At 31.4% G+C, this 72,089-nt stretch overlaps 1 protein-coding gene and 1 long non-coding RNA gene across 2 annotated transcripts; one reads left to right on the plus strand and one right to left on the minus strand.

The window, feature by feature from the left end:
* The first annotated feature begins 1,503 nt into the window (after positions 1 to 1,503).
* On the plus strand, positions 1,504 to 56,947 carry LOC146528376 (uncharacterized). The gene is made up of 2 exons (XM_085203394.1): positions 1,504 to 2,098; positions 54,301 to 56,947. Exons 1-2 carry the CDS (start codon positions 1,579 to 1,581, stop codon positions 54,690 to 54,692), a joined length of 912 nt encoding a protein of 303 aa, XP_085059520.1. The 5' UTR covers positions 1,504 to 1,578; the 3' UTR covers positions 54,693 to 56,947.
* On the minus strand, positions 23,134 to 24,455 carry LOC146528377 (uncharacterized). The gene is made up of 3 exons (XR_014879111.1): positions 23,931 to 24,455; positions 23,591 to 23,734; positions 23,134 to 23,432 (listed from the first exon to the last, which is right to left on the minus strand). It is a non-coding gene; the product is annotated as an uncharacterized LOC146528377 (long non-coding RNA).
* Positions 56,948 to 72,089: the final 15,142 nt, after the last annotated feature.

Genomic DNA, 72,089 nt, shown 5'->3' on the forward strand with positions numbered 1-72,089 from the left:
ACTCTTAATCTTGTTATCATTTCATTCATCAAATTAAATGAATGGTAGAGTTGCTATAATGGCAAATAATATGTGACTGAAGTTGAAATGATATTAGTTTCCAAATGTTACTGAGAGCAGAAAATTTATATTTAAACTATTTTCTAATATTTTTTGATAAAGAGCTACCTGAGCTTAGTTAGATACCACCAAAGAAGAAATGTCTACATAAGAGATAAATAATTGAAGAGAGATATAGAGATAGAGATAAGAGGGATAGAGTACCTGTTTACTGATTTTTTAATTTTGAGAACCACAGAAGGTGGTACCTACCTACAGAAAATGTATAAAAGTGTTTAGGTAGGTGTTATCCAAGTAGCATAAACGTGACATGCTTAGGTATATAAGTTACAATATGTTTTTACTAATAGCAATTCCTTCAAACGTTGTTGTTAAAGATGAGTTATATGTATCTATATAAAAGAAAGCTTAAAAAGTTTTTATTTAAATGTTGATGAATATTTAAGTAGTAGGTGGTTTATTTCTTTAAAAACAGATGCATTTTCTTAAATTTAATATTAAAGCTCTGTAGATTTCCATTAACCACGGCCTTATACAAAAAAAATTAAGCTTTGTTGTTGTAAAAAAATATTTAAAGAATGATAATAGGGACAGGCGATTTTATTAAATTTCATCATTTATATTAAATAATAGATGTAGGTGGGTACTATATGTAATCAACTAGTAAAATCTTGTATAGATAGGGAAATTATTTATGTAGTTATTCTGTATACAGATAAAAAAATAAACTACGACAATTTAAGTATTGAGAAAAGCTCTAGCCACCTATAGGTATCATTTCGATATTGTCTACCTACCAATAAAATCAGTGACGAATAATAAGAAGTTAAAAAAAAACTAAAATTATTTGAAATAAGGATTTCAGGATATTTTAATTTTTCAGACTTATATCATTAAACCCACCCATCCCTATGTGTCTATTTTTAGCAAAGAAAAGATATAATAGAGCTGTAATTAACATAATTAATAGACATCAACACCAGTTTGTAGAGGCTTCGCGGACAATCGTAAATATCTCTAATAACCGGCCGAGTCCCGACACGAACACGAAGGCCGAGCTGGATTTAGACAATTAACCGATGAACTATAAATGAAGTAAAGTAGCAATTTCTAAGTGACAAACGTCACTCCGTCGACGCTAAATAATGGAGGGCCGTAGTTAGAGCCGCGTCTTCATCCCGGTAATTAAACGGCCTCCCTCCCTCCCTCCTCGCGGCTAAATTAATCACACCACGATCTCGCCCCCCGGTCCTCAGCCGATTAAAAACTTTTATTGGAGCGCCGAGTGTGAAAGCCCCGTCTGTTTAAGCCACTACTCCCGGCCAATCAGAAAGCGGCAGGAGTCGAATGCTCATTTCCCATTGGTCGATCGTAATCTGTGCACGCCCCCCATCGCCGCCCGGGCCGGGGCTGTCACACGCCACGTCAGTTGACCGATGCGCGTCGAACCGTTAGCCGTATCTCGCGTTGTTAACAGCCTCCGGTGCCTGTGACCGTGTGATGGATGTGAACTGAACGATGGAGGAGGAGTCGATGTCCGGACACAGCTGTTCTGAAGACGATATCAGTGTTGGTCGGCCGTCGCCGGCACCCTCGCGGTCGCCGTCGCCGCACGACTATTTCAGACCGCTGAAACGATTGAAGATGGCTTCTGAACCGGTGGAAGAGCGTAGAGGAGATGGAGTTAAGAGTTTCTCGATTTTGGACATTTTATCGCATAGCCCGCGCACTCCACCGCGTATTGTGCGGCCCTGGGATGCATCGGGCTTCGAGAGGCTGCAGCGGTTGCAGCGATTGGCTGGTGCAGCTCTGTTAGACGGTGAACGTTGGAGGCTAGCGGCTTTAGGACTTCTGAGGCCAAGAGACATGGCACCAGCGGAATGTTGTGACTCTGCATCAGAAAGGTCTTCGTCGGCTTCAGATTGCTGCTCAGAACCGAGACGAGCACCGCAAGGACCGAACGCACCTCACACGCCTCTTGATGCGCTGTTCCACATGACCAGTAAAACTTTTGAAGCGAATAATGCTGACAATGGAGGTAAGCCCTTTTGTTATTTTATACTTTAATTAATTATAATTTTAAAAAGGCTATTGATAGTAACAATAACATAAATATTGATCCTCAATGATAAGTTTTATTTTGTTGTTGTTGATATCTTACTTTTCTTTTAATGTACTGAGATCTCACGGCAATAACTTTTTGTTATGGGACCATCTAATAAGAAAGTACATACGAGTAGATATAATAACAAACTAAAGAACTATACGAACTTCATTATACCTAATTAGGTATGACATTACTATGTAAAAAAACTTATCATCTAATTTTATTTTTTTATTGACTTTAATATGAAACAAAAATTAAATCTGAACCTTATAAGCTGTAAATAAATCAGCTTCACGCCGTATCCCGCACACAGCAGGATAGGCGGAGGGAACTGTGGTAACGGGAACGGTGTTAAGACACTTCGTTTCCATTTTCCGCCGAATTCTGAAGGCATGCGTGTTGAGTGAAGGAACTCAACGCCGCGCTTTGCCTCGACACCAGAGCGAAGAAATTTAAATGAAAAATTCCTTTCCTCGAGTGTTCGATAAATTGTAGTAATAGAAATAGATAATAATTGCTTTTCTTTTTTTTTTTGCAAAATCATACATTATAATTTAAAATTATATTAAGTAGTTTTTATTAAAAAATGTGATATTTCTCAGAAAAAGATTTTAAGAAATATTTACATTGAAGATACATAAAAAAAACTTAAAGCGTACCTAATAATAATAACGTAATCTACTTTTTGGATTTCTTTTACGCTTTATAGATAGAACCTATCGTCAAAACAATCTTTTTACTACTTTCCTCCCAAATTAGATAAATTGCGTGTTTTCATCTCCGCAGTTTGTCTTAGTGAAGGGGCGAAATTTTATTTTTTATTTCATGAAAATAATTTATGAGGCCGTCAAACAACTGATTGTACCTAAACGCGACGGTTGTGGATTCGATTCCCACTCGGACATCAAAAGATCTCTCTGTCCTAAGTAATAAATCCTGCTACAAATACCTATGTTGTAGATACGTGAAGCTAAAACATATCCCAATATTTTGTGCATCTAAAAAGTTTAATTTTTTTTGCATCTAAAAAGAGTAAGGTAATCTCATCTTGTAAACTTTTAAGATTGTAAAAATTTTTACTCACAGTTTTCTGTTTCTTATTAAAAATAATAGACATCTTTAATGTCCATTTTATAGTAAGTAATACAGCTTAATCTTTTTGAAGATATTATAAGCATTGACGGTAGAGCTGTATAATTTATACAACGGGAGAGCTAGGGCGGGTAACAAATTAAATAAATACTTATTTGTTTTAGGCTTAATATAAAGAACTGAACTGAAGTTTTTACGTTATTTTGTATTGAATTTTATCCAAATAACACCCAAGAAGTGTAGAGTTTTTATTACTTATCTACTTCAATGCAAAAATAATTACTCAAATAAGTAAACGTTCAATAATCTACTAGTAAACACAACCTTCGTATACAGATTTGGTATATTATCTAGTTCCATGAACGTAATTTAGGTTCCCATCGTGCAGTATATAGTTAGCAATGTCAATTTAGTATTTATTGCGGATCTGACAAGCGGTAATACGAATTTGATGACTTCTATCAAACGCCTAATGTTGTTTACTATTCAGTATTAATATCAGCGCTATTAAACTTAAATAATAGGTTAATATTAAAGTTAAATAATTTTCAGTACTACGGTAAAGTTATATTAGCTATGTGTCGTACATACAGTTCTCGCATGACGAAAGGAAATTGTGATCTCTAACTAATTATAGAAGTATAGCCAAAATTATTTATTATTTAACCTAATCATATTTGAAAATACCTAGTTAAGCCTAAAAACAATAAACAATAATTAATTTAAATATTTGTTATTATTAATATAGGTATTATTAATATTTGCGGCGTTGACTTCTACCACTCAACACGCAATGCCTCCAGAATTCGGCAGAAAGTGGGGAACGGAGTGTTCTAACACTAGGTTCCCTCTGCCTACCCTGTTGTGTGCGGGATACAGCGTGAAGCCGATTTAATTTAAATATTTACACTTTAATACATTCGAAACGAATTAATAGTTCATAATAAAAAGCTTGTACCTACCTATAGCTTTCTCTACCGTTTCTATTTTTTACTTCATTTTAATTAAATGGCAAATACTTAAATCAAATTTATTAGCTATCTTTACATTCCATAAACAATATTTAGATACCTAAGTATTTATTTTAACAATCGCCCAGGTATTAAAACCATAAACAACATGTTAAGTACTTATAAGTTGAGGCCTCTAAAGCTTAAACGATTTCACTCGTATTTATCTTAATAATTAATGTAGAAATTTACGTAGATATTTGCTTTTTATTACGCTTATAGATGTTAAATTTATAACAATTAAAAAAAACCAAACTTTAGCTTCTAAAAGCTATTGAAAATCATCTGCTTGGAATTGGTCGTGAAATTCTTATGAAATATGTAATTACTATCGTAGTTACAGACCCCTTCTAAAACTTTCATAGATGGTATACATTCTTCAAGTGTTCTATGGCTCTACATAAAAATAAATAGTATTATCATGAAAAACAATAACGAAAGAATTTAAATTAGGTTTTATATAATTTTAATGCATTAAGCTGTTTAATCAACATAGCTTTTTCATTGAAAAGAATGAGAAAAACTATTTTCTAAATCACTAGGCGAGAAGTTATAATTTTTCATGTACGTACGTCCGGACGTGCAGTTCGTCTATTTTAATATATTATTATATTAGTATATATATCTCATGAATATTATTAAATATTATACATATGTAATAGGCTAATGATTTAGCTATTATATTCCCATAAAGCTCGCACAAATATCCCACTTTATAGGTGTCGTTTAACCGTCGACGTTCATACTGGCACTAATATAGAGATGCCTCTCCATAATTACGTGATAGATTCATGTTAATTATGCTTTTCAAATAATTTTCACGTGTGGTCCTTACGACAGAAGACGCAAAATTTTAGTGCTAATAACATAAAGTTTTATTTTATAATTATAAAACTTATTATTGAAGAAAATATGACCGACGCATCCAATTATGTTATAATTTAGCATATTTATGTACCTATTTATTTTAATTGATTGTTTAATTTATTACTTACTTCAGTCGTTATCATCTATTATATATTTCAAAATTTAATTAATTAATTAATCAATCAATGGAAGCAAGCAACAATGATTTAATTAGACTACCTATAAGATTCTGATAAAGCTCTACCTACTAATCGACAGTTATTTGTAACATAACATTATCGGGAAATTGTGTAACTGGATTTTAATAAATAAAGTTATACATTTTTAACAATGTGAATTTTATAAATATATCCTATATATGCTAATAAACTTCATTATTATTGATTGATAACTTTTTTCTTTATTTAAACATTTATTCAAAAGATAAAACACAAAATAGCACGTTAACTCGCAATACTTACTAGAATTTGATACTGTAAATCTGTCCTGGCTTCAACTAGATTTTATTATAAAAGCCACAAAATTTGTTTTTTTTTAATTTTAACTGAAATAATTAATAAAAAAAAATTAATTAAGGCAATAGTAAAAATTCTATAATCTAATGTACAGGTAGGTACAGTTATACACTATTCTTATAGTTAATTTTCTTAATGTTTTATTATTTAAAATATTATTTTTATTTTTGTTTAGTTAAAATTTTTTTCGCAAAAAATAGGAAGGTATAATAAATAACAAAAGTAGTTCTTTTAAGATATTATTTTTATTGTGCTTTATTAGGTAGTAGCGACCCACCCGAGGATTCGCCCGCTTAAACTTATTGTTTGTTCTATTATAAAAAAAAACTTGCATAAATTGTAACCTATATGTTATTCTGAAATATGTGTAAGCTATAGGTACCACTATTAACTTTTATTAAAAGCCGTTTAAATAAAACGTAGTTTTTGTATGAAAATGGAACAAATATCCATCTTTATGAACTTTCACATTTATAATGTTAGTGGGATAGGTTTGCTAAATAGGTTATTTATGATTTTTAAAGTATCTTTTTTTAATATTCTGAAATAGGATCAGGCTGAAAATCACCGCTGTAGACAGACAAGTCTGACACCATTCCTTTAATTGTTTTACAAAATTTTCAGTGAAATTTTCATTTTGTAAACTGCTACTAATTTACTTCGTAAGCAACAACAGTACAAAACGATACTTAATTCATATTTTCAAATTAAACAAAATGATCTAAACATATAACTTAATAATACCAAGCCCGTAATTTCGTCAAAATGAACAGATAAATAATACACCTATACGCGAAATATTTAAGTAGTCTGTATTCGCGATACATAGGTACCTATACTCGTAGTAATTTATTTTTATTTTGAAACATGCATCGAAAACGGCCCTTGAAACAATGTAGCCATTGTGTGGGCGATTACTATAATATATTATTAGTTATTGGTTATCGACGAGGTATGTTAACATTTGTAATACCTGCGTCGGATAGCCGATTACGCCATGATTGCAGAGCGGCGCTTGTAATTGAAACGCGGCTGAACGCATCTGCCTCCACCCTCTGTCATTATCTGTGCGTTTTTTTTTTTTAAATTGTCAACGATGATTTTGGCAGTCATTGTGTGGTGTGTTTGATGGAATCATTTTGATTAATTCGTATATTATGTATATATTTTTTAATATGGTGTAAGGTCTAATTACGGCTTATTATGCTTTTGTCTTTATTCAATTTAATTTTTTTTGAAAAAACATATTTTAAAACTGCATATGTTTAATTTTGCAATATAATTTGTAGCGCTCAAAATGTCATTAGGAATAGAAAGTGACGTATAGAAAATGACTTTTAAATACACTTACCGATGTCATTAAAAATGGACCACTTATAAAATGACAGTGCAAATCAATGAGCTCTCAAAGGCTCCAAAATTTACACGCATTCAGCCATTCAAAAAACACAAATTGACTATATAAGCGTAATTTAAACGGACATTGCAAAAAATCCATTGTTGCCGCCACAAAAGAAGACATCACGGTTAACAATAGTTCCAAATTTGAACATACGTCAAAAGGAAAGGCGGGAATTGTCTATGCTCCATATGCTACGAGATTAACATATTAAAAAGTAAAGTAATTTGTCATTGGCGGCTTGATTGAGGAAGTCATCTTGGCAACGGAAATAATATTTTTTTAACATCCCCCTCGGCGTTACATTATTGTGATTGTGATATCTATATCATTACTAGAGCGTTAGATGATTGCAACAAATGATAATCTATGGCGTTTTTGTGCTAGATATAAAATTTAAAATAAAATGAGGGGAGAGGTCTAAATATTTCACAATTGATAGATACAGTTATATTATACGGGTTTTATATTGTATCTATAAGAACATAAAAGCTCATGAAAATATCTTTGTATTTAAATGTTTTATGTTTATATAAACGAGTACAATGTAAATTATACAAAAATATATCTTGACTGTATCCCATTATCTACAAGGCCAGTACATGAGCAATGAGCATGTATGTCACCGTCTAACATCTAACTAACGCATTAAACGTACTTACGATGCAATCTCGGTAATGATTCGTAATGAATGTACTATTTGTGCACTATTTTAATTTTTTTTTAGTTCAAATATTGTGGGGCATAAGTATGCACCTATAGAGCAAATCGTCGTAAATTTTAAAATTTATAAATAATAAATAATTTATAAATAATATTAAATTAAATAAAGATAACTTATATGTAATTTATAATAAATTGATCTAATATTTCTAACCCCCGAAAAAAACACATTAGTCAACTCATTTTGTCTATGGTCGTCAAGCGCGAGTCCGGGATTATTATATTTTATTATCCCACAAATTGTGCTACAACCTCCTGTGGGGTCCAAAGGTGTCAGAACCGGCACGTTTGTATTGCCTCTATTATGAAAAGAAAAAAGGGAAGCAAAAAGTCGCTCCCGCTATTAAAGTACAGGGTGCTTTTAGCCAATAATACGTTTAGAATTCGCTGACTAATTGATTGTGAATGGTTATATTTAATTGGAAAACGATAGATCCATGGAAAACGTTGATAGCAGATTTATGTACTTTTTTGTAAGCGATGAACATATAAAATCCCTTGTTTCATTTTTTTTTAATTAACACATTTAGGTATTGGATATGTAGTTTTTAGCAAAAAAAAAATTAAAAAAATCTAAATATATTTTTAAAATGATTATAATAAACAAAGAATCGTTGGCGTTTAAGTAGTTTGTCACATGTAAGAATTTAAGTGAAAATTGGTTAGTGTCATAATATTACCCTTCACTTTACAGAGAAACAATTATATATAGATTATTCTAATTCTTATAGATACCTACTAGAGCATTAAGGACAAATCTCTATAGAGACAAGGTGTCTCTCTCTTACTTCTGCAGTAGGAGCGATGCAGGTGCATTCGATTTATTTAATTATATTATTTGGATACACCTTCATCGACTGCTATCTTTTCCATCTGTGATATGATGGTATAGTCCGTTTAATGAAAGAGGGTGCGCTTTTTGTTATTATTTTCGTTAAAAAAACGTTAATATTTTTTCTTTGATATGACTGGCGTTATATTAGAAGTTTATCTTTTAAATTATTAAATGTTATATGTAGGTAGATAAGTCGTTATTATTTTGAATAATTCAGTATAAAACATTTATATCCAATATAAATAAAAAAAGGTGTTAATTCTCAAATATATTGCACGTAGCTTTTACAGATAAAAAACAATTCGCGAATTATTAAAGCACTTTAATTATATAAAGATAATTTAAATAAAATATAAAATCTCAAAAAGAGTTGCAACATCGTCCAGCAATCGTATCGCATCACAATATAGGCGGTCATTATTTAATAACCCCACATTTGGACACCCGGGCGGAATTACAGGCGTCTGTAAATAAACCGCCGGCTTTGTGGAACACCGACGCCTGTCTCGAATGAATATGGACTTTGTTTTGTTTAATTATAATAGCTAATAAAAATTATAGTAGCTGTAGTAGTTAAAAAAGAATTGTATGACACTCTCGTAGCACCGTTGAAGATATAAATATAAATCTTTCAAAAATTAAGTTAAAAGCGATAATTCCTTCATAAAAAATTAAATTAAATCATGCTGTATCCCGCACACAGCAGGGTAGGCAGAGAGAACGTAGTGATAAGACACTCCGTTCCCCACTTTCTGCCGAATTCTGGAGGCATTCGACACCAGATCAAAGAAATGGAAATAAATATTTCACTTCCTCGAGTGGACATCGAACCCACAACCGTCGCCTTGCAGTCACACCCTTGTGCCACAGCGCCACGATGCCCTCAATTACTTCTTGTTTTATTATAAAGCAAAATAAAAAAGCGAAATCGTCAAAATAAAAAAATATACCGTTTGATAATATGCTTCTCCATATAAAATAAGTGTACTAATTAAATTAATAAAATTAAAGTTGAAGTGTGAATTCCGCATGTCCCTCTACATATGTAAGAAATAAATTATATTTATTTGCCATTGTAAACGTTAATACCTGTGTGATACATGCAAAGTAAGTAAGATGGGAATTTTTGTGGAAATTAATGGCAAAGTACCTAAGTTAAAATTTCACTTATTATTTTATTATTCAAATTATTATTTATTCTAGTAAATAACTGGTAAATATTTACTATTAATGATATACTTATGTATATAAGACCAGTCATCATAGATAAGGCTCAAGTGTGTGACTGCAAACGCACCTGGATGTGGGTTCGATTCCACTCTGGTGCCGAGTTGCGCCATTCAACACGCAATGCCTTCAGAATTCGGAGGAAAATGAGGAACAGGTTGCCTTAATACTAGGTTCCCTCTCTTCTATGTGAGGGATACGGGTGACCTAAAATAAATAAATAAAATAAAAACATCTTTTAAAACTCAACATAAAATCACATAAAATTGCTACTGATGCATAAATATATTTTTACATAATTACATTTTGTGGAAACTTGATTTAAAGTGTGTTATTAGAATATATTCAATGTACTGTGTGTTTCCCTTAAAAAGAAATAAAATAAAATTTAAAAAAATAAATTTTATTTATATAATCATAGATACGTGACAGAAATCATCATTAAGTTAAATAAAAAACGTCCATTAAGTTTCACACCTTTCCAATACTTCTGATATTGATTTAGATAATAGATCTCTATCGATTCATTTTTTACCAAAACCGTTCAGTAATTATGAGCGTTTAGACGAATTTAGTGGGTTTGTGAGTTTTATATTAGTTAGGTTTTTTTATTAGTGGAGGCGTGGCCTGGCTATTAAATAAATAGTTGTGTAAGTTAGTAAAAATTGGCATAGGTATAAGTTATTTAATATTAAATATCAGCACATGTAGGTATTTACGGAAAACGAAGTGCCTTGACTCTACATTCACTTCTACCTTGCTGTATCTACTATAAAAATGAGATATATTTTTAGTTTTATAAGCTAGCTAACTTATAACACTAAATTAAATCACGAGCCAGTTAGGTATATGCTAGCATTATTATATTCTGATATAAAAAAAATATAGCCAGAGAAATAACTGAATATATTACGACGATACCACAGATAATTTACAGATACAATGAATATTTCACATAAAAAGATGTTATGAATAATAATAAAATGACAATTAAGTAGGTAAATATAGTAGGCGTTTAATATATTTTCCTTTTTTTTTATTATAAATACAAAACATAAAAAAAAACTTTAAAGAAGAAAAGCGTCTAAATTACATTTAATTACAATTAACGTGTACAATATAGGTGAAAGAATATTAAACACCATCTGCGGGTAAAAGGAGTAATTTAATATCGAACTCTTGTATTGTTACTTTAATTAAATGCACATAAAATGAGATCCTTAAAGATGGACGATTAAATGACTGTAGAACTTTCTATAGTCCTTTGATCATCCACTTTCCAAAAATTACGAATCTTTTTCAACGCCGTCACGACTTCCATTATTAAATACTTCCATTATTAAAACACGCGAACCATTTTTCATTCAATATAAATTTCAATGTAGATCACGAAGTTCTTTTATATGCTTGTAATTGTTTTATACAAATTCACTCTTTATAGAAACACAATAGGTGCTACATTCGCGTGTGAGAATAAAGGCAGATGGCACAATATGCGGGTTCAGCGTACTAAAGATGGAGCATCGAATTATTTTCTTATTGGCGCGATTGTTTGAGAAAATGACTTTTATTAAAGGGACGCATTAAGAATCTGACAAAAGTCCATTCAGTTGAATTGGTATCGATTCATGGTATCGTCTCGTCTGCCAACTTGCGAGACATTATTTTTCCTTGTCACTTTGAGTCTACCTAATAAGTTTCTTGAAATTATTTTACGATTGCATTAATACTTAACAAGGAGAACAGAGAGTTATGACATTTTTTTGTAATAAAAGTATAGATATCCTTTTGTCCTGGAACTGGAGAAGCACGGTGCTGAGTTCCACCGGTAGTGTAGTATACACACTAACTGGCAAGTGAAAAGAAAAAAATCCCAGAGTGGGCACAGAACCCACAAACATCGTTTTAATAGTCATAGTAGATAATATTTTTTTAAAAATACTTAACGCGAATGTTTACATTTATTTAACATTTTACATACATTATTTCCAGTTGATAATTCATTCTTCCAGCTCCACGGTAGGTCAGCGATAAGTGATAAGAGCAAATCACATAATTAAATTATATTTACAAAACTTACTTGCCTCTGGTTGGTTGTAGATAAAGAGGTTTACCTAATTGACACAATTGTTTCTTTATTACAATAATTATTCAAAAAATATAGTAATATATAGTACTATGTGTTTTTAAATAATTATTAGGATTAATATTCTAAATTACATTTATTGTTTATAAATTGCAAGGGTCTATAGAGACCCCTACAATATTTCAACACATGTAAAAATTAAGGATATATGAATAAAATTTTAATTTTAACAAAAAAGTCATATCAAACAGCTATAGATACTTATAGATGTGAAATTTTTCAAAATGCATGTAATGTAAGAAAGTAATTGTCAGCTATACCTATGCATAGCATTATACTCAGAGCATTATACTTGTAAATAAATGAATAAATAAAAAATATAGGATAAAAATTAGGGTAGAGTAACCTATTATTGACGGTTTAAGGAATACTATCCACTTAAATCCTGAAAATATCTACACACGATTTGAAAAAAAAAAAGAGATAGAAAAAAGAAAGCTTTAACTCTCTTTTTACCTTTTAAATAAGCTGCAATATGGTAAGATTTGATATTTTCTTACTAAAGTGCTCAAATTACATAAATTGTAGTAATTAGTGGGTTGTCAAAATAAAGTCAGTACCCTGCTTGGTTTTCTCCAATTTTAATACATTTGCTCTATCTACAAATAAAATAATTTCGAAGGTGTTTGTCGCAAAGCGCTCTGTGGCTGGCAACCCATAGGCCCATGGTGTTGCGACGTCTTAAATTGAAAACCGCAACAGCATTTCAATTTGAGACGAGGAAGCCGCGGTGTAATTTAAATATTTGACAGATTTGCAAACTAATTTGAGTGATAGCTCAATTTCGTAAAAACACTTGCACGCTTGCGAAAACGGTCAGTCCTTGATTACAATAAAGTGGATAAACAATAATAATAAAAAAGAAGAAGAAGAAGAGAAAGAAGAAATAATTTTAGTTGCTTAAGACCATGCGTTAAATCGAACAAATGATGACATTAGTTGAAAATCTATCTGTACAACAACAGTTGTTACATTTTACATATTGAACACACACATAAGTAAATTAATAAACTACTTCTATAAAATTTTTGCTTCTCTCTCCTGGACACAGCAGGCAGAAAGAACCTGGGATTCTAGTGTCTCAGACACTCCGTTTCTATTTAAGACGCATCCATTCTCCACTTTGCGCCAAATTCTAGATGTATTGCAACGGCGCAACTCAACGCCACATATAAAATTTGTTCATTGTACGTACAGTACCTACTTATATTATGAGCTTAATAAGCTTTTAAATTGATAGTAGGCTTCTGTCACTTGTCATACAATGTCTAAATCATTAAATCCAATGTTAGTTCTACTTAGACAATATTATAGACAACTAAAAATATGCTTTAGACAGGAAAAATTACTTGAATTTAAAAATAAAGGGAAATTGTAATTGATATTTAAAACGTACCTACAATAGGAATAGTCAACAAGCCGTGGCCGCCCTGAACTTAGATGTAGACGCCTGCGCAGATTTGATTTTGGTATTCTTCTTATTTTAAATATATTATTCCCGAGTGGACAATGCGGACAAGTTCCAGCACACCTAACTCCAGGGCTATGACTTGTTCTCTGTATTGTAAATATATCAAAAATGTGTTAAAGACCAGTTAAGTAAATAAGAAAACTACACAAATACCTATAAGAGAACTAAAATACATCGATATGCCATTTCAAATCGAAACTATAAATACGATATATCGATATGTATGGAGCACAATAACGCGTCGATTTGCTCAACACATTAAACTGCTACTAGCTATAAATACACCATTGTTCAAATACCGACTTGACTAATCGACTTCAGCTAGATTTAACGTAATACTGGATTTTTTTTTAATTTAATTAAAAAATGCCTAATGTTAGAGCACTTAGATCTTTATAAATGATGAATGCATTAATTAATTAATTCTCGTTGTGTATTAAAAAAATTATAAATATCTATTTATTTTATGTTACTTATTAATCCTTATAAATTACATAATTGAGCTGGTATTTATATACAACTTACAAGATAGGTACCTACATATCTTTATAAAAAATATCTATTCTTCCTATGAAATAGGGTTTATTTACAAATTTTATATGACTGAAAACATTCACGCGGTACAATTATTTTTTTAAAGTTATTAATTTAGTATTAGGTACTAGGAACGATTTTTTAAAATAATCAATTAAATTGCTGTTTTAATTCTTTTAACAAAGATTTTACCTATTTTTCTTTAATAGCTTTTTTCATAAGTAAGTCGTAGATTGTGTGTAGAGCCCTTAAGTCTTAGTAATCAGTGGCTAGTAGGTATAACACGAACGCGGTAATTAAACGAGCGCGAGTTGTGATTGAATGTGCTGTATTTAGTAAATTTAGTCGCGCTTTGCTACCAACGGCCACTTCTAACTTGGGTTGCTATAATTCTTAGAATCGATACCAATCGTATCGAGCTTTTGTTTATTAAACTTTGTGTATGTAAGTTTATGTTTATAGAACTTTAAGCTTACCTATATACCTAAAGGTATGCTAGGTAGGCTAGAGGTAACCTTAATTCAATATTATAAATATAGTTAGAATTAGTAGTTTATTTTTAAGTATTTCTAGACAATTTTGAATAAATTACTATTACCTATTCTTTGCGCCTCTCTCAATCTAGTTAGTTAATGTTAAATATGAAACCTCATATTTCCAGTAAAACAAATATTGTGTTGCTAATTTCCTTTATTTCAAATTATATCTTAAGCTTTCCCATTTCATGATGTTTTCTTCGGGTTATATGATTAATTTTATTATTATTAGGTACCTATAGGTAGGACATATCAATATAGGACATACCTAATCCATATATGTCTTGAAGGAAATTCATAAATACATTTAGTAATAGTATATTTGTTGTTAAAGGATGTGCAACAATCTTATTCGTTCGAAAACTAAATTGACCATTTTCTATGATTTCTTTCTTTCTACTAAAAGAAAGACATGCAACTATAAGTCTCAATAGCAAAAAAAATAGCTCATTTCATACCCAAGGCAACATTTGTCTGTCAGTTCTGAAGACGGCAATCTAAAACAATTTCAACTTACATTACCTAGCTCGAGACTAGTTGGTGTTATAAAAAACTACTTATTCATTATTCCAAGCTTATAAGGTTAATGCCTCACAATTAGTTTAGTCGTGTTTGAACGACCACCGACGGAGTAACATGTGGAGAACCGGTTACAGCTTATGTATATGCGATGTTTTGCAGAATGAAGTGCGAATTTAAAAAGAATTCGTGGTAGTCTTCTCAGTGCCACCCACTTGGGGGAGTCTATCTCCTACCATATAACACACTTACATAAATCTTTTCATAATCGTCACTTCTCTTTTGTCTTCTTTGTTTTTTCTCTTCTTTGGTTTTTCATTTTCTAATGCCATTGGATTGACTTTTCCATTTCTTCAAAATAAATCAAGTTTTTTTGCAATCAAATAAGTAGGTAGGTATATCAAATTCAAATCTATTAGGTAAATAGGTAGGTACTCAAAAATCGAATTTTAATAAATGCCTCCATATGAACTAAATATATTTTGTCTAGGTGCCTTAACACTAGGTTCCCAGCTTCCTTGTAAAATCTAAATAAATTTAAAATTGATTTCATCGAAACGGCAACCAGTAAACAAAACAATTAAAATAAAAGTAAATGGTCCACGGCCCGGCACGGCACGGGCAAGCGAGATTGAGCCATTTCATCGGGGCCGCTATCTATCGCATCTTATTGTTACTTATTACTTATTTTGATACTCGCCTCGGACAACCACTTATTATGAATTAGAAGCGCTTTGCGGGGGAATGCGTGTAAATGCAGATTTTCTTTTTTTTTTTTTGCAGTTTTGTTTCGTGTTTTATAATTAACAGACTAAGTTAATGCTAGTAAGTAAATGCTAAACAATTAAAAATGAATCATAGCTTATATATATTTTTTTAACTTCTCGCTGTATCTCGCATGTAGCAAGATAGGCAGAGGGCTATCAGAGGAGAATCTAGTGTTAAGACGCTCTATTCCTTACTTTCCGACGAATTTTTGAGGCATTGCTTGTTGACTTTGTTTACCAGAGCTGAGAAATAACAATAATAACAGATAAAATTCATTCTCAACAGTGGGAATTGAACCCGCTACCGTCGCGTTTACAATCACACACCAATACCCCAGCACCACAACGGCCAATCGTTTTCTGTCATACGTCTGTACCAATAAAATGTAATGGAACCACAAATAAATATAAAATCTCATACAAAACTTGCATAGCACTTTAAAAGTTTATCCTTGTGTTAATTGTAAACGTTAAAGTTTGAAGTCGATTGCTTTATAAGCTTAAAGAATTTTACAAACGTTTTGTGACTTAACCGCCCACGCTCTCAATACTAAAGATTTTTATCTTATTGCTGTAATCCAATTACCGGGGTCTTTAATACCAAACCTTCTAATCCTATCACAGACGTGTGATACCGAATTTAGGTGACATTTTAGACTCTTTTACCCTGTAATAAGCGTTATTGTGACTGCAAATAAAATTTTGTTTGCATTTCTACAAATGTAATCGTATAATATATGAAACAGCTTTAGCTACTTTCCATAAGAATCACGCGAACTGCTAATATAAGTATATTTAGAAAAACATTAATTAATGTAAGATTAATTAATTTGGAACGTATTCCATTAGCTTAAAGATCACATGTACAGCAAATACTAATATTGTTAATAGTCTAAGGGTTGGCGAGACGAATGCGTAGGAAATCGGGACTTAGTGTCAACACTTCACGGTGATGGCCGTAAATGAAGGTAGACACAATGCGGTCAGCTCTTTGTTGTTTAGAGCAAAGTTACACGCATTTTGACTCTCGCCTTTGGTGTAAGTTAACAGCACGAATGAACGAATTAACGTATAACCTATTGTTATGTATTAACCTCCATGCGTTTACAAAGTTCTTTGCTTTCTAAGACGTCTAAAGTATTTACAAAATAATTATTATCTGTACAAATGTTATATTGATTCAAATAACTTGAGTTATAGAATCTAAATTGAAATCTGTAAACTATGTTACTGAAACATCTGAACGAACTGCCTTACCTTACACTAGATTAACTGGTAAATCCCCATACACACGTCCTATGAGTCCTATCAAAAGCCCATACCACACAAATCGTCTACGGTGACCTCAACAAAGGCGTACTAATTGCCTAGCGCGGATCGGTGAAATTAATCAATCTGCGCAGGAGTGAGCCACAACATTCGTTACAGTTCATTTAGCCCTTATTTTGATAATAATAAAGACCAAAATCCCATACAAATACGAAGATATACCTGTGACCGACCGTACCTGCCTAATATAAACGTTGTAGTCGGCGCGCTTTGAAGTTACTGTACTCTCCAATTAGCGTTCGCCGCCGCCTTTGGCGTCCGCCGCCTTTAAGACGCGCTCTGTCTCGGTCCCGCCTCGGGCCTCTCCCTCTAAGCCTCCATGGGTGCCATCGCGGTAGGCTTTAAACGTGTCGTAATGTAATGTATAGTGTTAAGTTCACACACCTAAAGATCTTTATCGGTGTAAGAAATGTTGATGTGATGAAAGAATAATTCGCCGCCTCATAGACTATTTTAACTGTGTCAGTAGAAACTTTCACGTATTTTCAACGATATTTAACATATAATTAACATTGAAATCACCAGCAATTAGACTTTTTTCTGTACATTTGGTAAAAGTTATATCGTTATCTACCACAACAACGCATTAATTATTATTTTAAAATTTTAATTTGGGTTCATTGATATACATTTTTTAAATATTTTTTATAAACATTCTAATTAGTAAAATAAATAAGATTAAACTACCATTAAAAATCTATAAAACTTTTAATTATCATCTCTTATTTATTTTACTGGTTTTTTAAAGAACAATATTACTTCCGATGAACATAGTTGAAATTGAAAACTATTTACTATTTTGTATAAATAATTAACAACTATATATTTTTACAATAACTATATTGGACTTCAAAGTTATTACCTATAAGTCTTTCTATAGGATAATAGCTATCACGAGGCGACGGCGCGCGTTCGCGCTTCGCGGGAATTAGTTTTGGTTATAACTTACAATTTTTATAGTTGCCTTTTTCTTTTTTTTGTTTAACAATACTGTGAATACTAATATTACATTAAATGGTTTAATGGCAAAAAATAACTATTCATTTGTAAAATTATAAGAGGATAATAATCCTATCTAGGTGTATAATTTCAAATTGCCAATACAAAAGTATTTATTAATTAAAAAAAACCTAAGTAGATTATGTTTTTAATACAAGTGAATACTACTTCCCTTTTATCAAACAGAATATTGGCAATACCTTCACAAAAAAACCTACACAGAAAGTTAATGAAAATTATGTTAACGTACAAAAATAATATTAGCGAAATTAAGGTGAAAAATAACTGTTATTACGAGATCATAACAGTTTAGGCGGGCCACCCCGGTTCCAATAAATCTTACACTTATTTTGCATAAATAAAACTAAATTAACCCTTTAGATCCCGCGCCCGGTAGCCGCCTGATGATATTGTAACCAATAACAAAAATAAATTAAAGAAAAAAGTAAAAAAAATACCTTTAAGGTAAGAGAAAAAAGGTTTTACATCAAAGAAGCCGCGGTCACGTACTGGCTGGTTATGACGACCAGCGGGTGTTAGTCGTCTTAGCAAGGAAATTAAAAATTATACTAGATGAGTTTCGAAAATCGGTATTCAATAGATTTCAAATTTGAAGGAATAATGGAAATTTTTATTCTATAACTTTAATTTGTGTTTTCACATAATATTACTACAATTTTTCCACATTAAGCAGATTTGTAATTGTATTGTTTATTTGAATCAATTTTAAATGCATGTTTTTGCTATTAAATGTAATAAGCGTAAAAATATTATGATGTTATATGAAGTAGAATTAACTGTGTCTAAATTATATTGGTTGCAAATACTTTTATACTTTATATTTACGAAATGAAAATTTAAAATTCTTTTGAAAATCGATTAAGTCCATATATATTTATATACGATTTAAATATATAGAATTATTGAATGAAAATAAAAGTACGAGATTAGACACGAGCTCATCTGCTATAATGCTGCTATTCACATTGTAGCGTTGTTCATTGATGTCGACACAGTGTCAATGCGAGACAAATTCTATAGTTAACAAAACTAAATAAAAGCTATTTTTAGAATAATTAAATATATTACGTTTAACTAACAACGTGTTATAAATAAAGATTTCTTGCATTTATGCATATTGCATTGATTTTTCATATAATTTCCACAATCATTACAATATTTTTTGGAAGTTTTTATTATTTTTATCTTAATATTAAAAATCGCGTAGCATGGTTAGCGTACACAGGATTTGGTTAGAAATAGAAGAAATAAACTTCAAGTTACTAACTTCTTTCAAAATGATCATATGTTATTTTTTTTTTGTTAGAAGAATGTTTCATTTAATAATATTTCTTTAAATATAAATAATGAAATAATATATAATATTCATAGATATATTTATAAAACAATCGGCGTGACAAACGCTTCCGAATTCCGACACGATGGTTGCCATTGGAGAGACGCAGGTTCTTTGTAAAGTGCCGCAGCTATTAAAGTACGATTAAGCGGCCCCCGAGACGAAGCGGCTCCCACTTTCGATTTTACAACTATCTAAAATTGAACTCCTTATTCTTATAGTGGTAATCCACTATAACTAGAGAATACTAATATAGTATAAATTAGAAACCAGCAGTGGTGCAGGGGCACGAAGTGTGATTGTTAACGCGACGGTTGTGGATTCGATTCCCCCGAGCGGGAATCGAGCCCACAATCGTCGCGTAATAGTAGTACAGTTGCTGCACGATTTTTGATTCAGTTTGTTAAAACTAATATTTAGTTAGTTAGCTTATGATTCTTATATGAACTTTTATTAAAAGTTATTGTGTTAATTGTCGTAACTTAGTCGTGTTAATTAATATAACACTGCTTATTAATGTTTAACGAATTATATCTGTCGCCTATACACATTAATATTTTAAATGTATGATGGCATAGTCCCTTTATGACAATCTCTACTAAGCTTGGACCTTCGAAGGCAGAAAGTCTTAATAGAGTTTTAATAATATTTATATTTTTAGTTTCTTATAAGTGCCTAAAACTCAATAAGTATTTATCTACATATATCTAACACTATTTTAACTAGAAAGAATTCCGATGGCTGTCACTTTTTATAACCAAATACGTGGAGTGGTAAGTGGAATAGAACAAGTATTGCAAATCGATGGAATTTGTCGTATGAATATAATCGTTTCTATATCTCATGGTATACTTATAAATTGTCTACGGTATGCAAAATTAGATCTAGATCTAGATTATACATATTTCAAAGAAATACTCCTAATATTTATTTTATATAGGTATGTCTACGACTAAATTTGTATAACAGTAAATATGTATTTAAGAGTTAGTCTTGTTTAGAAACATGAAGCTTTAATAAATTGATGAAACAAATGTGATATAGCAACGGTTTTGGCTTTTATTCTCACTCTGAGGAATAAAATACTTTTATTTACTCGCTCTAGTAAACCGATAAAGCGCGGCGTTGAGTTCCGCTAAGGAGATCGCCGATTTCTTGCTATAAAAACGTCGTGACTTGGACGAATTCCGAACTATAAATGAATATATTAAGAATAAAGTTTCTAAATTATCAGGTCGTTGATTAAATTAATGTTCATTTGCATTATCTTGATTTATTTTGTCAAGTGAAAGATATGGTTGATTAATTATACCGTTTAATATACATTTTTATGTAAAACTTTATTTATTATGGCAATGATGCTGCAGATTTACTTAAGGAAATTGACTATAAATTATGACAAAATTTCTCTTGGATTTCTTAGAAAATATTATATACTTACTTACTTAATGCTTATAGATCGTTTGTAAAATGAAGGCCAAAGACTTTTTAAGATATATTATATCACATTGACAGTTTACCTATGTTTAAATAACGTGACAACTAGGATTAGGTAGCCATATCCTATACCATTTTGAATCTGACTATTATTTTATCAAGACAAAATACTTAATTCAGTTTTAGCATCACCTGTATCCCGCACATAGCAGTAGGTAGTTAGAAAAATCCGTCAACATGTAAACATAATTACATTCCAATTTATAAACATTAGTAGGATCCGTAAGCTCTTTATAATATAACTGGATCATGTGTTGATTACATATGTATTTACAAAAAAGCTAAAATTACTTTGAAAATATATAACTAAGGACGAAAGGAACTCTAAAAATTAAAAATACGAAATTATCAGAACCACGCCAAAGCTCCTTAAAACTTTTGAATGAAATTTTGCAAACAAGAATTTTTATTACGAAACCTAATAAATTATTATTTATTATAAGTCTAAGTTATGAGTTCAAAACTGAATATCAAATGTACAACAGACTCTCCAGCTAAAAGAAACAAGGCAATGCTTCCTTCCTATTAGAAAAGAGCTATTAAATAGGATTAACTTGTAAAGATATTTAAAATTGATTTAATAATTCATAAATAGTGTTTGGCAGCATCTTCGAAGAGAAATAACTTGAAAATTTCGACTATAGGTACATCCGGTAGTTGTGGGTTCGATTCTCATTCACAAGAATTTTTATTTATGACATTATTTTTTTTATCGGGGTGAAGATCCTATATTACAAAATAAATATAGAAATAAAAATTATATATTTATATATTAATCACCATAAACCTATTTATCTAATGACTGCTTTAAGCGAGTAGTGTGCGCAAGCCCTAAGCTATTGGTTTAGAGATGGTCCTAATCGGCGCGATAGATTGATGTTTTTATTAGTGGAGAGAATTACACTGTTTAGTGTATTAGAACTGGTTTTCTAAAAGAATGGACGTGGACGTGAGTGATGCCCAAAATTACAATGTCGATTAGTTTTTTAAGCGTTTTTAAAAGAAATCACAAAAAAAATAGTTGTAGAGCTTTGTATTAAACTTTTGGCTGCTTATTTACGTAGTATTCATACTTATAAGTTTATTTTAAAATGTTAATTATTGTTTTATTATATTGCAGCGAAAATGATATATTTATTTTTTTCTAAAACCACTAACGCCCGAAATTAATAATGTATCTCCGATCTCCAGTTAACGTCCATCTTGGAATGTTCGACATATCTATCCAATCTCTAACCTGCATGCCAATAACCATTCCGGATAATGTCAACTTATCATCAAAAGTGGATTGCAGGGCCCTCCCTGCGGTAATGATAGTTTCGTTTTACGTATCTTTTTTTAATTAACAAAATCCTAATATATATGCTAAATTAAATTTAAAATTAATTATTATTACTTATAAAAGTCCTATAAAAACTATTTTTAATAAAATAATAAATCTTTAAGTCCCAAAATATTAAAAAAGAATAAAAATTAATAATATTAAAACACTTTTTAAAACTTAATGCAATATGCTTAGGTGCGTACAATGGAACTTGGACATGTCATTTTGACAGCATATGTTTTTATAATATAATAATTAATTGTTATTTTTAAGATACTTTATTCCTAACTTATTTTCATGTATAAATTATTAAACATAACTTGAAACGCCATAAAATTACAACTAAACTGAACTAAAGATAATTATTTTAATTTAATTAATGGAGTCCGGCATAGTAAGGTAAGTATCGTATGTATTCATAATTTTGTTTATTAAGTTTAAATATACATGCGAAAAATTATATAAAGGCGTTAGCCTCTATAGAATTTTTGAATTCATTATAATATTAATATCGTTTTGCTTGGCTATTTCAATTTCATATTGTTTATTGCTACATTGGATAACAAAGAATAAAATTTGAGATTAAGTGCAAGATTATTATTTTAACTTATATTGATGAATGCTTTATTGAACAATGAACTAATAAATACTTTATTTTTTTCAGTAAAAACAAAACAGTGATTGCAAGAAATTCACTAAATATTTTGTAGCTTATAAGAAATGTATGGAGAATAAAACTGATAAAATTACTAAACATGGAGCAAGCTAGAATTAAGAAATAAGAAATATTTATATAAAGAGACAAATAAAAAAATAGGTTACATTTGTTTAATAATAAAAAAATTACAATACACCTTGTTTTCCTTATTCACCCCCAAAAACAAGTAAAACTATGATTAACTAACAATCTTCTCACTTAAGTAATTAATAAATATAAAATATTTGAATAATTATTCATCTTATAAAACAATTATTTACGTCCTTTCTGTGATATCTTATATTGCAGCGCTGTCCTCATTATCTATCATGTCATGAAGGTATTTCCATTCCTGGTACTTCCTCCAAATTAAGATCTCTGCAAATGGAGTGCCATAATATGAAATTATCTTGCAAATGTTCTAAAAATATAACATTTCTATAGTAGGTATATAATTCATGAATATTAATAAGTTTAATACTATTTACACATCATACTAATAAATTATAATAAGATTTTTTTTTATATGGTCCGTCCCCTTTTTTCCATACCATAGGTAATATTAGGTTAACATAATACCTTTCTATTATGTTCCTGGTTTAATATATGCTTGCTTGCAGCTTTGCTTTAGTACCTGGATTAAGAACTTGTGTTAATAAATATGGTCTATTTGGTACTTTATTTCCATTGATTACCATAATGTCTTGCATCACATTTTGCTGCCTATAATAAAATATAAAATATTATTTTACAAATATATGAGATAGTAATTTGGAAAATCAGCAACTGAAATTAATAGGCCCAGAGCTCAAATTAAGAAATGAAATGGTAATTAGTAACTGAGATTAAGTATACAAAAAAAGTTTCCATAATTTGCCTGCTTTTGTAAAGAAAACTTTTATAACTTAATAATACTCACATGGCGATTAAACACATAAGTGTTCGAGTGCAATCAATTGCAGCAATAACTCCAGGAAAGGCACCAACTTGATAGAAGTTTTTAGCACTCTCTTGATATATTTTTATATGCTCACTGCATATATTTGTAATTGCTGACACTGACTACATAACACTATCATTACTATCACTCGAAGAAATGTCACTCCACATATTTATTTACTTTAAAAATCAAATATAATATAAATGCAATTTTGCAATCCGGGGATATGATAAAGTAAACCCCAAAATATGTCGGATCGCAATTAGCTGTCATTTTTGCTATCCAACGTAATGTCAAAATGGACAGATCGTTTATTGGCACGCACAAGCTGTAACTTTCATACAAAGTTCCCTCTTCATCTCCAGTTAGTCCTCCCAACGATAGATTGAAGTTAAAGATTGAAAATGAAGTACTTCGATAGGTTATTGGCAAGCTAAACTCAAAAAATAGATTGATATTTTAATCTATGGTAGCAATTTATGGATTAGGATCGATTATTAACATTGGGCGTAAGGCGTAGAGGCAATGATAACGCTTATCCAAGTATTGAAAACTATTAAACGACGTGTGATGAGTGTTAAATATTTAAAAAAATCTTTGACTACATCCGTAGATACTTTAGGCTTGTTCGATTCGTGATGTTTGGTAACGATTTTATAACAGCTACATATAAAATTTCACATTGACCGAAAGGTCATGTGAAAACATAACATAAGTATGGTGACATTGACAGATTACCTTTTTGTTTTACATAATAGAATAAAAAAATATTATTATCTGTACAATGATTATTGAAGATTTTTATATACTTAATCTATATTCCTTAATTTCACCTAATACTCAAAAACGAAATAGAAGTTGCAACAATATATTTAAAATATTTAAAAGCGATATATCGTGTATTGCGTCAAATAAAATTTTTACATTTTAATTTAATATTGTATGTAATAATTTTAATCGCTTTTAGATTATTATTTTTTTTAATTTGACTACCGACTACCACATTACCATCAAGTAATTTATATATATAGTAGAAGGTACTTCGCTAAGATACTTTAATAAAAGCAATAATATTTTTTATAAACATTCAACGCCCTGAATCAAAACCACCGACAGTCTACTCCGCAATACAACAGTCAGGCGTAACAAAATATGAATGTGTATAATTAATTTATTGAATACTTGAAATGCAGATTTGTATTATTTATGCGAAATACTTCATCAATCAAACAGATTGATAAATGATTGATTGATTGATGATTCAATTGATAAAGGCACCTAAAAATAGTGGATCATAAACAATCTTAGAGTAGACTCGGTACTTGAGTCTCGTAGAATTATTATTAATATCGAAACGTCAGTTGAAAGTGACTTAATAGATTTTTTCAAATTTCAAATATATAAAACACTTTGAAATTATCTTTGTACTGTATTATATGTTATACTTAATTATAGTCTTATATGTTATATGAAAAGATTTGAGAGGTTACTTCAGAACACTAATAAAAGATATTGATGTAAAATTAATCTATGGCTTGTCTATATATTTTTATTCATTGATTCTCATATTTAAATGTATTTTTTGCTATAATTAGTACTGAAACGTATAGTGTTGGTATTTGCACGTGTGGATTAGAATCTAAAAGGCATTAGCACATTTTGACCATGACTTATAAAAAACAACTTTTTTACTATATTCGTAAACTAAGATATAATAATAAACTTCTATATAATAAACATAATACATAAGTATTGATTTTCATTGAAACTTTTTTCACCTCGCTGCTATGATATCATATCAAAAAATGTCAAGGAAATAATAAATACTAATTTGGTTGTTCCTTTATACGTTAAAAAATAATTTTAGGTGATCCTTCTTAGCAGAACTAATCAAGTGGTACTAAAATATTCTAAATTAATATTTGGATAAAAACAACAAAACTTTTGTTAGGTAATGTTTTGAGTAGCATAGAACTAAATAAATTAGTAAAATTGTATAATATATTTTTGTATTAACGTATTACCCGTATAATCTTTAATGATGGTCGATGTGCTTATTCTTTGTGTAAAAATATTACTTTTGATAATATGTAAGTATCTATTTAGAGTCATTGAGTCTCGCCATTTATCAAAGCTCTACTACATACCTAGCGAAATCTTGTAATACATCAATTCACATATTATAGGAACACAAGTATTTTAATGGGAACGTAGTGTCTTATCACTAGATTCCCAAGTTCCCTCTGCATACCCTGCTATATACGGGATAGAGCGTGAAACTAAAAAATTATATTAGCTACTTTGTTTTGAAAGGAGGTAGATCCAAGTAAAAAAATTATACCCACAATTTCGTTGTTAGACAAGTTGTTAATTATTCAATATCGCGCATTACAGACAAGTTAAAGCAATTATACACTTAACTCGCTTTAATAATACGCCTCGGGCGAGCTCGATCTTGTTCTTAGATAACGCTTTTTGCGAACTTGTTGCGATCGATCGGTGTTAGACAGTCGCTTACAACTTACAAGTGTCCATTTACATTAGGTTATTATATCGGTGCAAAAAGTTTATCTTGCTATTTTTTTTTTCGTTTAAAATTTTAATAATTTTTGTTTTGCTAATACATATCTTTTTTAAAGTAAATTTTCTACTATCATGTGATTTTATTTTAATTTATTTGCTTACCTTTGCATAGAGAATTATAATGTAAAATTAAAGAAAATTATAATCCTACTTTCTTCATACTAATATTATTTGTGAGATTTATTGTTTGTTTCACTTTTACGCGAAAGTTGCTGAAAGGATTTAGAGAAAATTTTAGGTACTTACATATCAGAAAAAACATAAATAGACTAGTAATTAGTAGTAGTGTAAAGCTTTCATATAATATGCCTATAATAGTTTTACCAATAACTTTAAGCGGGCAGAGATAGATTACGTTGCTAGTTTCATATATATTACTTTATTTAACTATAACACAGCTATTGTTTTATGGTTATATAAGTAACCATTATATAAGTAATCAAACAATTTTCCATAGATAACATTGTCTGTTGACTAATTCAGGTACAATCTCAGGTCAGAACATAATTCGGATACATTGTAACAAAAACGATACTGGGAAAAAAAAAATATGAATTTACTTGACATTTGATTTATTAATTACATCTAATTGGACTCGCACGTTGTTTAGCCACCGTTTAAGTAGAAACAATTAAGATGTACCTATGACATGAGCAATTATTTACTTTGTAAGAACTAGATCTCATTCTACAAATCTTGCTTGTTTACTATAGCGAGAATTTTCCCGACTATATCTCTATATATGTATGAGAGCTATGACTATATTTACGAAATAAAAATCGAAACAATATTTTTTAAAATTTTTGTCTGTTTGTCTGTGAGTTTGTTCACGCTAATCTCAGAAACCGATTTATATGCAGTTTTCACTGTTCTATTTTAGCTTTTGTTTTATTTCAATCGGTTCATAAATATAAAAAATTGCTGCAACAAAATTGCTATTAAATGAGTTTTATTGAAGTTGTTGAAGTTGAAGTTTTTGTTTAGCTATCAATATATGAATATTGTAGATATTGTAGATAGATCAGTAATTCAGATGAGAAAATAAATATTTAATTGTTTAGTATAAGGGGGCGAAGCCGCGAACTCGTCTCTAGTATTAAATATTAGCAAAAAATAAACCGAAATAAGGATTTGTTTTTAAGTCTTTTTAAAAAAACTCTTACCATTAATTCTCAATGTTCCAACAGGCTCTACATAAATTTTATTAGAAATCAATGAATAATGTGTTTCAATTATTTTTTTAAAACGATTTTTCTACATTTTAGAAATCTAATTAATAGGTCCTTTTTATGTGCTAATTACTTAATGTTACCGTCTTGTTATATTTATCCACTTTGGTTTTTACGCCTAAGTACGTCTTAGTTTTTTGCGCGTCTAGACTCCATCGTACTTATAAGTTTTAAATTTGACGTAAATAACAAATGTAATAAAATTAGAACTTAGAAAAAATTTAGGTTCAGACCGTTTTATATAGTAAATAGTAAACTGTTCGTACACACTGGTTTATTATTTTAACTGAACACAATTTCGCCTTTCTAGTATATAGATAGAAGAACCACGTGATCAATCTCTCCTTATTTACCGCTATTTTAGCAAAAATACATATACCTATATTATGCGTCAACATAATAATTAAATTTAACTATTCATTTATGTCTTTGGAACATGCTAACACAAGTCTAACGCGTGCCTGTCCTGTAACTTACTCTCTAGCACAAATACTTGCATGTTTCTAAGCATCACAATACAATCATAAACTTAACTAACTACTGCCTCGGTATGTTTTACATCCGCTTCGTAATTATTATATAAAATATAACATCGCGATATCGTGTCTGACCGTTTTAAATAATTTTAGAGCCTAATTGACTTGTCAGTGTTAAAATTAACCAGTTAAGTAGGTAAAAAAACTATTTCTTGTATATGTTTTATCTTATGTTAAATTTTATGTCTAAACGTTAAGTAGTTTTTTTTGTACCAAGATTATAGATTATAAATATACTTAGAACTTTTTTTTTGTGCCGATTAAATTTTTTGTATTTTATTATTGTCTACTGCTAATATATTTAAAAAATATATGCGATCAATTGTTAAAAAAATATGAGAGTTATTTAAAAAGAAACACATACCTATTCCATAAGATTTTAATCCTTTTCTGAAGTACATCCTTAGAAATTTGTATCATATAAAATATAAATATTTATTATGTTATCCCGAGAATAACTATGACATAATTATAAAAAAAACATACAGTCGAATTGATAACCTCCTTTTCTTACAGAAGTCGGGTAAAAATGCTTACAACAGTAACTACCTACGGTAAAATATTTCAATTATTACAAGAACCATTTAATAAATACAAAACAAAACACTCACTCACTCATGATTACATTTTTAATAGACTATAATGACCATTAATATGAATAATAAAATTCTCATTTTATTTAATGTAACAGTATATAATTAATATGGGTACCTACATATTAAAATTAACTAGCTCCTTTACCCAGCAACGAGAATTGACTTTTATTTTTTCTTAAGTGCCGTTGTTATCGTACTGAAGGTATAAAAATAATAAAAATATGCATTATTAATAAGCGGTCCAAGTAAGCAAATGTCAAATTTAAGTGGTAGCTATGAGTGTCCATACAATTCCCTCGAATGATTTAAAATCAAATGAATCATTCTGTTTTGCAATTATAACGATGGCTGCATAATACTAAGAAAAAAACTATTATTGTTGTAAAAAACCTTAGTTTATGATAAATAAGGTATTATATGATATTTGTGTTAAAATTCTCTTCGTCTTCTTTCTCGAAATTCTTATAAATAGATAAATATATATTATCGACTTATGGACCTTTGTTTTTTTTATATAATTGCTTTAGTGGTAAATGTATAATATAGAATCTAGAGATAGAGTTAAAAGCTATATTGAATAATAAAAAAAAAACTACCTGTTTTAATTTAGATACTTGCACTCTTCTTTTTTTGGATTTATGCCAATTTCACATTTAAAATTTCAGCTTTATTAAACTGCACGAGAAAATTAATTTTGACAATATTTATTTATTATTATCATCAAAAAATATTTTTTAATTTCATAACTATCCACACTGTTGTCGTACAACAAATAACGAAACTAATTTGTAGAATAAGATAACACATTTGTAACAATACAATGTGAGCCAACCCTTACCGTTTGACGGCAACCTCGGAGAAACATATCATTATGTGAGATGGTGTAGAGATAAAGCTGGTAGCGTTTTAATATCACTGATAACTAAATATATGAACAATATATATACCTATAATAGTAAGTAAAAGTAAGTAAGTAATATTCTTTGAAAATAAGAGATATATTTTAAGGATGGGATTTATATTTTTGACATTAACCAATGGAAAACCCTGTTACAAAAAAAACATTTTTATATTTGTTGTCAAAATAATATTTTAAGAAGCTATATAGATTTTATATCTAATCTTTTTACCCATAAAAAAAATATAAAAGCAACGTGGTAAAGTTTACCAACACAATTTAAATAAGCAAATATATTTTCAATTTAAATATAAATATTAGAATCAAATAAATAAATAAATGTAATAAAATCGCTTCTAACTTTAACGGCATTGTTCTAAGCGCTACGAGGTCTCATATTATATCTCATTACACGGGCGAGTCGTACCGTCATTACTTGAGCAACGCACTAATTGTTCGACTCCTTACCCATGTGAGCTTTGAAATATCTAGTTTCAGAATTTCTTATAATTTCGTTTAACATATTAAGGTTTTAGTAATTTTTATACATAATTACTTAAAAATTGTGAAAGCTTTATAGGTAGGTACATTTTAAATTGTTTTAAAAAAAAAAGTATCTCCAGATTTTTACCAATGTTAGAGAATGAAATAAAAAAATATTTATGAGTTGGTAGGTATACTAAATATGCAGCATTAATTGAAATAATATATTTTTCTATTCAAATAAAATCAATTATCATCAACAGTCTCTACATAATTAAAACTAACTTTAAATGGTTTCTTCATATTATTAATCACCGTGAAATGTCAAAAAATATAATTATAAACAGCTAAACTTCAATACATTACACTACAAAGGTTTCTAAATAATAACTATATTTGGAATAAAATATTAATTTCTTACTTATTCCATAATGTTCTGTTATTTTCCATACTCGAATTACCAATTTGTAAATCGGTAACGAGATGCCCGCCATTAACCTCAGCACACGTGTCTTACATTTTATACGCGGAGTATGGTAGAGGCTATTAAATCAAAATGAACTTGTAATGTGTTTTAGAAAATATCGATTTAACACAGTATGTTTTCTTAACATTTCTATTTAATACTCTAGTACCTACAATATTTATTAGACATGTTAAATACTGTAGGTAGTAGATAATAATAGCATTTAGTTAGAAACATGTGTTTTACAAATTAATTTCCAATATTATGGACAAGCTAAAATTAACAGTATTTTTAGGCTTTTCTATTTTTGCATCATGGTGGCATAAGAATGGCGTTATTATAAGTACAGGTAGTAAGTAGTTGTGGGTTGAATCCCATCAAAGGGATTATTATATAAAAAAATATATGTGAAAAAGTAAAAGTAAAATTTATATGTAAAAAAGTATTTGCTTTGTACATTCTTAAAATTTAACTATTAATACAACAAAAGTACGTAAACAGAAATGTAAAGATATATATTAACAAAAAAAGGATATAAATTAAATATATTTCTCATTAGAATGAGTTTGTTTAAAGTAAACAAAGATTAAATGCCATTTTAGCAAGAATTCACAGCTGGGTTCAATATTGTTTTAAATGCGACTCGGGCGATATGTGTGGTCGAATATCTATTGTTTTCCTAAATAAACATGCTTATGCAATAAACTTATTGCTAACAATTGGTGTCACTTTTTTCATATTGAATTGTTATGGTAAACACGTGCATGCAGAAAGCCAACTATTTAGGTAATGTATGTGCTTCACACTGTATCCCGCATGTAGCTGAGTAGGCAGAGGGGGCCTAGTGTTAAGACACTCCGCTGCCCACTTTCCGCTGAATGTTGGAGGCATTGCGGGTCGATTTGTGGAGTTCAACGCCGCGCTTTGCCTTCACACATGACGGAGAAATGAGAATATTAAATACTAGCGGCCCGCTCGCGGTTTCACCCGTGTGAACTATGTTATTATTAATTTCTGTTTCCATGACTACGTCCTAGTGACGTCTATGCAAAATTTGAGACTCCTAGCATTTGTAGTAACGAAGTTTCATACAAACTTTCGACCCCAAAAACAACCCTTTAGAAGTCGAATATTGCAAATTCCCGTCTAAGCGAGCACCTACGTCCTATAAATTACTCCTATGCAAAATTTGAGATTCCTAGCACATGTAGTTTCTGAGATTTCGTGATGAGTGAGTGACCTTTCGATTTTATATATATAATATATAGATTTCATTTATTTTCTAGCGGGAATCGAACCCGCAATTGTTTAAAGGCATGTGCCTCAGCTCTACGACTGGCCTCAAAGCCCTCAAACTCCACGTCATGTCAAAATATTTAAAAAACGAATACTTATACACTTATCAGACTTAAAGTAAAAGTAACATTAGGAGTCATAAATCAATATTCTTGATACCAAAGACAAACAAGAACCTGGTCAAAAGGGTCGGTTATCTCTTCACTTAGCAATATGTCAAAATATTGCGTCTAAATCTGTTTAGTGTTGCCGATGCAGGTTGCCGCTCTGTGGCGCCATGATTACTACTTTTTTTAATTTTATGTTTTTTGTGGATATTGAATTTCTTAATATAAGTTACGTAATTGTAAATTTTAAATGATTATAATATATTCATATTTAGGATGTCCTTTTATATACAAATGCCAGATTTAATAGCGTTTATTGTCAATTATAACAGATGTTATTTAGCCTCGCGGTTAAGCGTTGAGAATTTATAATTATAAAACTAGACTATTGGAGCGAATTGAAAAATTAAAACATCTGTATCAATTATGTTTTAGCGGACGTTAATTCCTCAGCCGATTGCAGAGATTTATTACGCCATTAATTAGATACAAACCGACGCTACCGCGAGCTAATTTATATTTAACGGTCACAATTCGCTAATAACCGGCACTCATTCATTACCGCTAACCAATTTCGCTCTGTCATTCCCTTTTGTTTTGTTTTATGAAAAATCATCTCCGTGAATAAATTGGAAATGAGTTTTTTACTAATTACCACCACCATTGGGGTATCTAAAACAAACGTCCCAGTTTCGTATAACCGTCGACTCACCGTCGCGATTGCTTTCAATTTTTAAATTAGTAACGTCCGCCGTCCGCCGTCTGCCGACCGCCGTCCGCCGTCCTCAGTCCTCCGTCCGCCGTCCGCCGGCGCCCGCCGCCGCTCTGCCTCTAATGAAGATTTCGTATGGTGCCGTCCTTTTTTGTCAGCCATATCTGTTTGTTTTGAGCTCACCATCAATTATTATCCAGTTTTAAATTAGTCTTGTTTCGAGCACCGGCCTATCCCCGTCCCCGTCTGGCGCGTGCTAGTCTGGTACCTGCGTCCCTGTCGCACTTGTCGCTGTCGTTTGTTTAGTGCGTGACGCGCCACGCCCCCGTTCCTTTAGCGGCACGGGCGGCTTTGACCGGTAGCGACTCGTTATCTTGAGTTTTTTCGCCCGTCTGTGTGTGTCCAGCCCAATATTTGGGTAGGCAGGACGAAAAAAGTCCATTTGTGTGCAGTAGGAGGTGCACGATATCTACTGTTGTTTCGTTTATTGCCCCCGTGCCCTAATTACTGTGCGACTTGTGAAGTCAAATAAAATAAGGATTTTGCGTCAAAAAAACATAAGTATTTGGGAACCGGGGAACAGATAAAATATCAATTTACATACTAACTATGTCAATTTCAGTCTAAAATAAAACTTTACCGAGTATACTTTGGCAATTCGTTCATTTCTATTTTCCTTTGAAATATCGCCGCTAATGAGCCCTAGTTCGTAATTCCAGTGATTTGTCGTAGTTTCGTGTGGTCATGATTTTACTCTGATATACACGCGAGCTTGTACGTGCCCAGCCCACCATATTTTGCCCAGAATTATGTATAAACATGAATTTAGTCTTTATTAAGAAGAAATACTTACTAGAGTTGCGTGTTGCAAATAAGCTTTTAAGGCTAACTTGATTGTCGAAATGTCAATTGAACTTAATAGTATTGTGTAAGGTAAGTACTTAGCTATGAAGGCGCAGTGACATTTAGAACGTTAGAAGTGCTAATAATATTTAATTTTGCCTTAAGGCACGAGTTGTTTTCTACATATTTTTTTATAATAACTACCTAGCTTTAGGTCATGATAAATAAGTCTTTAAAATGATATTGAATTATGGATTTTGAACTATGTCAGGTTGTAGCAACTATAAAAAGTACACAATGTTAATAAAAACAAAGAAAAATCGATGATAGCTTATCTTTGTACTTACCTAGTTATTAAATACTTGAAGTATAGATTGTAAAAAGAAAAGCTTTTATATTATTAACCGACTTCTGTAAGAAAAGAAGGTTCAATTTCAAAGAAAATTCAATTCGACTGTATTTTTTTTATTAACAAAAAGAGAGTAGTTTTAATAGATAGGTAGGTATAGCTCTACCATGTAAATTGATAATCCACACATTCATTACTACTTACAAAAACTAAAACCTATTGATTGTTTAAAAAATAAAAAAAAATAAGGGAGAAACCTAATATTAAACTTTTAATAGAACTGTTAAAGCGGAAGTAACGTTGTTTTTATTTAATTAACACTTACAAAAGACACTTGTGCTGGGGTCGATTCAATTATACGGTTAGTGAGTTGTAATGTATGGGATAGAGTAACAAAGATTTCAATTTATATGTTTAATGTACTTTGCTTAATATGTTTGCTTACTATATAAAGGTTCTTAACAAAAGTGTTAATAGATATCGCTTTTATTTATTCTTGTAGATATCTCACTAATAGTATTATGTTGTGATAAGGGATAACATATTTATTTACATGAAGGGTACAGAAGGTACGAAGGTAAAAGGGTACAGAGACCGTCGTGGCGAAGTGGCACGGAAGTGAAATATGTATTTACGTTTATATTTCCATTTCTTCGCTCTGGTGTAAAGCAAAGCGCGGCGTAGAGTTGTGCCAATCAATACCAATGCCTCCAGAATTAGGTAGAAAGTGGGGAACGGAGTGTCTTAACACTAGGTTTCCTTTGCCTACCCTGCTGTGTGCGGGATACAGCGTAAAGCTGGTTTATTAGTCTTTTTTGATATTATTATAAAACAATGATAGTATTTTTCAGCGCATATTTTATATAATTACGCGCGATAATGCGTGAATAATATAATTACCTATAGGTATATTAACCTATAATAATAAAAAGTAATACCTAGAGGGAATTAGCAGGTACCTAGGTGCTAACGACTAAATCTTCAATTTCTTTAGTTTTACTCCTTAGGGAGCATTTACAATTTATTTAGGTGGGCTTAAACAAATCGGCATAATCTGTTGCTAATGTTTTAAATCTAACGGAGGGTGATTTGCAACGCATCGAAATGATTGCACATTTCAGAAATTCGATTAGACACAGTGACTGGTTTAAATATGTTACTTACAAAGGGGTTGATTAAATCAATGAGGAAGCTAAAAAAACAATTAATTGGAAATATGTTTTTGTTTTTAATTATATAATAATCATCATCATCAAAGAAAATAGTATTATGTAAACTAGCAATATTATAGGACTTGAATAAAAGAATTGGCTTTTTAGAACGTAAATTGACTTAAAAAGCTTTATTGTTTGATCCACTTGTTTATTTTTTTGTTCTCTATGGAAAATAAACAAATAGAGGTAATTTACTTAAATGTCATGAAAGCGCATCATACTTACGTAATCAAAAATTTCTTTTCAAATACGAGTCACGAACAATGGCTAAACGGCTCGGTACAATCGCGTAGCGCAAACATTTAAAACAAAAAATATTTTTGCATTTCGCTATAAGAAACATTTTGCTGTAGATTAAATAGCTATTCTTTGATAAAATGTAATAGTTAAAATTATTCATAGTTTTACTAAAATAATATTAATGTTCAAGTAAAACTTCCTTTCACTAGTTTTATTGAGAAGACAGTAAAAAACCAACAAAAACCTGGGGAAACCTGCTAGGACCTAGTTTATTATTATTAATTATCTAATACTACTCAAATACAAAAATATTGATATTTCTTATATAGGAGTAAATTATTTTATAGAAAGAAAAAAGGGAGATTGCATCGAGGCGCATTCAAACAGTGTTTGTATAAACATTAAAAGCGAGTCATGAATTGATACCCACTCACATTAAAATGATAGGCCTAACCAGGGCTGGAAAATGGATAGAAACCTAGGCTTAATTATAAATACAAAAATAAAATTTAACTTTAAAAAATTAATTAAACCACATTAACGATAATAGCCTTCTATTTCATAAAATATACCACAATATGTTAGCTACCAGCACATTATACAAAGTTGTATATTTAGTTAATAAATTTGGAAGAAAAACTGACAATAGCCCGGTGATACAGATTTTGTGAAGCGAAGAAGCGGCAAAATGGATGAGCGGGAATAAAAGACGCAATATACCCGTGAAGGGGCGCGGAAAATCATAAAATAACACCGATGCCGTTAAAATGATTGTTCGAAAATCGACACCTATGTTGTGAATCACTATTGCTATTAAAAGGAAATAATCATTTTGTTTGGTTACTTAATTTATTTTACGCTGTCTGAGAGCAGGAGTTCGTATATTTTGGATTATCTACCAGAAGACCTTTATTTAGTTAATATATGTACTTTTATTTGTTTCTTAAATAAAAAAATGCCACGAATTTAATTAATTTATAATGCTATAGGTAGCAACGTCATCTGATAAGAAAATAAACATAAATTACATAAAACTCCAAAAGCTTGAACTGTAGCTGGAGTGATATGAAAATAGCAGAAATTATTTTGTTATCTACTTCGAGAAATACAGATGATCAAAAGGTAATCAAAAATTAAAATTTATAATTTGAAACAAAAAAGATATCAAATGTCAAAAAATTTTGACAGTTTTTTATAGATTCAATCTGTCGAATTAACCAATAAATATATCAATTCATAGATATAAATTAATTAAGCGCACAATTAAAATAAATAGGCAAATAAAGAAAATCGGTAAGCAGGTGGCAAAAATATCATAAAACATATTAGAATTCACGCCATAAATAAATGTGAACATTTATATTTTTCTATTACGTTCGCTCGTTCGTATGATTGTGTTAGCTACACACGTGTGGGGCAGTTTTGTTGTATGACACCTGCAAGCTATTAAGTGCCTATCTGTTTTATAAAGTCTCGATGTTTTTTATTATCTCAAAATATATTTAATTCATATGTATTTTATAGATTTAATCGTGTTTCATAATCATTCAGGAAAATGAAGTAAATAGATAATGGTTGTACCGTGAAAAAAAATTAAATAGCCAAAATTTGCTTAAAATAACCAGCAAACTCTAAGAAATGCGTAAGATAGGTATGTAGAAATATTATGTACTTAAATAGAGATTACAAATAAATTAACTAAATAATATAGAGTATTAAATATGGTCCAATAAAAAGTAATTATGTTATTTTTATGTTATTTTGTAGTACCTAACTCCCATTTATTCAGTCTAAATTGAATGCACTAAGAGAATCTGGAAAGCAATCTACGGCAGACGGCAGTACATTTAGCCTCATCTCTTAGCATCTCGGGCAGAGTGCCAGGCAGCCATGTTTAATTAATTGTATACTTTGTATACCTACGTTAAGTTCTGTACAAACTTGCCAATATTAATGAACGTAGGTACAATGTTTTAACTTATTCGAAATATTTGTGATATTTAAATATTTTCTTATTTAAGTATATCATAATAATAATTATTAATGTTAGTCTACTATTAAAATATAAAACAATTTTTAAAGGAAAAAGTAAACGTAAATTTTGTACGTAATTGGGCATATTTTCGACTCATTAATTTTAAATAGGATCAGATAGAGTCTGTCCGTTTATTTACTACAAGATTGGAAATCTTATGAGTTCTTGTGCCTACGAAGCCGTGTAATTTTGTTAAATACATGCAAATTATTTCAAAATATGCTAAATATTTTATTCGCAATATGGCTATTAAAGTGCTTCAGTATAAAAGTGTCGGAACGTATTTTTTTCAGACATTATAGTAGGGTTCAACATTATAGATTTTTTTTGACCAAAAAAATATAAGTAGCTAATTTGCATAAAAATTATTAAAAAAAAACTGATATAAAAATACGTACGTATTTAAAATTTATAATAACAGTTTAGCTTTTAACCATTTTATGCAAAGTTTCAAAACAATTTATCAACATCAAGCAATAGCATAGCAACATCAAGCAGATGATATAAAAAAAAAATCTTGTCAAATTTTTACATGGCAATATGTGATAGTACAGAAAATAAATTTCAAATCACTATGAAATTCGAGTTAGACCACTTGTATACCGACAGCTTGATTTGTAAATAGCAACTAAGATAAATTTGCAGACCAATAAACTACGAAGATCCTTGATTACGGCGAACGCATCGGACCATACTTCTGAATATTTTACAATATTTTCCTCGTTTTTCACAAGTAAATTTATACCATACGATTACACGGTCTTTTGATGTTATAATAGATACCTATGATATAGTTAACATGTTAAACTTTATTCATTTTATATTAAAATGAGGGTCAAAACAATTAGGTATAAGATTTAAAGATTTACGGTAATAATTATATTTTGCCTACAGCTCAAACTTGAATAAATTATCTTACAAGACATAACAGTTTTTTATAAATAAAAAAAAAATCTAAGTGAGCATAAGTACATATCTATAGGTAAATATTTTGCGTCACATTAAAATTAAATTAAGATGTATTAAAATCAAAACTTACCATATAATATTCTTTACGATTATATAAAAAAAATGCGACCCCAATAAAAACGGCAGTAGATTTTATTTTTAAATTTAAAACTAAAGTATCATTATCTGTAAACATTTGGCTGTATACGAGCAATCAGTGACAGCGCGGCATTTAATAATGTGTGACAATTAACTAGATGTCACTCGCGCCAACGACTAACAAATGAGAGCGGCAAAAGATATATATTTTTCAAACGCTTATCCCATCTCGCGTACATAATTACATTTAAACTGAAATTCTTTCATCTTACTACACTTTGTTAAGTTTCTTAAGCTTCTTCTTTAAGCTACAATATAAAACAAACATAATGGTTTTTTATCGTCCACTTAGACAACTCCGGCAAGCGTTCACTTAGGCATATTTTGAAGTTGGATTTTTAGCTTATGTAGAAAAAGCTGAACTCTGATTTACAAAAGTTTCGACGCGACGGCTACTTGACTCTCCAAAATCTTAATATTTATTTATTTCGCGGATAGAACTATTATAAAAATATATAAATGCCGTACCTAATAGTTTTTATTGTAAAGTCAACAATCGCGGCTGATTCACGCATTAGAAGATGCTCCATTAGAAGATGTCTTCAAATTATTTATTTATAACATTTGATACAAATTAGATACAACTTATCTAAAGTAATTTAATCTTAGACCATAAGTCAAACCATCTATGAAAAATATCGTAAGTACATTGAATATAAATTTCCTTTTATTTAATAGGTATTTAAATACAAAAGTATTGTCTGCAATGATGCTATTAGTCACGTTTAAACGAGCGACAATTATATTTATATATTTTTATTTATTTCCGTGCAGAGTCCTTAAATTAAAGATTTATAATGGTGGAATGCAACAAAAAGTGAGCGTTTCAAATACGATAAAAAATAATACTGAATTCGAGTTGCTTTTCATTTTATAATGCCAACCTGAGAGATTTTACCATTGTAGATACCCTGCCGGGATTCAAATCGATTAAACTGCATCGGTATTGTAATCTACATCAACAGTTCTTCGGAGATGAAGTCAGGTTCATCCTTCATCACAATTCTTAACACTACATAATTTTTATTGTTGACCAAGTTACAAACCACAGTGACGTTCATAGATATGTTATTCGTATAAATTTTAATGAATTTGATTTGTTGTGATACCTATATATTATGGTATGAAGATACGAATATTTAACTTTTTAAAAAGCGTTATTCTACTTTTAGGAAAGAAAAGAAGAAAAAAAAGTTGCATAATACTTTTTTGTTTACAATAATTTATTGTATTTAAGCAGCAATTTATATCTTGGAATAAAAAATAATCGTAGAGAAACACAATGCTAGGTAGCCATTAAGTTGTTACAACTCATTTTATAATACAAACAAAAACTTATCGAAAGTAAAACACGAGCTTGTTACAAAAGGCACAGTAATATAGTAACAATATAACTATGCAACGCAAAAAATAGAATCGATATGTACTTACCGATAAACGAGTTCTCGGAATAGACTATAAACAGAAGCACGCGCAGTTAATAGCTCAGGTGGACAATAAATGCATTTTTTATCTGTGATGGCAAGGTGGACAGATAAAAAAGCCGTGACAATTGTATAGTAACCAAAGAGTTTTGATATGGAGAAATGATTGTGAAGATTCGAATTTAAATATTTTTTATTAGCTACGCTTCATTATTAACCACATAAATTCATTTTTGAAATATACACTTGGTATTTAAATCACCAACTTTCACACACTTTTACACCACACCACGATAACACAATATTAATAATAATATAATTAATATTATTATTTATCTAAAAGTTACTTACGTATACATATTTATATTTTAGATCGTCACTAGAGTTATACACGAGTGCACTCAAAACAACTAAGTAACAAACAATTATAGAGACATGTAATTCATTATAAATACTCATTGTTTTACGAGCATTTACAATATACAATGTTATACAATTTGTACTGTCTGATCGCAATTAGACAGGATTGTGACTTTGTCATTATACTAATGACTCCGCTACAAACAGGTAAGTAAGCAACATTGTCTAGCACCGCCATTGTTTGTTACCAGTGGCCACTGACAATTGATGCCAATTAACTATTTATCGTTACGTGATATGTATCTCACGTAATTATATGCGTTGATAGATATATAATGATTTGTATATCATTTTCATGTTTTCATATGAATTTTCTTGGTGTTTGCACCCTCTTTTATTTTATAGAGATTAGTTTCCTAATAGTTATCTTATTAACTGCGTTTAATCAACGTATAGTATATTTGTGGTATCTTAGCCATCTCGCATTAACGTTTTAAAATTAAATATTAACTTTTATAAGATAGATGTATCTAATTAAGCCCGAATGTATAACAGATGCTAGTATTTACTATTACCTACTGCCACAACGAATTATAATCAAAAAAATATTTCGAAACTAACAAAAACATACACAAGTTTAATCGAATGGACTCAAGTCAGTGCCAACTAGCGCCCCTACGTGACAGTTATGACACTGGGCGTGCCTCGCCCTCTTCATTTGTCGAGCCATTTGCTGGCTGGAATGCGGTGTCATCAGTGGCGAACGGAGCGTGAAATGGAAAACGCCCCACTGGTGACAAACCCCCAAACCCCCAACCCCTCGATTCGCTAACGAAAATTGTTCGTGTGCAAACTGTGCTCTGTGATATGTTTAAATGGCCGAAGCTGTTTATTTGTTATGTTTTGTTGAAGCGGAACGGTCTGGTAGTTCTACTGTTTCATAGGCTTTATTATCTCTACTTATACTCTCTACTAAATATAAGTTTAGGAACTATATCCAGTAGAGCTTGTTAATATATAAAGTATGGTATAATATTCGCTCTTGAATATTTGAGTTAGGAAAACACTTGTATGTTTTAGTTTTTATCAATAGATTAATTGTAATTAAAAGCAAAGAAAACCTTAATTTATTTATCTGGTTCAAATTACAATGTAATTCATTACTTCGACCTTTATATTGAATACATTGTAGGCACCCACATTATAGATAAATCTAGAACAAAACCCTACTTCTGATTTCCATTAACAATGTCGATTTGTAGGCGCGATTAATTGAAACAAACTATCGCAGTACCAGCTTGGTGCTTGGTAATTGTACCAAATCGGTGGTGCTCAGTCAAGTGCCAACATCCCTTTAAGTTGTCACCCTAAGCCGGGATCGCTATTTGTTTGCTAAGGGGACCCGAAATTGACGTCACTACGTGACTTTTAAGTTAAAGCTACGAGTTATGCCGTACTACGTACAACGTTTTAGGTGCTGTACGTTTATAAGTATGTATACAGAAATCGAAAAGTTATATGAAAATTAAGTTAGTAAGTAAATAATGAAAGCACTTCCTGATATATTATTTAGATGTTTTACACTCAATGTTTCGAGTTTAAGCAAAAAGTGGAGAACGAAGAGTCCTGACCCTAGCTACTCTCTGCCTAGTTTGCTATGCGAGAAAAAGCATAAATCTGTACATTAAACTAACTTTCTAACAATAAATAAGCACAATACAGTACAAACCATAACATTTGTAATTAGATAACGGTCCCTTTAATTTTAATTTACCGCGTTACACCAAATCATGTGAATACAGACAAATCGTCGCCCCGGGACAGCCGTAATCCGCGATCTCGGCGTGACCCTCCCGCCCCCCTTCCCCCCGCACCGCTTGCAATAAATCCCGTCTCGGGAATAAATCTGAATCGCCGCTGACATTTTGATTGTGGCAACACCACAATTGTTTCTCCACTGTTTATCTAAATCTATTTGTGTCTAGGAAAGTACATATAAAAATTATTATTGTGTAAAAGTAATGAGATAAATGATTAGCTACTTTGTTAACTTTTTTATTTCTTTTTAGATTCACACTGTATTCCGCATATGGCGGTACTCAACGCCGTGCTTTGTTTAAGCTTACTTTTAAAAGTTAAATTTAATTCATATGACGTTTGTTATATCAATGAAATTTCATTTAAATTAAATAAAGCTAGCTTAAGCTTTTTAACACGTTTAAAACATTTTTCTTTATTACTTGAAATATTTTTCTTTTAGCATCTAATAGATACTTTGGTCATATTTTACATTGTAGACAGAAAAATGTTACACAAACATGCTTAAAATTCAAAAACAGAAAAATATTAACTAAACACTTACCTCAAAACTAAAAACAAAATCGCTAATAATAATAATTAACTTCATAAACATATAAATACTAAAACACTGGCTATGTCCTTTCCCTTTATTCACGACAAAGTAACTGATATCATTATATAACATGGTGGATAAAGTAATACAAAGTATGGGACGTAATGACAAATAGCTATCAATTAGTGACGCTTTGACAAATGACGGACTACCGAATTATCTAACGGCATATACCTACGTAAATATTATGCTATGCCTCATTGAAATATCACCAGCAATTTAAAAAGACGGAACCTATTATATGCGCTTTTATGCTTAGAAGTGTTATTATGAGGTATTAAAATTTACTTTGTTTTATTTTATTTTAACGTTTAATTAGCAAAGATTAAATGTTAGTAATTAACAGATTATTATTATGTTGTGTTCAGTTAAGTTTAATTTTGAATTTTAACTCGGGACCACACAACGTTATATGCATTTTTGGATTAAAAGTTGAAGCTAAATATTAAACGGAGTGTCTTAAGACTAGGTTCCTAGGTTCCCACTGCCTTCCCTGCTATTTGCGGGAAATAGCGCGAAAAAAATTGGTGGCACACTTTTATTTACTATAAATTACATAGAAATGGGTAACATAATGAATTACTTACAGAATATTTACATACTACACAAAAAATCTCTCATAGATAATAAAAATAATAAAGCCGTAAAGTCATTAATATATTGTCAATTACTTCAACACTTCACGAGTATGATGAAAGTAACATTTCAGACAATTGTCGCTTCTAGAGACCAACTTTTATTCTTGACAATTTTTTTCTTTATGGCGTCCAAAATAATTTTAAGCCTTATAACGTTTACATAAAGACTATTCTTCGTTGAATTCTATTGCTAGAAATGAACAAATGTATTTTTTTTTTAATTTAAAACTAGTGTTGCTAATATATCTGTCATGGAGGCGTTTTGTTTTCGGTTTTGACACCACGTGGCGTTACGGACCACACAAAACATCGTTATTAGCCGACGACGTATATGTTATAGTTTTAAAAGTTTACAGTAATTGCCTCGTAAACGTATTACGAAATGAATATGTTTATTTTAATTTTCCTATATCATCCAATTTATTTATCTTAAGACTCAAAAGTTTTTATCGGTGTTTACAGATTATATGACTACGTCTTAATTTTTTTTTTACTTTTACACTATCGCACACGGCACGGCACGGCAGTGTAGGCAGAGAGAATTTAGTGTTAAAACTCTCCGTTCTCTATCTTCCGTCAAAATCTGAAGGCATTGTGTGTTTAATGGCGGAATTCAATGCCGCACTTTTCCTAGGCACCAGAGTCATATCCTCAAATGGGAATCGAACCCACAATCTCTGCCTCTACGACATGACTAGACTCTTTAAATTTATTTATTTTCAAAATATCATTAAATAAAAAACTATTTAGGTGGAAAAAAAGCATAAATCTTTCAAATTCTCAACCAAATATCTCTTAAACACTCCATAGGATACCATTAAAAGAGCATCTCTCATTCGCTATAAATATCCATTCACCCTCCGAGTCATATGTCTTTATTCCGGCTAATAACAATTTAAGCAATTATGTGACGAACCGACAAAAGGAAGTTTTGTACACCGCGCGGTCCCCCGGGGCACACGGCCCACATTATTGCCTTATAGTGATTTACTACCGCTACCGATTTTATTTAAATGCATTTGGACTTTTTATATTTGAAAATTAACATTTTTTTATGAAGTCTATTTTAATCTAGGAGCAAATTTTCAGTTTTAACTTTTTTTTGGTATTGTTATAGAATGAAAGTTAAATATAAGTTTAGTTGATTGTCATTTTCTTATTGTAAGTTAATTTTTAAATAAAATTTGCAAATTAAATTTTATTTTTATGAGATTTGCCACATGCACACTTTTATGCCGCTTTTTATACAGAGACAGAAATGTCATTTTTGAAAAATTGATACCGAACACTTCATTATTATTTTAGTTACCTACACTTGTCGTTTGCTTAAGATGTAAAATATTAAAAAATAAAACTAAACAAGTCAAGTGGAAACTTGAAAGGGGCTCAAATGGTTTGTTTTGACTACTTAAACTTGAAGAGGTGATAAAAAATTATCTTCACCATACCTTCAAAGTATTCGAAAACCACTCCTTAAGACTTAACAGAAACCGAATAGGTAATTAATTCAAAAGCACCAATGTCAATATTGTTACTAAATAACTATAAATTTTGATAAGTTTTGAATTCATCCTATATCTTATAAAACAAAGTCGCTTTTCGTGTCTGTCTGTTGTTTCTAACTCTTCTTCTTCTAAACCACCCAACGGATTTTGATGCGGATTTCACCATTAGGTCGAGTATTTTTCGTAGAAGGTTTATATATAGTTTATTATTTGTACATTCTTATGTAAATTAACATAAATACGATAAATATGTATAAAGTCCTACCTGTTGAGACACTTTCGCGCATGCGCTGCTTTAATGGTAATTACTACATGAAAATAATGTACTGAAATATTGTTCCTCTTAATAAGATCTACAAAAAAGTCCGCGACGGCATATTCTTATCTTTTAAGAATAACGTGTAGTGATCATTTTTCTGTCTAAAAATAATAATTTCAATATATTTTTTATTGTGAGTCATATTTTTCCATAATAGTATTAATCCTTATCCTTTAAAATATTTTATTAATTTTCTACGTTAAACGAAGATAAAATTTGCTTTTTACAATATTTCGAAATTGCGAATAGTTTTACAGAAAAACGCATTTAATTGTTGACACATCCCGCCGTTGACACATCAGTTGTATGTTACTCAAGTTTCACTTATCCCTTACTCTCAGCATATAAATATGTACATTAGTTACGTTGGCCATTTAATGTAGGTCAAAACTGTCTTTTACTGTTTTTCATTTTAATAAGTACTTTAGAAGTTGTTACAATATCAAAAAAATCCTTGCTGCGAAACGGCTCGCCACTCGCCATGCGTCCGCCGCGGCCGCCTGCTTTACACGCATCGGTGGTTCAGTGGTAGATTGCTCGCCTGCCACGCGGGCGGCCCGGGTTCGATTCCCGGCCCATGCATTCTATTTAATTTTCCTCACAGGCAGCCACGTAGTGCTTGCTTTTCATCAGGGACAGAATACCCTCTTCAGCATTAACCACAAGCTCGAAAAAAAAACCCGCCCGCTATAGAGACATAGCAACGAAGATTTAGATGCGTTTGCACGTATTGGATAATTGGATTTGAATGTATTATTTCAGCGCGATATATTTGGTTTCATATTTTTTGTAGTAGTTATTAGTAGGTAGGCTTTTGTTTATAATTTCTTCCATTTAAAAATAGTCATTTAACTATCTAAAAATAGTCATTTAAATATATTTTAATAAGTACTTGAAAAGATTAGTAGCACAGATTTAAAATTACGGTATCTACTAAAAAATCCTTGCTGTATAAAACAATTGGAAAATCCTTATTGAAACTACGAAAATGCGGGTTGCATTAGAGTTTAATTAATTTTCACACTATCTTAAGTGCTTTGCAAACATACATTATATGAATAATCCAGTAGTAAAAGCGGGCGAAGCCGCAAGGGGGTCGCTAGTTTATAGATAAAAGATTCCACTGTAGGTATTTGGTCTAATTGTATAAAGTAATTAATGCTACTTGGAAAGCACAGATTCACTAAGCCCTCAATTACAATTTACATACAAAACAAGCTCGCGTAAACGATTGGATGAGAACTATTCATTAGCATTACTAGAACTAGACAGTCGACATCATTAAACGAGGTTGCAACGATAAACATCGGTCGTTACTCTGTCACGGCCCCTGCACTAACTGCCGCGGTACTTCACGCGTGCAACCTTTTTGTATTAGATACGACATTCTTTTTTCAAAATGTTTCAGATTCGAATTTCGTATACATATAAGTAAGAAAGTTCATTAAGCGCCTTTAATTTATGTTCGAATTCCAAATTTGCTTTGCATTTTGGCGCCCACTTTGACGCAAAATGCCGCCTTTTTTATCTGTGACGAAAACGTCTGAATACAAGCAACGATTACTAAGCATACATCCATAATTTAAAATAAATATTAAATATCTATCTATTTGATATTTGAACGTTTTATTATAGCTCTTTTAAAAACAATCTTTAGTGAAAATAAAAAGAAAAGAAATTGTAACTAAAATTATAATATCGATTCCGCCTAAAACACCCAAACTTAAGTTCAGCCACAAAAACATAGAATGTAACTGGCCGGTAAATCGAATTCTCAAGTCAGTAGCGATTACATTATAAAAAAGTAAACCGCATTGAAGTAATTCACGAATCGATAACGCTATAAAAACTGTTGGTGGCGGTCAACGGGGCGTAAAACCAGAAGGAGCTAGAACGCCGTGTGAACTGACTCCGTGAGAATGTGGTTTACCCGTGATTCTAAAATATTTTGGCAATTTACCTTATAGTAATATTCTAATAGCCTATTATCTTTACAAGTTCTCTACATTGAAGTAGACAAGGAGAGTAAAATATATTACCTACACTATTTACCGTTATTCGGTTGTGAATTACTGTTATTTCCAAGCTTTGGTAAGCACTCGCCTATCAGAACTGCCGTCGCAAAGGCTATCAATATTTTTCATCTACATCTATATTACAATCTAAAACCAAGCCACCTATAAAAAGCAGCTTAACCGGATACTTATCCTAATTAAGAGGCAAGAACAGAAACATTGTCACGAGCCATTACTGCTCGTTCGGCTGTCTGTCGGTAGATCAATAGGCCGTAGCGCTAACCCAGCCGTTCATCTGCGACTGCTTCAAAGTGTTCTTACGCCGCTTGATTACTTACATTACTAATTCTTTTAATGAAACAAATATGACATATCGCGTATTTAAATATGGTTTTTGTAAATGTATTAAAAGCATATGGTGAAAAAGAAAATAATTTAATGGAACAAACTAAATATTATTCACTTACTTAATATAAAACAAATATCAAGATTAGAAAAAATCTTTTGACCATATTACTAAAAATCCCTTGGTAACTGCATCTACACTATATTGTAATAAACTAAAATTAATGATATTTGTTTAGTAATTACGCTACCTTTTAACCTAAATAGACAAATCCTATGGGACACTTCAACCTAGGTACGTCATTGCTAATTCATTTTAATATAAATAAACATATTAATATAATATTACATATGAAAATAGTATCCTTGTTAATAGCTAACGTATGTATAAGTAATAAAACATATTTGGTGAAACGGAACGTCATATCGTTCATCAACTGCACTTCTAAAGTGACTGTCGTTTGTATTTGTAGACGATTTATAGAGATATATTAGACTATAGTCTAATAGACACCAAATTCCATCTTTAGACGGTTGTGGATTAATAATTTAAAAATAAGTAGATTAATTTGTGATGAATGAAAAATAATACAATATTTATAATAAATAATTGAGGCCAATCGTGGCGGAGGGGCATAAGTGTGTGATTCCAAACGCGACTAGTTGAGGGTTCGATTCCCACTCAAGGAAATTAAATATTTATTTAAATGTATTCTTATCATTGCTCCGCTTTGATGACGAGGCAAAAGGCCACATTGAGTTTCGCCATCCAACATGCAATGCCTCCAGGAATTCGGCGGAAAATGGACAGCAAAGTGTCTTAACACTAGGTTCCCTCTGCCTACCTTTCTGTGTGATACAGCCAGAACCTGATATGATAAATAATGTATTTAATTTCGTCTTGCGTCTCTCTTTTCCCATAGCCCATGGTAAGTTTTTTTAGGGCTAAAAGGTAAATTTTCACTTGTAGTAAATTTAATTGAAACTATGTTTTTAATTATGAATACGAGTATATTATTTATACCCAATCATAGCGACACAACACATAATAAAAACAGCAATCACTTATCGATAATTATATAGATAAGTGATAATTTTGCATAATTTCAATATTTTAATGGTCGCCAATATAAAATGAACACTGAGCAATAAACGTATAATTTAATCACACATTCGGTAATAAGTATCCACATAATTTTAATTATAATTCAAAATATACATTTATTGTACATACCTAAAGAGAGGAACAGAGTGTCTTGACACTAGGTTCTCTCACCACTCTACGACCCCACCGCACATAAAAGGAAAAACACAAGGCTACTATAAAAAAGTCCCATTGCGCGCGCAGAGGGAACCTATTAGGGAATTTTTCGAGGCATCACATATATATTGAATGGTGGAACTTAACGCCGATCTTTTGCTCTTATGTCAGAGCGAAGAAATAAAAATATTAATCAATTATTTGACTTTGTATATACTGCGCTATAACAGGTCTAATAATGAGTGTAACAAAAATATGACTATGAGCAGTTAATAAGACGTACGTCGAGACAGCGTCAATCGGCCGTGGAGACAACCCGACCGTTCAGCCGCGACGCCGCACACTGGATGTTTTGATAATGCCGCTTGATAAAACGATGCTAAATATTATAACGGCGTTCAGTTACGCTATTGGGGAAAGAATGAGATTTCTCTTTTTTAAATATTTAAATAAAAATAAATATTTAAATAGCTTCACGCTGTATCCTGCACACAGCAGAGAAGGCTTAACACTAGGTACCCTCTAATTAAGACACTTCATTCCCCACTTTCTGCCGAATTCTGGAGGCATTGCGTGTTGAATGGCAGAACTAAACGCTGCGCTTTTGCCTCGACACCAGAGCGCAGACATGGAAACATAAACGTAAATAAATATTTCACTTCCTCGAGTGGGGATCGAACCCACAACATTCGCGTTACGGTCAAAACTCGCACTGCTTATAAATTTTACGTTTCTTTTATAAGTATTACTTAACATGTTTAGAAATGTCTTCAACAATTAGCATACAAAATAAAATAAAATAAATAAAAGCAAAACTAACTGACAAAAACAACTAATAATTAATAACCCCTCACTTCCAATCATAGGTTCGTAACAAACTTCACGGACTTCTGAATAACGATACTCATTTAGAAGCGAAAAAAAAACTTCAACAAACGTTGAAAAAACGTTGAAAAAACGCCGCTATGAATAACAAGTGAAGAATTACAGTCATTAATATCGGCGCGATCGCTCGTACGAGTGCGTATGCAATATTTTGTACGCTGTTATTACTTCTTATTACATTATGATTAGAGAACTGATATTTTACACCTACCTATTATTATACCTGATCCATCAAATGTTTTGATACTTTACAATATAAAAAACATGCATATTAATTGATAATTTTAAAACGATATGTGCAGCGGAGTGGTCTATAAGCTCGTAGATTATTTTATTTTTAAATCGTTTTGTTTAGAAATAGAAGTTCATATGCTTATAATTTATTTTTTAATTTTGTAAAAATGTCTTGTTGTTACAAAAAAAGCTTATATTATCCAAACATCTATTAAAATGATAAACACATTCATATCTTTGACAATTAATACGACTGTATTAACGTTACACACGATCGTTGCGAACACAAATCCTATTGACGGATATTACTAGATTAACTATTCGATTCCATTTTCCCGAATAAAAAAGAATATAATTAAATTGATGAAAAGTGCTCATAAACATTATATTACTCAAATTTTATATTATTATATTATTAAAAAAAAATAGAAGAAGAAAAACAAACATTATATTATTCAAATAAAACAAAGAGTTTTAGCAAATCTAAAAAAAAATTAAGATCCATTTTTTTATTTAAATCTGGCTATCTAAAACCCCAATGAATCACACGCAAGTCTTGTTTCGCCACGCTTTTTTCGCCACACCAGGACGTGGCTAAAGCTTCACTAAATAGCTTTTCTTCGGCGTGACGTGTTCTTGTGTGGTTCGTGGCAGGATATTCAATTTATTCTCGTTAAGGAACAATAGTATTGTGCGTTATCAATTGTATTTTATTCTCCTTGCTCGGCTGTATCCTAAATTTATTAGACTTTAGGTAAAACAGACATAAAGATATGAAATTTACGTTTTTCAAATTTCTGATGTACTAAATGGTTTTATTTAGTAAATTAATTACAATTATATTATTAAAACAACAAAACATTACAAAACGTATTAATTACATAACCATAAAAATTTATAAAAACATTCCTATATATCCACAAACACGACTTGAAATAATCTCTTCTATTAACACACCTTTTATCAGATGAACTGTCAATCTGTAATTTAATAAAAAAACAGTCACATTCATTCACATACTACAAAATGAACCTTTACAGGCGTACACCGTGCGTATCGATCGCCACAAGGCCATTGAGTCATCGACAAAACATCACCCGGTAACGAGATACCATATTACTATTGATTGCTCCTAGTCCTCGTCACCACTCACCCAGTTACTTTTTAACTTGTCAATGTATATTAAATTAGGAAAAACATCACTATTGACTTCTGAGATATCGTAACTTGAAATTTTAAGCAAGTTGAAACGCTACTATCATTGGAATAGGTCTTGAAATGGATTAATTAGATTTGAGGTAGCCCAAAGGTACCTGGGTCAGATGTGCCTGCCTCCATCGCACAAACACGCGGTACGTGATGTTATTGAGGAATTAATTAAGTACGAAGATCGTGACAAGTTAAAAAGAGGAGGCTGGAGGGAAATCAATAAGGTAAGGTAATGATGACGGGCGGGCGAAATCGAGAATGCCCGGCATTCTACTCCTACTGAGAAGTGCTCGTGCATTCCAAACTACATGCGTTTGTTATATTATTAAATCAGAAATGATGACAAATTACTCTTGAGGTGCGAATAAGAAACCTTCAATAGACTTCTTCTTTCTATTTTTTCTTCTATGTTACTTACAAACAAATATATACAGTTACCTTTTAAAAATATGAAATTCTTGCAATCAAAATGACTGATTCATTTATTTCTGTTCATTGTAGAAGAGTCATCATCATTGCCTTTTTAAAAACAGACTCCAGGATATAAGTTATCCAGACAATAAAGGCGTTTATTTATATTATAAATAGTGGTGATTTTTGGATGAAATTATTTTTTATGGGTTTGATATTAAATGAATTCCACTAAATATTTCCTCCGATTAATATGACATTAGAAGAATAAAAATCACATCAGCTGCGAACAAACGTTAACAATGTTCCATGACTGATTGAGTATTTTTTGTTGGGTGACTTTACTTGATTGTCCACTGAACGTGTAGTGCGATACAAAGATATTTTAGTCGACACTAAAGCCAATTTCAATTAAAATAACGATGTCAATGTTTTAAAAATAAAAAATATAGGTCATGTAATACCTTTAAATGGCTTCTTCTTCTTCTTCTTCTTCCTGGCATTAATCCCGGCTATTGCCAGGGTCTGCCTTCCTAGTCAAACTAGGACCTAGGAATACCTTTAAATGGCTATTATTAATTTATTTGCGATATATTTCAATTTTTAATAATATGAAGAATAAGAAATAACAAGTTATTTTTAAATATACCGATTTGAGGTGCTGAACGTAATATTTTTTCTTTAAAAGAGTAATATAATAAAGTTTATTATAATTTTATGCAAACATTTCATTTAGAACATGTCAGGTGTGGAGCGTTCCTAAAGAATGTGTGTGGACTTGCCTCTTTTTTAGTACTTTAGGTGTTTTCAGTCCTAATTGAGCTCCGAATTCGCTAAGGATGCGATTAGGACGTGATTAATAAAATCGATTTAGCTTTGCCGATTGCTCAACAACGATTTTAAATAAATTGTTCCCTTTATTTCGACATTTGTTAAATTGGATGTAACGTCCGACGAATGGAATTGCAATAATTAATGATTAGATTTGTTTTTTTTTTATTATTTGCCAAACGTCTTTCTTATATCAAAAGAAGTATTTGGGTGTCTGTTATGAGGAAAATGATTGTGTTTGTTGCATTTTTTTTTATGTTTTGCAAATCTTCAACATCTTGTGAGGCAGTTATATGTTAGAAATAAGTATGAATGAGATTAATGTAAATGTATCTAATCTAGGAAACATAAAAATATATGATCTGAAAACAGAAATGAAAAAAACAAACTTATACTTTTTTCTTTCAAAAATGAATTCTGCATATTATAGTATTTAAAAGCTATAAAAATAATATTTATTTTTATGTATCTCTTATGTCTGCGGTGTCAATAATTGTATGTTACAATTTAAAAGAAAATTCCGATTGTCTGACAATGCATAGGCCGTTAGACTTAACGACACCATGTTGGACGTAAATGTTATTTTATTGTATTATTAACACTTGTGGTTCACCGCGGCTAAGTGATCTCATGAAATAAGAACAGTCACTATTAGGTATTCAATGGACGCTGTGAGACGAAGTCAGCCTTTTAGAAATGTAATTATTAAATATTATTAAGGACTCATATTTATGATTACTAAATTACTTGAAAATTAATCTAATCCTAGTTAATTAAGTACTTAAAAAAGTAATTAACATGTATTTTATTAACATTTTGTTTGTATTATTAAAACTGATATTTTACATTCGCTGGAGTTAATAGTATTTTTTCTAGCTCTAGCTCCCGTTCTCTGGATCAATCTTTAGACAAGGAATCTAAAGAGTACATATCAATTTCTAAATTTAAGGGTTTTTGAGGAGTAATCAAGAAGGGTTAGGCGAACATGCTACATTGAAATGTTTTCTACGAAAATCTTACCAAAATATATAACTAGTTCAGCGATATTGTAAAATTTATCAGAAAATCAGAAAGCTCTGTCCTAATTATATTTTTATCTTAATTCTATTTAGGTAAAGAAACCTTTAGCGTTGCATTAGCGTACGCGAAATGAAGCCGTAAACGTAAATATTAACAAGTTAATTACAAAAAGCAATTGCACCTATACCACGATTTCAGAGCATAGCGAAATTACACAGATAACGAATATAGATATAGAAATAGGACAGCTCGCGATACTTAGATAAGAATACCTTATTGTTTTGTTTCATATCCGCTACATACTACGGCGGCACTTACTGGGCCCATTAATATGCTATACACACTTATCTAGGTATATCTTTTAACATATAACACCAAAAATAATTATTCCAATGGCACTTTTTCTACTTTGTAAGTGATTGCTTTCTTTCTATAGACTTTACGAAGAGCCCGTATATTATTGTGGACTCGTTAAAATGCAGCGAGTCCTGGTGTTTTTATTATACGTTTTTACGACGGAAGAGTTACATTTTAGCGCTGCGGGCACTTTATTGCAGTGCCATAGACTCGAATAATGTTTTAGTACCTGATAACGAGTTTGAGCGTTTCTTCCACACACATACCTACTTTCAAACAATATAGACATAAAAACTACTTTTTTACTATCTTTTTATTATACTTTTAATTAAAGTAATTCATAAAACGTGTTAATTACATAATGTATTTTTTTTTGCTTTGCTACATGAACGTAAAAAAAATTAAATATAATTATTGTTTGTTTACAGATGGTCAGTCAAATCATCTAAACCTCTTCAATTCGAGACCGCAGCCGAAGAAGAAAAGAAAATCAAGAACGGCGTTCACAAATCATCAAATATTTGAACTTGAAAAGCGATTCCTGTATCAAAAATACTTGTCACCCGCAGACAGGGATGAGATCGCGAGCTCACTAGGACTGTCCAACGCGCAGGTCATCACATGGTTCCAGAATAGACGAGCAAAGCTCAAACGAGACATGGAGGAGCTAAAAAAAGATGTCGAAAGCGCAAAAGTGCTCTCAGCCCACAAAAGCTTCCTAGAAAACGTCACAGATTTGGGCATCCTCAAGAAAAAGGCTATGAGCATAGGCGCGAGCGAGGAAGCCGCGACAAATCTAGTTGTGAACGCGTCGAAATGAAACGAGATGGCGCGTTCCATCGCGCCAGATGCCTACGATCGACGACTACTCGATTATTAATCGGCATTATCGATATTGTGGACTTTTATCAACATCGTTGTGTTTAAATGGACCTAGTGACGTTACTCTATTTCCACTAATCTAGCTAATGTACTTCACTTAATATATTTAATAATGTAAATAGATTAGTTCGATTGTACAAAGCTTCGTTCGAATAAATGTGATAGTTTCTATTTAAGTACTTAATATTATAATATTATAATATATTATATTCCTAAATTATTTATTGTGGGTTGTGTCGACTGGCATTTAGAAAAGCAATATTTAAAATTATATAAAGTTTACCAATTAATTAAATGTTAATATAAAATTCCATCAATGTGCAATACTTATAATGAAATAGTAACTTTAATACCCATTCGCCAGTGATGATGCCTAGGTGTAAATATTACTTGATGTATAGTTATTGATATGAATGTTATTTTGTAGCTACTGTACTAGGTAATAAATACAGAGTTATTAGAGCATATAGCGACTAATATAAAAATAATTTTATTAAGCAAACCGTTACTGATTATATTATATAGTTGGCTTAATTAATACAATCTACCGCTTGTTTATACAACATATATGTACTTACATTACAGTTGAAATTAGTATAATAGAGCTTACATTCATCTAGTAAAAAAGAGGCAAATTCCAACGAACCTACCTTTTTGTGGAACTGACAAGCATTCCTTCACAGTGAAGCCACTGAACTTTATAATGATAACAACATATAAAAAACCAGAAAAAAAAAATATCAGGAATTTTTGTACCTTGATAATTATGAAATGACGCCATGGTGGTACAGTTCGACAATTTATATAAAACTTGATAGTTCTGGGTTCGATTTCTAATCGGGAAAATGACCAATTTTCATTTTCCTGTCCTAGTAACACAATGTAATTAAGTATCTAATCAATTTGTAAGTGCTATGCATCCATAAAGAATTTTAAATGATCGCATGTATAGTTAAAAGATTAAATGGAGATATTTATCAAACATAGTACCTAGTTGATAGATTACCTTTAATTTGACCACACAAATGTAAAAACAAATAGCAGTTTAAAATATTAGTATAAACGACACAATCAGTTAACAACTCAGTCACGCAAAAGTTATACAAACAAATAATATTAAAGTTTGTCACGATATACTAAATGTTTACCTTTATGGAGAAAATTGGAATACTTTATTGTAATTTCAACACGTCAAAATTGTTTAAGTAAGAAAATAAATAAAATTTAATATATAAAATCTATATGCTTCTCAGGAGAACAATATCAAATATCTTATATGAATGATCATTTACCAGTTGCTCTCGTGGCTTCGCCCGCACAGTAACTTAGTATGGCTATTTCAATATTTCTCGAAAGCGACTTTGTTTTAGACTCTGTTAAAGAAGATATACATGTAATTACGTAAAACTAGCTCAAAATGGTACCAATAATATATTTTTTAAATTTATTTTTGTTCCTTTCAAGATATACCTACTTAAAATTGTATTAGGAATTAAATTACCACTTACTTTTATTTCACTGCTATTAGCATTTCGTTTTTGTAATATAATATTTGTGAATACATTAGATCATGCACAAAAATTGAAGAGCCATAACACTCCATCCTCTGCATTTATTTAACCAGACTTCTTAATCTGATTAGGTTATTCCTAAACAAACTATTTAATTAAATTATATTAGATTTATATTCTTTTGTATAAGAATAGGCGGTAGATTGTACTATATAAACTGAATCGACATAAGTTACTTAACTGTTATTTACTGATTACCATGATTTGACAATTTCTCTTTTCTTAATGTATTATCATTTCGATTAACCGCGGGCTATTTTGTAAATATTTATTGTGTGTGAACTGTTTTACCGTTTAAAAAAATAAATAATTTATTTAATACTTCATTTTAATTTTATGGATTTTTAATAATTTTAAAATAATCTCTACAAACTAAAGATATTAAGCTATTTAAATATCTTAATTATTGATTTATACATACTTGTAGCATTTAACGATTTTTTGCAATAAATGAATCGGTAAATCATTATTCTAAATGGTAAAACGGTACATACAAAAGTTATCTTGTTCCTACTATAATTACTTAATGTTAAAGAGTAACAATAGCGGCACTATACGTGTGCTTTTGCAAACTATGTGAATATTACTTTATGTAAATAAATCATAAATTTATGTGTTCTAATATTTATGTTTATTTTGCATCCCTTCCTTTATATAAAAAAATATGAAATGAAATATAACATGAAAAAAGCCGTATCAAAACCAAATATGTACCAGCCTTATCAATAACAATAACAGTATAGGTTAATAAAAGAACAGATAATCTTTTTCTATGATACGATTTGAATTTATTACTTAAAAAAAAATTAAATCAGCTTCACGCTGTATCCCGCTCACGGCAGGGTAGGCAGAGGGAACCTAGTGTTAAGACACTATGTTCCCCACTTTCTGCCGAATTCTGGAGGTATTGCGTGTTGAGTGGCAGAATATACATTCATATGGTTGAGAATAGTTCCTCAAAATCTCTCACAAGGTCAATTTAAAACTAAAGTCAGAAAGTTTGTAATTTTTTTACGAAATGGCACTACTTATTTTAAAATTCAGAAAAAAATCCAGAAGGAACCATTATATTTCAATTGTTTTAATTTCTCTTTTCTGACAAGACTGAGCTAAAAAGAGATTGTATTAAGTAAATTATCTTTGACTTCACACTATACCCGTGCATTGATTCTAAAAAAAGCTTATAAACAACAATATAATTAAATTATAAAAAGTAAAAAATAAATAAATAAGTTAAACGGTTTTATATTGCAGATAAATGTACTAAAAGCTAAAAAATAATTTCATGGATACAGTCATGGGTAACAATATGTATACATTGTTATATTTTCAAAATAAAGTAACTCGTAGCCTACTCACTTTCTGGAAATATCTATGGTCACATAAATTCCTAAAAATGTCTTTAAAAACCTATGACAAAACATATCATTTTTGAAATATACAAATTTTAAACATATGCATTGATTAAACTAAAGTAAAATCGTCGGGCACGAATCCGAATGCCTCCATAACCCGGCTTTCTGCCGAATTATGGAGGCATTCCGTGTTGAGTAGCAGAACTCAACGCCGCGCTTTGCCTCGACAACAGAGCCAAGAAATGGAAATATAAACGTAATTAAATATTTCACTTCTTCGAGTGGGGATCGAACCCACAACCGTCGCGTTACAGTCACACCCCTGTGCCGCTACGCCACGACGGCCACATTAAAAATCTTATTTTATTTCAAAATATAACTAAGTAAAAATTGAAGTAAACTCCAAATACCGCTAGTATTTGGACATTACTGCGTGAAATCCATTCGCTTCGTTGGAAACAGTGTGTTTGTACAGCAGTGTTTGATGTCCGCGTCGCGTGCCGGGCCGGCGCGGCGCGGCGGTAGGGGCGCGGCACACGGTCTCCTACAAGGGAAAAATAATGACAATTTTTGTAACTCATATTTTTTTATTTCAATATGTAATATTAGTATACGAGAAATCTTACTTACTTTATTATTGTATACTAGAACATAATTCCATTTTTTATATCATAAAATCTGATTTCATTAATATTAAAATATGTTCATTTTTAAGTTATATTTTCTAGATATTTCTTAAGTACTAAGTATATAATAGAGCTTCTCTAATAGTGACAAAACTCACCTTAACTGCTTTTGCAACTACCGAAATATAAAGTTCTTTTTGTTAATATTATATTCAATTAAGTATTGCTCCTGTCTTAAGAGCTAGCACATATCTATTAATGTACAGTATGCAGATGCTTAGTTTTCATTTTGACACATTAGATAGATAAATACCTAAATATTTAAATCTTTAAAAGACAATATAGGTATCTAGTGTAAATAAACCCTAACACCAATTTACATGAAATTTCAAAATTCAAATTGTTAAAACTGTACGAGAATTTGTTACGGCCAAAGTTTGTTATTCGTTAATTGGTCGCGAGATAGCGCACAGACCAGCGAAAACTTAACTCTTAAGTCCTCCAGTACGACTTCAGGAACAGCTCTTACAAGACTAGCTGGAAACTCAACACGAATGTAGCGTCTCGGTCACTTTTAAATATTTAAAGATAACATTTATAATATTCATTGGAAGTTGTTAAAGCGTTAACTATGGCCAGTACGTTTGTATGTGATGAACCGTGAACAATAAATAATTGCTTCTATAAACACTGATAACAACCTCCTTTCCTTTGTTTTACATAATGCTCTGTAAAAACAAACACGTGTGCCTCTATTATATGTAATTATTCAATTATTACTAGCATATTTATGTAAAATTTTAAAGATCCTTATAGGTATTGTGCTCGCAAAAAAATTTTAGTGTCATGATTTAGGCAACCAAAACTGTTGCTTTCTACATGTATCGCATCACCGGCAAAGTTAGTAAAAGTAGTAAAGCTAACAAATTCGGCAATTACTCAAAGATATTTTTTTAGCTTCACGCTTTATCCCGTACTTGCATATATAGGCAGAGGTAACCTGGAAACCCCATTATGAAATAAAGTCAGCTTAAACAGAAGAGCTTCAATCTATGGACTTACCTTGAGGTTGTCGGTGTTATGATAAGGGGAACTCCGGGTACTCCCTGGGACATGCCAACCAAGTATAAGTTTAAGAGTTTCTTCAACTGGTTAAATAATAAATAATAACCTAAAATGTAAAACGATATTTGAATATTAAACAGGAAAGTGTTCGATACAAGTCTCTTTTCGCATACAGTTGGCACTACCCGCAGTCTCCATTTTATAATAGAAATTTGTCACTAAGTTCATTTTTGATGGTCATGTTTTCACAATAAAAAAGTGGAAGTCTGTAAAGCTATAAATAATATTCGCGCAGTACCTATCTATAGATATTTGTATTTCGAAATTAAAATGTAACTTGAAAAAAAGCACAAATTATACGTTTTGCACGAGAAAACATGGCTTTGTACAAACATAGGTACAATAATTATACATACGCAAAAGAAACCACAAAAGAAATTAATCGTTTGAAAAAGAAAAAAAAATACACAACCAAGACCTGTTAATTTATGTTCTATAACAATTAAAACTGGCCATATTGATTTCGCGGGTTCCATTTTCGAAAATTTAATTTCAAAAGGCTTTTGCTGTCATTGTTCGAACTTTAATACTGTAATTTTGAGGTCAGCGCGCGTGATGGCGGGCTGTAACGTTGCTTTGTGAAATGTGACCATTTTAACTACCCCCTTCGGCTATATGGGTACAACCATCTCAGTGAAAATTTACACGAAATTATACAAACAATTTTTACCCTAAAAAGTATGATATTAAAGCACTTTTCTGTGTAATTTATTTAATAACATGGTAATCATTTCTTTTGGGTACCTCTAGACTCATCTTTTAGCAAACCGAAGTAAGACTGTAAGTTTAATGTGGTGGTATTATAAAACAGTTGTTGATTTCGAATGTAGCAATTGGATATAATTACGAAGTACAATCATAGCATATTATTATGTTCCATTTGTTTTTAAAACTGTAATGAACGGCCGTTGGAGGTGTTGCAAGACTTGAAAATTACTATCGTGCTATTAAAATATTAAATATAATTAAGGTAATTATTTTATTTGATGAATGTTTTTTTATATTCTATTTAACTTATTTGAATAGGCACTTTAACGTTCAAAATAAAGGTATAAATTTGTCTTTTTTTAAACTTAAAAGCGATAACTGTCGTTATCCGTTACAGCTATTTAATTAATGTTACAGAAATATTTTGTTGAATAAGATCAACACTTAAAAAAATCTGAACAATTATATAAAATAGAATATTATTATTTTTATTTCACTATATCCCGCATAAAGCAAGATACAGGGATAGAGCCTAGTGTTAATACCCTCTGTTTCCCACTTCCTGTTGAATTTTCTACATGTTTCATAATAAATGGCGGAACTAGCGCTTTGTGAAACAAACTAAGAAAATAAAAATAATTTATATATAATCATTCCTCTGAACAGAAATCGAATCTACAACTATCGTGTAACATGTAAATGTTGTTCAACAGATCCACGGCGGTGGGGGCTCTACAAAATTTTAATACTAAAACATAACCATGTAAAATATATTTTATGAAATTACTTAATTCATTATACCTACAAAGAAACACATAAATTCACATAAAACATCAGTTATAAGCAGTCATTAATGAAAACTCGATTACATTTTATAATGGAAGTGGCGTTATAATTAATTAGACGGCACGCGCCGCCCCGGGCCGGGCGCACCAGTTGGCTATCTTATGCAACTTGCATTTATTTAGTGCAGCCAAATACTTTAATATATTATAAATAATAATATTAATTTTAATTCTACACCGCTATATGAGAGACACAACGTAAAAGTAAACAAAAATTCTGTAACTAGTATTCTAAGCCTGATCGACTGTCACAAGCGGTGGTTCGATATTCACTTTAAATATAAGACATTAATCTCATGTTCGATAAAAAATATATATAAATGCGAAAAATATTAAACCTTAAATAAATACAAAACTGCCAGTTGTCTTAAGCTGACAATATGGGCGTAGTGGGTAGGGGTAGTGTCCACCCTAGGATAGTCTGGTGCCCACCCCAGAAATTTTACTTTCAAGAAAATTTACATTTACACAACTATTCCAAACTTAAGTCCAGTCCCCCCAACGACGGAAAATATGTCTAGATACGCTAATAACTGACTAATAATATTTATCTAATTTTTATATGAGTTGCTATAAAATTTAATCATACGTGCATACTCTATGTACAAAACTGTGAAAGCTTTAAGCCTGGTTTCGAAAACTGGGACATTCACGAATCGAGATACTATTAAGGAATATTCCTTTGGCAAATTTAAATAAAATATATATACGTATAAACAAAAAATTTAATATAGATCCAAGGGAAGTACAGTTTCGGCTATCAACATCGTCTTGACACAAAAACTCGCAACTAAATAATCAATATAATGATAGGATTTAATGATTACATTTCTTGTCACGTTACTCTTAAATTGCGTACAATATGACGGCAAGTGTAATTGGCAAGTGGACGGGCACTTAGACGTTCCTTTCACAAATTTATTACTACATCATTATCTATTGAGTTAGGGCAAATTGCGCTCGAAAATACTGTCTAATGCTATATTTTATTATATGACTGTCTGTACGCGTAGATATCTAGTACATTAATAATAGTCACGTGGTTTTTTTAATAATGGGTTTACGATTTAATACATGTGGGTACCTTAATTAATATATAAAATTATATATATCTGTACTGTTGAAATTGTAATAAATATAATACATTTGTATAATTATAAGGAAATCTTTCAAATTTAGCCCTAGAGTCCTAGGCTAGGGGTACCTAAAACCTGGTTCTCTTTAGTGAGTAACTAGTCATAGCTACTGAATATACTTACAACTAAAAAGTAAAATTTGATCAGTAAATAGTTTTTAGATTGATTGATTTCTCGATATATGGCGTTTCGAGCGTGCCAGTTGAGCACAATTCATTTCGCCAATGTCACGTTGTATGGAAAACACACGAAGGAAATTGACCGGTAATAAAAAAGATAAATATACACAATTATAAATAGTTTTTAGTAAAAAGTTACTAGGTAAACTTCAAACACAATTTCACAATATTTAATAATCCAAAACAGAATAAAAGAAAGTCCTATACGAATTAATTTACAATATACCTACGAATGAATATCTATGGAGTATAATATGATCGAACAACAATTAGCATTGTGTAGGCGACAGTATACGAAAGGCCAGTTTCGACATGCGACCCATCCACGCTAATCGCTCAATAAACGCCCATTTATATCATAATTGTGCTTTAATAGGCCCACACGAGAGAAAAGAAACACTTCATTATGAACTATTGTTGTCACATGGCTAGGGCTGTATGACATTCGGGTGCTTTACTTTATATATACTGTATTGGTTGTGTGTGACTTTTGAGTATCGCAGGATATTAGGGTCTCGACATACTTAGATTATTTGCTTTTAAAATTTAACAAAATTATCAGACCCCCAGTAATACGAGAAAGTATGATTACTTCCTTCTTTTTTTCAGCTTCACCTGTGCTACAAATAAAAAGGTAGCTAAAAGGAACCTAGTATTAAAACACGCCGTCCCAACTCCACGCTTTGCCCCGTTACCAGAGCGAGATAATGAAAATTTTAAACATTTTCATTTCCCCAATTTGGAATCGAACCCACGTCGTCGGACTTACAGTCGCAGCTTATACCCCAGCGCTACGACTCCCCTGGCCTCACATGATACCCAAAAAAACTTATCAGATTATACCTACCCAATTAAGCTGCATTAATTCCAAGTAAATCACAAATGATGTGCCGGTCTGAAACCTGCCTAACTATCTAGCACGGTACCTACTACCTCCAGCTCCACAATAATAATAGAGTAACAAATCTGCGAAACGATTCATCATATTGTCGAATTCTCTTGTTAATTCGTCACAGAGGCTTTTGCCCACTCGCCCCGAGGGATGGGAAAAAACCTAATGTTCGAATTTAGACTCGGTATTAAATAGTCGTTGAGATATACGAGTAGTTTGATGTTTGCTGAATTCCTTTTGTGATTCGTCACACGAATGGTTTTTCGTCGTTTGCTCTCATAGGATTGGATAGGATAGGATTTAAGTTACTTCAAATAATTATTGTAATTATGTCATATTACTAATATTCATGAAATACTTGTATTCCAATTCTTTTTATTACGTAAAGCAACATTTTGTAAATGTTGGATATGTTATTACACTGAAATAGACCAAACGCCAACTCATCACTTATGACAAGAATAAAAATCATTTAAAAATCCATAATTAACTTATACTTATTTCATATATTCTTTCACTAGCGGACGCGCGCAGCTTCGCTTGCTTATTTAGAGCTGAATTCTAATAAACCACGAAACATGTATTCAATGAAATATTTTTAAGAGTCTAAATTACAAATTTTATAAAAATCGATGGCGATTTAAAGATTTTTCCATACAAACTTTTGACCCCTTATTTGCACCTTTAGGGGGTGAATTCTAGAAAACCATGTAACAGATGTTCAATTAAATATTTTTAAGAGTCTAAATTTCTAATTTTATAATAATCGGTGGCGTTTTAAAGATTTTTCCATACAAACTTTCAACCCCTTATTTGCACCCTTAGGGGAAGAATTCTAGAAAACCATGAAATATGTATTCAATTAAATACTTTTAAAAATCTAAATTTAAATTTTTATAAAAATCGGTTCCGATTTATTTTTTTTTCCATACAAACTTTCAACCCCTATTTCACCCCTTTTAGGTTAAAATTTTTCAAAATCCCTTCTTAGTGGATGTCCAGATTACGAAAGTAAACATCTGTCCAAATTTCACGTTTCTACGCACAGCGGTTACGGCTGTGCGTGCGTCTTACCTCAGTCAGTGAGGACAAGTCCTTTTATATATATAGATAATACTTTTCCCTAGAATTTGCAGAAGCAAGTTAAAATTAAATGTTGGTCTTATTAGATCCAAAAAAGATTTCGTATAACCAACCTAAAAAACCCTCCCTATCACAATTAGTTAAGAAATTCCTACTAAGCATCAAATGGATCAACTAAACACATTTGACATTTACTTGACAGACTCGAATGTTAAGCAGATAAGAATAATTTTATTATCAGCTTACTTTACACTAATTCCTATTCACTCAATATATATATAGAAAATGAACTTTAAATATAGATATATAAGTATCATATTTCAATAATAGAGTAGGCTAAGTAAATCTGTCTCTTGACCCGCGATTACTCTCGAATCAAAAGGCACAGTGTCTCATTAATTTCTCATAAAAATCAATTGATACACCGACACATACCTGCCTGTACAAATGGTAATACACTGGTATGTAAGTAAGATGGGGGTATCAAATTGGGGGCTGCTATTAAGTAGCTATACAAATATGGGACAATATTTAATGCAATACCTCTGAAATTAGGCGAAAAGTGGGAAGCGGAGTGTTTTAACACTAGGCTCCTTCTGCTTATCCTGCAATATGCAGGACAGGGCAGATAGCGTGAAATTAAAGAAGAAAGACAATATTTTTACGTTTTCGTTTTGAAAGGGCAGCCAAAAATAGACTAATATAAAAAATTTCGTTGTTTTATGGAACTCCATAAAAAAAACTTTTCGATCTTACGTTACGTAGGCAGAGAGAACCCAGTGTTAAGACACTCCATTCCCCAATTTCCGCTGAATTTTCGGGGTATTGAATGGCGGATTTGAACGCCAATTTACCTTGGTGCCAGGGCGAAGAAAAAGTATTAAAAAATAATAATTCATTTCCCTCGATTCAAGATTAAGCCCACGACCGTCACGTTACAGTCACCCCCTTGTGCCTCTGTGCTACAATGGCCTACAACCCAAATATAAGAAAAAGAAGCAGCCCAATATAAGAAAAAGATTCAAAACCCCGAAGTGGAAGATTAAATAGTTGTCAAGGATATAGCTAAACTAGACGGGTCAACAATACACCGGGCTCTTTGGTGTGAGCTCGTTAGCTCAGCTTGTCGGCCTCCATTGATGGTGTTTGACGTGAAATTGATATTCGTGTCTTAAGGGGTTTAACTGGCTGTGTTGGAGAACAAATTGTGTGCCGGTAAGGTTACGAAAGCATGTAACATGTATTAAGACATGTACCTACATGTTACTAGTATAAATAGTAGTTCTATTTATATTTATTTTTTGTGTTTTACGCTGTATTCCACATATAGCAGGGTTGGCAGAGCGAACCTAGCGCTTGGAACTCTCCCTTTCTATTAAGACACTTTCGGTCCCCACTTTTGAAATCTGAAGGCATTGCGTATTGAGTGGCGGAACCCAACGCCGCCTTTTGCCTTGGTATCAGAGCGAAGAAATGAAAATAATTTAGTCCCCGGAGTGAAATCGAATTCACAACCCTTGCGGTTGCAGTCAGACGCTGTGCCGCTGCACCACAACGACCTTCTTTTAAAAACTTTTCTACGGCTGTATAATCTATATATATAAAATCGAAAGGTCACTCACTCATCACGAAATCTCAGAAACTACATGTGCTAGGAATCTCAAATTTTGCATAGGAGTTACTTATAGGACGTAGGTGCTCGCTAAGACGGGAATTTGCAATATTCGACTTCTAAGGGGTTGTTTTTGGGGTCGAAAGTTTGTATGAAACTTCGTTACTACAAATGCTATGAGTCTCAAATTTTGCATAGACGAGACTAGGACGTAGTCATGGAGACAGAAATTAATAACAACATACTTCACGCGGGTGAAACCGCGAACGGGCTGCTAGTTAGAATATATAATTTTAATATTAATATCTATTAACCTCGATTCAGGAAATTGTATCGCAATAAACTATTATTTGTCTTACATATGATAAAGTAAACTGTAAAGCGTAAACGCCAGTGATTTATCAAAGCGGTCGGTCGCGGCTGTTTACTCCGGTAATTAATTTCAAACGAAATATTATAATTCTAGTTTTATGTCTTCTTTGATGTGAATAGTTTGTTTTAAGAGTAAGAAGAACTAAGGAAGGTAGGTTAGTAGCTAATGTCTGTATTGTAGGAAGGAAATTGAAAAAAGACATTCAGAATACTTTTGGTTATGATAATGTCATGCAGGTGGATATGTTAATAAGTGTGTGTTGTTTTTTTAGCTTTACGTTGTATCCAGCATATACCAGGATAGGCAAACTGTATTGAAAACGACACTTCAGTCCCCACTCTCTGAACCCATATCATCTAGCGTTTAATACTGGCCACAATTGTGCTTATAAAATAATAATAATAATTTTATATTATTTATTTACATCATATTTGTCTGTTTCAAAACCAAAAAATATTTCTTATTAATTTTCCAAGGTCGTGAATAGGATCGTTAAAGAATAGCAACCAAAAAATAGATTTACATCCGAGCAAACCAAGGGCGGGCCACTAACTATTTCTATCATATAGAGCAGATAGATATATTATACAGTTAATATTCCTGATTGCTTCAGTAAATGTGAAATAACGCAGATATACTTGTATCCACGTTTACGAGCTCTAATCTCTTTGAAAGGTGTCCGTCACAAAAACATCCTTTCTGATGAATGGTCGTTAATACTTTACAGTGTGATTATAAGTAAAGATTGTATTGAATAAAGTATAGGTAGGTATATTGTAGGTATATCGATAGGTATATAACATTTTGTGAGAGTTTGTTTTAAAATTATATTCTGTAATAAATGGTAAAATATAAAAAGTTTAATGAAAATAAAGATATGTTTTAGATTTCATGTAAAAAAAACCTGACAAGCGCGAGTTGAGCCCGCCCACCGAGGGTTCCGTACAAAAATTATAGGTCTCGAGTGTTTTTTCTGAAATTCAAGCTCAGCTTAGCCAGAGCCCTTTCTGATAGGTACCTCACTTGAATTAGCGGCTTTAATATCAATTTTTGCCCCCTTCTTTTAAGGCTATTATGTTTGAGATTTAACCAAATGTGTAGCTATCAGATTTTTTTCTGAACTAGTAGGTACTATCTACCTGTAGATCATAGCTGCCAAATTTAATAATTTTAGGTTTAGTCTATTAATTTTGGTTCCCTTTATAGTGTCGAAATACGGGTTTAGGCTATTTAAGGCTACTATTTTTTAGCCATTTAACCACAAATGTATAGTTTTCCGATTTTTTCCTGAATCTGTCAAGATTGTAAATTTTAATTACTTTTAAATAATAATTTTACTCTATAATCTGTCAAGAAACACCAGTTCTAGATAAACAAATAAAATATAATAATAAACCGTGTGTATTTATTACTTAGATAATAAAAAATAAAAACTCAAAACCTGTCACTAATTCACATACCCACTTAAGAAAGTTGAGTACACAGCGAAAATATAAGCCAACGAAAAAAAAACACTTTTCTCAGTACTAAATAAAAGCAGAGAGTTTTTTGCTTGTTTATTTATAGCCATTGCCAATCACGTTGATGGCGATACGTAATAGATTACATCAGTTTCATGGTGGCGCCGCCGTACCCACTTTTTATTTCTTTAACAAAACTCTTATGGTAGTCTTATTGCTTTAGGTTTCTTGCAGCGGCGGAATTATTAAGTGTCTTGGTAATTGCTTTTCACCTTATCACGGGATTCGTTATTGCGTACGCTTGTATACAATTCTTATATGATTTTAATGCTTTTATAAAATTTAATATAAGTAATTCATAATTTTATGACAATATTGAGCGGGCAGTTAAGTTACTTGTATTTCCACCAGTAAATAGTCGGGTGGAAAGGACCGAGCGAAGAGAGAGTTGAAATGAACTCGCTCAGTTCTAGGGAGCGGAGCGAAGCTATTTTATTTAAAAGGAGTTCGTTTCGCCTAAGCATTACTCGTTCATTTAATTTTCGCGGGATTTAAGTGGCTATAGAAAAGGACATTTTATGATGAACACTCTGGTCTATGTGATTACAAATTATCTCCAGATCTAGCTATATAGACTGGCTAGACTTAAATTATTTTATAATTTAGAAATACGTGAACTTACTGTGTTTTTTTTTATCCCGCATTAAACGGGGTAAGTAGACGGCAACCCACTTCCCTCTCACTCTATAGACGCGGCAACTTGGGCGGCGAACACCTACGCCGAACTCTCTAACCAGATGGTCTTTAAATAATAATTTAACAGCATTATGGTTAACAATAACTTTAAACAATAATTAACTAACATACTAAATTACAATAAATATCTGCCATTTTATATTCTCCCCGCATTTGAAAGACGGTGCGGGATAACCTTTTATCCTTCGAGATCATCCACTAATAAGTATAGCCGAGGCAGACGTAAAACATAAACAATAATATAACTCGATGTAGTGAATTGCTCCTAATTATGTCGAAATAGGCGTTAATAGGACACCTAATGGCCATTTTTACGACCACAGAACGCCGACAAAGAAGAGCCTTCCGTTGTATTTATTGACCCCTTTTTCTCTAAGTTTTTAAGCAAACAATATACCTACGATAGACCAATTTGAACATTCAAAATACGGATTCTAGGCAATGTTTGCGTTTTATATGTCGCTTGGATTGCTGTGAATTTTGTTTTGAAATTTTATAGGTACCTACCTAGGTATATGAAACCTAAATAGTAGATACTTGACGCCAAATAATACAATTTTCTTCGCTTCGCTATAGGTATCAAGCCTAGCAGGAGGGTAGCCTAGTGTCTTGGTTCTTCACTTTTCACAAAAACTCGAGACATTGCGTGTTAAACGGCGCAAAGTTTATACAAGTACCTGCCCATACTTTCCATTTATTTACAAATTTTCTAATACCTATTCTAAATACAAAATTAAATATCCGGAGATATAGTCACACGGTTGCTATTATATAGATACCTACCTATAAACGAACAACGAGTAAGTCAATAATATTAATTTAATTTATGAATCTCTCAAACAGAACCACACACAGATAACAGGAAAATTTTATATACAAAACCAATATATGTTCCCATAATACCCAAGATATGTTCCCATAATAACAAAGATATGTTCCCACATCAACATTACTTATCAGACAGTGTTCATTGCAATATGCACTAACAATTCCATGCGTAAGTACCTACATATATATGATTTTACTATCTAATATTCAATTTAACTATTGAGAAAATCAAAACTAAGAAAATGAACCTGTCAATTTCGCTTCGCCTAACCGAGGTCTTAAAAGAATAGGCATAATACCATTGCACCATAATTTATAGCGAAGCCTATAGTACGGTCGATGAGTCGTGGCCGCCCTGTAGTAAGCTGTAGGAGGCTGCGCACGTTTGATTTTATGATTTTTCTTCATTTTAATTATTTTCTGTGCGAGAGAACAATGCACAAATGTTCATAAAGTCTTGCTTCAGGGCGGCCACAACTCGTCGATCGTTTTATAAGCTATAACGTTATAATAGCCTCTCAGACACCTCGAGATGGCGATATTTGTGTGAAAGGGATGGATGACCAGAAGCGCCGCTCCACGTCAAAATACGTGCTCCATTCGCTTTATTGCCGCGCGACGGCTGTTCGAGTGTGATTATCGATATCGATATATTTATTGATTTATTATTTTTTATATTAGAAGAAAATAGTTTGTTTTTAGGTATTAAGTGTTCTAATTTGTTTTATTATTTAATAAATTATATTTCTTCTGGAACCAAAACTAAGATATGCTTTTGAGAAATATTAGAATAAGTACTATTGAGAAATAAAATAATAGTGATATAAAAATAAGGTTGCTTAACATAAAATTTACTATTAATTTCATTTTAAAATTTTTATTTTGTATTAAAAGTTTAAAGTATAAACCCACCCCCAACTACCTCTAACTCCACCTCCAACCCACGACTCAACGATTAAAATAATTATATCGATGAAACGTACAGTGGTGCGATGCACATCACCGAGCGCGGCACCGCGGCAACATCAAAGGGGCCCACCTCTTTGAAGAGGCCGCCGGCGCGCGCCTCCAAACGCCGTAAGCGACAAATCCATACGTCATCCTCCTGTCATTATAACGCCTCACAATCGACTCGGGAATGTGAAATTACTTACGAGACAATATAAATTGACAAGGCGGTTTAATAGCGATTACTTGCTCGAACATGATTCAAGTGTCATTTCGGTTGGGCTTATTGCTACAACGAGTTTGTCTTTAAATATCAATTAAAAATTATTGACAGACTACAGCTTTCTCGCTGCATCCCGCACACAGCAGTATAGGCAGAGGGAACCTAGTGTTAAGACACTCCGTTCCTCATTTTCCGCTGAATTCTGGAATTACTGTATGCATTAAAATATTAATATATATAGGTATATACATATTGAAAGCTAAAAAATCTGTTTCATTCGTATCTAAAGAAAGGTCTAAATGTAGAGCCACTTAGGGCATCTCCCCAACAATAGCTGTAGCCGATTGTGTAAGCACAAAAAGGAAATTACAGGCTTGGAAGCAAAGGCATTGTTGTTTGAATAATTTGGACAACCCCTTTACTTTGAGTGAATACTAAAGTTCGGTTAATTTCAGGTCCTGCTCTTAATGACTGGAACTTTAGATTCCGCTGGTTGATTAAAATAATTTTCAGTCGCATCCGGGCGGTTATAAATTATATAATTCATTCATTTTGATTACGTAGGTATTTTGTTTCGATTCTTAATTTTGGAATAGTAATTTGAAGCATGTTCCGGTACAAATATGTTTATAGCAATGCGGGAAATAAATAAATAAATTTTGTATTAACTATAATTAAATATCGTGTAGGCGACTAAAAATATACTAATAGGTATATTAATAAATGTATCTATAAAACTAATAATATAACTTATACAATAAACAGTAAATTGCTAATGAGTTGATAACCTTCGAAGTGTCACCTAATAAGTGACGGTCAAGGTGAGACCGACTAAAGACATAATCCGCGAGCTCCCAAAATCTGCCAAAAACTAAACAAGAAATATAATAAAACGTTATAAAAAATGATTATCTCATCAATCACGCTCGAACACGTTGGAAACATCTGACTCTGACGTCGAGGCTAATCATATAATTAAATAAATTTAACATATAACCGTGCATAATTAGCAACAAAGCCACAGTTCCCGCGTCAACCTTTATCAACGAGAAAAATCGTCTAATTCACACCTTAAAGAACCCAATTTTGACGTACAAAAGTTCTCGAATGGTCAAATTAATCAAGTGGACCTTAATTATGGCGCGTTTTAGAATGTTTTCGGACAGAGCGACATAGTTTTGACAGAGGCATAAAGATAAATGATCGCTAATTGCCCAACGGCTGCCAGAGTGCCGGCGGGCGGCGGGCGTGGTCCTGCGTGCCGTCTGATGGTCCTCATTGCAACTGCTGGCTAGTAACGTCCTTGGTGCACTACACCACACCTTGGTGTACTTTTATTGTCTATGCAAACGCCAGTATTGTATAATTTGTCTCTTAAATACAAAATCAACTCAATTCTAATAGAAGAGAACTAACTGCTTTAATTCACTGGATTTTCCGTCTCTGTGTGCTGTTTTGTTCTTTCATCTTAATATCACCAGTTGTCGTAGTCATAAAAATATTAATTTTTATGCATAAATAAATCTTTATATTAATAAAGATTTATTAATGTTATTAGGTTATAATCAAATTTGAATATCTTAATGTGCTTTATAAAAAATATCTTAAGAGGTAA

The sequence above is a fragment of the Heliconius melpomene genome, chromosome 19 (genome assembly GCF_056956725.1).
Source record: "Heliconius melpomene rosina isolate 202511_hmr_F chromosome 19, ASM5695672v1, whole genome shotgun sequence".
NCBI lineage: Eukaryota > Metazoa > Arthropoda > Insecta > Lepidoptera > Nymphalidae > Heliconius > Heliconius melpomene.

What these genes read in the sequence shown, in the direction of transcription:
- LOC146528376 (XM_085203394.1), top strand. Translation starts at nt 1,579, where the DNA reads ATGGAGGAGGAGTCGATGTCCGGACACAGCTGTTCTGAAGACGATATC. An exon ending in GAATAATGCTGACAATGGAG is followed by an intron (nt 2,099 to 54,300) that starts GTAAGCCCTTTT and finishes GTTTGTTTACAG; the next exon opens with ATGGTCAGTCAAATCATCTA.